We start from the raw sequence: 71,413 nt of genomic DNA on the forward strand, positions 1-71,413 counted from the left end.
TTGGGGGCGGCGATGGGGACATACAGGGCAGGGGAGGACGTCCTGGGGTGGCTCGGTGGTGGCGAGGCTGAACAGGACGGTGAAACAGAGAGAGAGAGAGACAGGCGGGCGGTGATGAGGCACGGCCGGGAAGAAGAAGAAGCGGCGGCAGTGAGCGGCGGAGGGCGGCGACCAGGCGGCGGTGAGCTAGTGGCCGACCTAGCTGGGCTCACGCACAAGGGAGAGGAGAGAGAGAGTGCCGATCGGTGGGGGTGAGGAGAGAGAAAGATAGGGTGGATTGTGAGAGAGAGAAAGAAATAATTATTTATAGGGGACCCCCAATAATTGAACTCTAAACCCCACCGGAAATTACTAAAATACCCCTCTAACTACCCCTCTGATCCAATGACCAAGATTCGATCTCATCCAAATCCAACGGCCCACGTTTAACCTTATCCAATAATTCAAGGGGCAAAAGAGTAATTACTCATGGGAGGAGAGGGCATTCTTGTCCCTCTAATTTCGGCCATACAGGGTAATTCTCAGTTCCCCAACTTAATCCAGTCCTCAAAATTCGTTCGCGGTCCCTGGGGCAAAATGGTCATTTTTCCGGTCCCGAACCGAAATCCATTTTTTTACAAAAACGGGTGGCCCCAAGGTTGGCCACACCAAAAACGCCATCGGCCCCAAAAAATTGTCACTTTCAAAATTCTCGATTCTCGGGCACGAATTCCAAGAAATGACTAGAATCGAACAATCGCAACTTTAGCTTATCTCTTACTAACGGGTGGCTCATTGGGATTTCGCGCTCTCGACCCGTGACCGACACTAAGTCAAATCACGTTTAAGTTTGCTCGAACCAAGGCGACCTCGATTGTCATATAACGGCGAGGGTCTATCGCTAGTTCCCTGCGGACACAATCAATCAAATAGATCGGTCTCTGTTGGCCCAAAACATTCCCTCGTCAATCCTTATGGTCGAAGGTCGAACCAAGGTCGAGTTCTTTGGTCGTGCGAACTCAATCTCGCAATGGCCTTACCCCTAAGATTAGCATCCCGTGAATGCGCGGTTCCGGGTGAGATCTCACTAAAAGTGCATTGGCCAAAATATTCATTTCATAAATCCCGGGAAAAGGATCGAAAATTCAGAATGTTACATGTTGTCCCTAACAGGTGCATAATTAGAGCTCCCAAGTGCAGGTGTACTCACTGGTCGCACGGCTTTCTTGCCAGTATGAATTGTTTCTAAGGTAGATGAATGTTGAATGCCTTATGTTCTTAATAAAGCATCATCAAGCCTATCATGTGCAAATGGGAGATGTTATATTTCGTCGGTCCGCCCATGATGTATGTGTCCAAGGGACACCATTTGCTCTAAAAAGAAGTGTGTCTGAGAGACACCTTTTGAAGAGGTGCAAGGAGAGTTTCTTAAGGGAAGTTAAGATAACTTCCTCATATATATGAACCAGAAATTCAGAACTCTCTCTCTCGACGTATTAGGATTCCGTATCTACTTTGAGAAGACAATCGGCATTAACGCTGTGGAACGAGAATACTTTCCTTGTGATTGTATTCGGACCAACGTGTAGTAGATTCGTTCATCATTTGCTGGTGATTCAACGAACGATCCTGAAAATTTTATTTGGAGTGCATCGAACAGGTTAGTCGATTCTTCCGACACTCGCTTCCCAACATAGACAATGATAATCGATTGATTACACCACATTATCGCAATCATGGTGACTATGCGATTTTGGCGTTCTACTGAGTCTTCTCACCAGAGAGATGAGAGATGTTGACTATGCTCTATTAGTAGTCGCGACCACATATTCGACTCATCCAATTTTTGGAAAACTTGCTCTTCCTTTAACGCTCTCCGCTAGCAACTCACGATGAGTGCCATCATTTGATGTTTACATATGGTTGGTCGAGAATGTATGATTTGGAGGAGAAATAATTCACCATAGTACCCTCTTCCTCTTTTTTACAATCACAACCCATATAAGTATTAGTGTAAATTTACAAAAAAATTTACAAAATATAACTCTTAGGATTAATACCACGAAAAATCCCAAGTTAGTACATATGTGACAAATTTATCCTATACTAATTTTTTGACCACCAAAAACCCCAAACTATTTCACCTATGATAATTTTACCATCCATTAGTTTTCGTTAAATTTTATCGTCAAATTTCTGAGTTGGATGACACGTGACAAGTTGAGTGGTGTACCAGTTTGGGGGTTTTACCCTATGTTTGTCACAGGTATACCAGTTTATGATTTTTGTGGTATTAATCCAATTTAATGGAAGGTAAATTTGTCCTAAATGTACCCGTTTGGGGTTTTTCATGGTCAAAAAATTAGTTTGAAGTAAATTTATCACAGATGTACCGGTTTGGGGTTTTTCATGGTATTAACCCTAATTTTTAAGATTTTCTCTGCTTTTAGTTTTCATTATTACAAGCAATATGGGGAAATCTACTTTTTTCGAAATTTCTTCACCTACATTTTTCTCGCTGACTATTCTACCTCTTAAAAATTCTTCCAAACAAAGCGTCCTGAAAAGAAAATTACTAATCAGATCCGAAATCCTTTTTTTATCCTCTAACAGACATGCATGTCTAAATTATATAAAATTCCTAACAGAAATTATCGTGAAAATATATCATGTTCGATTTATTGGCTTTTTTCAATTTTTTACTTTTGGAATGCATTGGGAATCCAAGCTTCTCAACTCGACTAACCTTTCGACCAAAAAAATAAAAAACTCGACTAACCTTCAGGAATGCGCACAAACCACCCGTCAACTTACATTCTTGAACAATGAACACTTGCAAACTCGGAAAAAGTTGAGATAACTTTGAACAAAAATCTTGTGACATAGCGCTTATTTTAACGAAGATATTTCATTAAGTTATTCAAAATTTTAAGTACTTACTTAGAAAAAAAAAAGGTTACTACAATGAAAAACTCTAAATTGGTACACCTGTGATAAATTTATTTAAAACTAATTTTTTTATCACGAAAAATCTCAAACCGGTACACCTATGACAAATTTACCATCTGTTAATTTTCGTTAAATTTTACCATCAAATTGCTGAGTTTGATGACCTAAGATAGTTGACAGGCGTACTAGTTTGGGATTTTACCCTCTGTTTGTCACAAGTGTATCAGTCTGTAATTTTTCGTAGTATTTATCCAATTTAACAGAAACTAAAGGAGGGTAAATTTGTTACAAATATACCATTTTTAGGTTTTTTATGGTCAAAAAATTAGTTTGGGATATATTTGTCATATGTGTACTAATTTGGGGTTTTTGGTGGTCAAAAAATTAATTTGGTATAAATTTGTCACATGTGTAACAGTTTGAGATTTTTTTTTATATTAACCCTTAAAATGAATAGGTACTTGATTAAAAAAAACAAACAAAAATTCTGGTACTTGGGTCTTGATGTGTCATTAATCCTTTTCCATCAATTCCAAATTCAATTCTTTGGGTTTTCTTTACCTTTACTTTTCACCGTTCCAATCAAATTCAAAAGTCTTTCTTCGAAATCTCTCCACATTCAATTTTCATACTCGAATTTGTCACCTCTTATAATTGCTTGAAGTTCAAATTATTACTTTCTTTCGACTTCTTAGTTTTGGATGATAGTAGGCATCCCAATATTTGGCCTCAACTATCCATAAAAGCGCACATACCATTCCGTCCACATATATCGTATCCTTCAACCAATGAACGAACGCGGACTGACTCAGAACAAAACTTACTAATCCATGAAATATATTGAGTTGTAAATATACCCTGATAATATATGACAATAGGACAGCAAGGATGAGCAGTATAGAAGCTGCAGTTGCACACAACAGAAAGTTACTATTTCAGTCTGCCACAGGGACACTAACCCAAAGAATTGTCAACTTCATAACGAGCGAGCATTGGGATCCCACTCCTCCCCTCCAATCTCTGATGCGTCTTCCTCCTTTTGGTAGGGTCAGTTCAGTGGACTTGGGAGATGAAATGACCTTCTGATGACTCCCCAATGATCTTAGGTCACATCTTCCAGGCCCATTTAGCAAGCGATGAAAGCATCCAAAAGTAGGAGAAGCAGTGTTTTAGAGATAATGTTTTCCTTCGATTGGTGCGTTCATTGACATTCGGTTGTGAAAAGCATCACCTGAGTTTCCCAGAACGAGAAGTTGTAGGTCCTGTGGCCAAATATGCATCTCCATGGATGCATCCATGCATGGTCCCCATGGATTGCTGCTGTCGTTGTTGTGTTCAAGCTGGTTTTTTGTTTATTCTTCTCGAGTCAAGGATTCACTCGAGGTTTTTTTCTGGCCACTCGAAACTGGGAAACAAAAGATTCATTGTTTGATCAATGCGCTTGATTGAATTCTTATACATGAAACGCAGGTTTGATAAGATAGGAATGGCCACCACCTTGGTCCATGAGGCTTCGTGTCATGTTTCCTCCAAACAGTTAGATTACATCAAGCAAAAAAGATTTTTATCGTCAATGTATGGTCTACAACCATTTAAACATTTGAGCTATAACGCTCGAGCTTAGTTGTAAACCCCACGCCGCTGTCGGTCCCTACCTTTAATTGTCATGGAGTGTTAAATCGTGTCGAGTTAACAACTTGAGCTTGACCCCGCCATCTATTAAACATCACAAAGAAATCACATCAAAAGCTTCAATTTTTTGTGGGTGACAAGCCAACTCAGTTCATGTGAATCAACCTCTCAAAAAGAGTACTCAAGTGTTATCATACAAATTGGTGACTATTTAGGAAAGAGTTTCGACTTATTTATTACATTATGAGCTCACACTTAGTGCATGTGAACCGGGGGTCTCAAAAATGCCTTCACTTAAAACACTAAAGTCCTTGTCAGCATCATCCAATATAGCCCAGCCTCAATTTGGTGTGTGATTCGGTCACTTTCCTTCGTCAACCTAAAAGCTTATATGAAGCCATACCTTATCCAAGCTCTCTCATTCGACAATTGCTCCTCAACATTGCCAATTACATATCCATTAATAGAACTCTTACTTTGATACCATCTTGTAATGACTTGACCTAATCCACGCGAGTCAAACTTCCAAAATGAGCACTCAGGTCTGACGATACGAGTTATTGACCATCTAGAGATGTGTATCAACTTCGTATCACTCTATAAGCTCTCTCCAAGGGTTTCATAGAAGTTAGTTCGAAATCTTTCAATTGTGCAATAAAGTTTTAATCTTTGTTAAAAAGTGTTATCAAATTTGAAACCTTTTTATTAAAGAAAAAAAAGGAAAAGTCCTCTTTATATATTGCCTCGATACCATTTTGTCTCTTCTATTTCTCAAAGCACCACTTTGACAAAATCTCATCGCCACAAAGACCAAATTGCCGTTTCCACGAAATACCAAAAGTACCTAATTCCTAAATCTCCAATAACAAATGCCTTAACTCCCAAGTCTCCAAACCATAATTCCTAAAACTCCTAAGCCCACAAAACCTAGCCTCCTCCGCCGAGCGACCGTTCCAATGCAGCCACCCTCGGCCCCATCTCTCTCTCTCTCTCTCTCTCTCTCTCTCTCTCTCTCTCTCTCTCTCTCTCTCTCTCTCTCTCTCTCTCTCTCTCTCTATCTATGAGGATCCTCTCATGAGTCGTCTACCACCTAAGATCGAGGTCTTTGATATCTTGACGACCTTGGTTTTCGAGGATGTCATGAAGCGTGTGTGTGTGCTCCCGGCAAAGGCAACTAGTAGTGAGCAAGACGGAGGATGCGACTGCGACGACGTAGGGCAATGACGGCCAAAGCCAGGTTACAGTTAGCATATTCTAATTGGAGAATTATTGTATTTAATACGACGGCAAGGACATTTTGGGTAGAAAAGATGAAATTTTATACATAAATCTAGTATGGTACTTCAGTAAAAAGTGAAGAGGATTTTTGGTCTTTTCACGTGATTAATGTATAAGAAGTCCTAAAATTTGTAATATAGACGCAATCAAATCTCAAAACTTTCAAATATTGAATTTGAGTCCAGAAATTGTCCCGAAAGTGCAATCAAGTATCTTTGATTGTTTTGTCCATATTGAGTAACGAAAAATGCGTATTGAAGAGGATGGCCACAAGAGTGGGGGGTTGGAAAGGGAGGCGAACCATAAGGCAATGGGGATTGGGGAAGGGGTGCTTCCTTATGTTGTCGAGCTCACACATGCTCTCATTGCCCCAGTGCTACTCAGGGTGGGGCGGAAGTGGAGGATCATTCAAAAACTTAAACCAATGAGTTATAGATTAATCAATCTAGTATGTTCACCTTGGGAAGATCGCCAAAAGGAAGCCCAAGTCCGAACCTGTCAACATATCCATTAAACACGCATTCACTAAAAAACTTAAACTAATGAATAATGGGTCAATTATGATACCAATTCTCCGATGTATGACATTTCTAACATAATTTACGTGCGCATTTTCACGGAGGCAAACGCGCATTTCGCTCCCACAGCAATGTCAAATGTTATAAAAGAAAATATTTAGATAGTCTAGGTCAAATGTTTTCGACGCTCAAGACGGGCGAACCCAATAAAACCTTGAGATCTCATTACATTAGTTTTAGACCTCAAGATGCACACACATCCTATCCTCCTATTGGGTGCTGTAATTTATGCAATAAAAGATTAACGGGGGCACCCCCTAACAAAAACCCTACTGCATAAGGCCACCTTCGCGGCTTCCGCCCATCCAAGCTTCCGTTTGCAGCAAAGTAAAAAGCTTTACTTTAAGGACTGGTCCGGAAAATCTCCATATGACTTGTCTTATTCTCTCTCTCTCTCTCTTACTGACATGGGAGTAAGTCAGTCTTCCACGTGCTCCTGGGAACTCTCTCTCTACCTCTCTATCTCTACCTATCTCTCATGTCGCACACATCACGTTATCAAGAAACCCCATCAGACGAAACCAGAGAAGCATAGCAGCGGACCAACACAAGAAGATCTTCAGCCCTCGAAACCAGAAACAACCCACAATCACAAAAGTAAAAGAAAGAAGTGAGAGATCCGAGCGAGAGCGCAGAAGGAGGAGCCATAATAATGGAGGTTATCAAAGAAGGAGGCAACGAGATCAACGGCGTCGCGGCGGACCAGGACCAGGACGCCGGCGACGGAATGCAGTGCGCGGACCACCCCTTCCGCAGCAACCTCGGCGGGATCTGCGCCTTCTGCCTCCAAGAGAAGCTCGGCAAGCTCGTCTCCTCCGCCTCCCCACTCCCCCTCCCTCGCCCCTCCTCCTCCTCTTCCGCGTCCTCCTCCCCTCACTTCAGATCCGGTGCCGGCCCCCGCGGCTACGCCGCCGCGCTCGCTCCCGCCGCAGCCTCCTCGGTCGCCGTCGGCCCGGCCGTTTCACTTCCCTCCGGCCGCCGCGACGGTGGTGGCGGCGGCGACGTCTACCACGCCCGGAGGGCTGCGAGGATCGTGCCCTTCCTCTTGGCCAAGAACAAGAGCCGGAAGAAGAAGAAAGCCGCCGCCGGGGCCACGCCGACGGCGGAGATGATCTCATTCAAGCGGAGCAAGTCCACAGCGACCCCGAGGCGGGGCGGCGGGCGGTTCCCGGACGAGGAGGCGGGCAATGACGACTTTAGCCCTCGGCGGCGAGGTGGGTTCTGGTCTTTCCTCCATCTCTCCTCTTACTCTGCTGGTTCTGGTTCTGGCTCTGGCTCTGGCTCTGGCGGTGCGGTCGCGAGGAGAGACTCGAAGTCGCAATCGCAATCGCAATACACGCCCAGTGCAATGAACGGGCCCGTCGTCGAAGATGGCGGCAGCGACAATGCAGGCTCAAGTTCGGCTTCGGCAGCGACGTCGTTTGAGAGGAAAGTCTCGAGATCCAGATCCGTCGGGTGCGGGAGCAGGAGCTTCTCGGGCGACTTCTTCGAGCGGATCTCGACCGGGTTCGGGGACTGCACTCTCAGGCGGGTCGAGTCCCAGCGAGAGGCCGGCGGCCGCGGCCACCAGAAGCCCAGGATCTCCGCCGCGCACGGCGGTGAGAGGGTGAGGTGCGGTGGGATCTTCGGCGGGTTCGCGGCGATGGCCTCGTCATCGTCGTCCTCATCTTCTTCGTCGCACTGGGTGTCGGCAGGTTGTTCGGCCGATCAAGAAATGGCCCCCAACAGCAGCAGCAGGTCGTCAGCGTCGGCCGCCGTTCACGGAGGGCCCAGACATTACAAGAGCTGGGGCTGGGCGTTCGCGAGCCCCATGAGAGCTTTTGGGAGGCCTGCGAATACCAAGGACGTGAAGAGAGAGAAGAGCGTCTTCGCCAGAAGAAACAGCAATAACGCCACGCCAAGCCCCAACTTGGCTGCGATTCCTTCACTTTTGGCCGTGAGAGGCTGAAGACTGAGGGGAAACTCTTTGAATCCCTCTCTCCCTCTTCCGTCTTCTGTTCAGTTTTCGAATATCGGTCTCCATTACAGCAGAAGTGTGTATTTACTCTTAAATTTTGCTCTTTTCAGCTTTAAGCTTAAGAAAAACTTTCTTGGGGTTTGATTATTGCTGGTCCTTGATGCTGTTTGAGTAATCACTTGTATGTTTTTAGCTTCAAGATCAGTGGAATGAGAGCTGGTATTATCGCAGGTGCAAGAGCACAGAGAGAGAACTGAGCGTTGTTTCTTCAGCTTATCATAGCACATGCACAGTTCGATTGACTTTTGATGATGCTTTTGTCGAATCTGCTTGTTTTCTTCTGGTGCGGCCGATGAGCGAGAGGGACTATTGCATCAGGTGTTCGTGTTGGGGTCACTTGCGCACACGTGCTGGTCCACGTTTTGGCGCTGTTTCGGTTGGCCCAACCCGTGAGATTTGGCTTGTTCTGGTGGGGATTCTATGCGGGATGGGGACTAGTCAAAATCTGTGAAATTTGGAAAAATCTAAATGTTACGGATGAATCTAGTGAATCATTTCACGTGAAAATCGTTTTGACATTTCATCTATTTTGGGTAATTGGTTGTGTTTTTTTATCTCTTTTTGATAGGTGCGTGTGAAAATTTTAATGGGTATTTGTAAATTTAGCTTTTCTTTGCTCAGTTACGTTCGATTGGGAAATTTAGGAGATGCTAACATAACGACGTGGTTAACATAAGACAAACTAGTTCATTAATAAGAAAATGATTGGATATTTGTGATAATGGAGATATCTTTGGACAAGAGTAGTTGGTAGATGTAGCTGCATGATATCTAATGGGAGTGATCAATGATAATTGCACATGACCATATCGCATACGAGCGAGGACCAGACTAATACACTTCAAATTACAGTTTAAATAGGATGGAAATTTTCTGAGTAAAAAAAACAAGACGAAAAGAGGGATTACAACCTCGTCAAGAAAACGCACATACCTTTCTCTATCCCTATCTCAGAATTAGGGGTGTCATTGAGCTGAGTCAACTCGAATGACATTTGGTGCTCGTCGGCTCCAGCTCCAGCTCAACCCGATTAGAAAATTGAGATGCTTGAACTTGACTCAATTAAAATCAAGTATAAATAGGCTCGAGTTTTGTAAGCTCAAATATTATGTAACTTTTGGTATTTCATGTATATTTTTGTTATTATCAAAGGTTTCTTTAAAAAATGGAAGCAAGATTAGGTTAGATTAGTCTTACAAGCACATTGAGCCGAGTTCTAGCAAGCTCGAATTCCTCGACAAGACAAACAACTAGACACGATTTCACGCATATCTAAAATAGGCCTAGATTATTGACGTAGCATCTTTTCTTGCCCTTAATAATCTTTTTCGAGAATTTTTTCGAGAAAATGTAAGGTTAATATCATTAAAAATCTTAAATTAATATTTCTTGACATATTTGTCCCTAAACGAATTTTCATCTCGCGAAAGATTCCAAACTGGTTTTCCTGATCCAAATCTATCCAAAATTAATTTTCACCTCAAGTCTCTAACTTTGTTCATGAGAGGAAAATTAATTTAGAGAATGTGTAATGGGTTTTAGTTTTGGGTAAATGGATCATGAGCATTAATTTGAGACTTTTAATAGTAGCAACTCTAAAATGCAAGACATGAAAGTCCTTTGTGAGTCAGGGTAGTAAAATCTTTATTGACCAAAAAAAAAAAGTAGTAAAATCTTTGGTATTTACTTAATGTCACAATAAGAACCAGTGCAAATCGTACCCGTAGAGACCAGGCCTAGGCGAAATAATGAACCGTGGCTCCGTAATCTCTTCCCCGAAAACGACCGATCGTGACCATATTTTATGGAAGAGGGGGGGCCATGAAAATTCGTGGAAAAAGCTCACAGAAAAACACGACAAGGTCTTCGCGGTTCTTGTCAAGTACAGTGGTCGCAGGAACAAGACACCAGAAAAGCTGCCGAACGTGGGGCACCGTAATTTTGCTTCGCAGGTAAATTATTAATTCGGGGTCACTCTCAGAATCTCACCCTTTTCAGTTTTCACCCCCACCCCCCAAAATGCCTGCATTTTCTACTTTAGATGTGGCAAAAAAGGTGAGAATTTCAGGTTAGATTTTTTTGCTTTTGGGAGACCTAGGAAAAGTGCGGAAACTCAAAATCTTGTGGGAAGCATGAGCATGAAAGAGGCCTTTTTCTTATCCAAGGGCCCCCGAGACTCATTTGGTTTTGCTAGTGGTCCTCCTATTTATGTGACGTTAATGTGAATCTTGATAATTGGTGAACCGTTGGATCACGGGAGAATAGAGTTTGGTCTTTCATTAAGGATCCATGCTCGTACGGTACTGCAGTTTAGATAAAAAAATAGAGACGCTCTTTGAATAGTAAATTGGTGTTTCCGAGGATCATAATAGTACCATTTTCATGATGAGGTTTCTTCGGTCATTACTATCCATGATGTACTACTATGAAGACAACAAAGCTCCTACGGTTAAATCCACTTTCAAATATCAATGAATAGTATAGGAAATCTTATGCAAATATTTTCTTTGTCTATCCTCTACCCAAATCCTTAAGTAGATATTAAAAAGCGAGCAAATTATGTCCTTCATGAAGTTCAAAGTGGGGTGGTGTTGAAACACTTGCGTGGAATTTCACGGAATACCCATAAGATCCTCTCAATTATGTTGGCCAGAGAAGAGAAAGAACATAAGACAATAATAATAATAATAGGGGAACTTACGTTAAATTTTTGTGAATTATGGGAATGACACATGTTTACTCTTAAATCTCCAACCGTTACGCATTATCTCCTGAATTTTCATTTTGTCATATTGGTTAACCCTCAGTTATATTTTCCATTAGTATGTTCAATGCACATTACTTTTTAGGGATAAAAGTGGATTTTCGTCTCATAATTTTAAAGAAATCTCTTTTACCCTCGATCTTTATAGAAATTTTGAAAAAAAAATAAAGAAATTGGAAAAAATGAATGAATTAAAATATTCACATCATAAAAGAGATAAGAATTGATAATAATATTAAAAGATAAGAATCATTAAAATTTGATGAATATACTAATAGAACTGATAATATATTACAAGAAAATGCAAGCAATAGGTAATATGGAAAATGCCTCAATAACAAAAAGGTCAAATTACAAAAATAGGATACTCATTATGTACTTTAAATGGTTAATTAATGTAAAAAGGACTGATGAATAAAAACTTGGGAAAAAAATCACATTGAATTTCAGTTAATTATTTGCCTCTGTAATATTTTAAAATATTTTTATTGGTCGATCATTTATCATATTAACTAACCCTATATAAAATATATAATGAGTAATCAAATTTTATCATTTGACCTTTATGTTATCGATGCCCTTTCCCTTTTCTTTGCGTTTATTATTTTTCTTCATATATCTTAATAGTACTATTAAAGTGGCTCTATGTATCAAATTTTAATTAAATTTATTGTTTAATAATATAATTTATATTTATTCTTCCTATTATTAGAATTTTATTTAAGTTAAATTCCTCCCATTTTCTATATTTTTTCATTTTTTACGGTATCTGGAGTAAAAGAGAGATTTCCTAATGAAATAAAAATATACGTTTACCATTAAAAAATAATTTACCTTGCACATGATAACCGAAAAAAAAATAAAGCTTACAACTGTAGCATAATGAAATTTCAGGGGAATATTGTGAAACACTTGAAAGTTCGTGGGCAAACGTGTGCCACGTTCAAAGTTCAAGAATGTTTTCTATAATTTTCCTATAATAATAATAATAATGGATGGTCAAAGGGTGAGACCGTAATAATAAGAAAGTTCCTTAAATGAACTAGTGATGCAAAATTTGATCAGTAGTAGGTATGGCATGTGCTAGCGCAGAGAGGCGGGTCCTGGGCAAAAGAATCTGAGGAAAATTTGGGGGTCAGGTGGGTTTGTGACTAGTGAGCCGATGCACCATAATAAATATGGAGGCCCCTCTGCTATATGACAAATTAAATGTGTTCAAAATTCTGACCTAAGCTCACATGCCTCCCCCCATCTAACATCTACTACCTAAGTCTGACCAAAGCTCATGTTCATCACATCAGGTGCATTGTACAGTTTCCTAGCTAGTGGTGGTCCAGGACCAAATTTGATGATGGACGGTCGACATAGTCCAAGCTCCAAATCATGTTTTGTTGACCAATTTAATGGGCCTCTAGATTTATGACCAAACAAAGAAATGGGCCGCTAGATTTTCGAAATTTGACCATTACTTGCCCAAATGAGGTTTTAGGGAGGGTCCTCGTGATCAAGTACAATGATTTGGAGTACTTCGACTAGTTTCATAACACAAGCTCCAATCTCTTCGGAGACGTCCGATAAAATTAAGATGATCCCTAGATCGCAACTCGAATTCAAAGATGATCGAATACGAACATTACTTCGCCATTAGCTAAAAAATTATGAAAGCGGTCTTGAATTTATTTTACAAATGTCAATTTAGTATTAAACTTTCCAACCAATATAATTTTAAATATTTGCATGAACACCCAATATAATCATTTTCGGCCAATTGCCATTGGAAATTGATGATATGGCAATCCACGTAAGATGTCGTTTCGAGTAAGTTTTCCATGTCAACGTATCGCATAGGACGATTGGGATGGTTGGACGCCACGTTAGCAATTTCCGGCAGCAATTGACCAAAATGATTATATTGAAATTTCGCGCAAAGTTTTAGTGCTCCATTAGCAAAATTGAAAAATTTATGACTGAAATTAACATTTGTACAATAAGTTTAAGACCGATTTGGTAGTTATCCTCACTATTATCTAGAGATGATTGGTTCCAAGGTGGCTAGTTTGACAAATTGGCAATCGGGAACCGCCCACTGGTTCCATGAACCGGTCTACAAAGACTAGACCTATTAAATGGGTGATGGGCGGGTTGGATTTGGGTCAGGTCATAAATGATTCAATCCAAATTGACCCATTAACTCGTTTATGACCCATTTATGTGTTATGCAAATTTCTTGACTTATACCTGACCTGACCTATATTCCTAAAACATTTTCATTTTAACCCATTAACCCGTTTATCCCATTTTTAAAAAATTGAAATTTTTATATTTTATTTTTTTTCTTTTTTTTCACAAATCATGAAATGGATTTGAGTTTTGGTTTTTGAGTTAAAATCTTAATATATCAGTTAGTGCCTGTTTAATAATACATTATTTGATGCGATGTTTTTCGATTTTAATTACCAATTATGCAAATCTAATACCCATACAGAAGTGCACAATATAAAGTAAGCTTGATGCACGGATACAGTAAAACAGCGGAATTAGACAAATGATTTCAGTATCTTCTCCACCATAACGGATAACAAACTCAAAGTACCACTCAGTCTCCACATCTTTGTTCGAGGGCGTCAATAGAAGGAAGCACACTTGGACAATCACATGAATCAATTGCAAATTACCATCAGAGCATGCTATCATCATAATCCTAAAAGTTGATATCGCTAGAATTTTCACAAAACTATTCAAATGCTGACTACCCACAGCAACTGCAAGTCAATTCTTGTAGTTTCCATTTGAATATTTCAACAAACCCATAATACCTTATTTTGGTTCCAGCCCCACTCAGTCTGCCAATGAACAGGGAGAGGCGAAGCAGAAAGCTCGCAAAATGAAACAAGCGATATGCTCTATTCAATGCAAGTCACCACTCTTTGGCCAAATAACCTACAATGAAAATCACCCAAATACTTCAGCCGGAAGAATGACCGAATTGAGAAGTGTGCTGAATCAAACATGTCAAGCACACGGCAGGTTATAACCCTTTATGATTTTACACTATCAAAATCCAAATTCAACAATCTAGCCAGCTAAAAGCACCAGCTCACACCTCGAACACAAAAATTCAAGGAAAACTCAACAAAAAAGTAAGCAAACAGAGAAAGCCCAATACCCAGAGACAAAAACGTCAGTCCCTTCGAACCCCGTTGAGTATGAGAAGTTCGGCTAGTACGCACCGATCGGCCTCCCTTCGAGCTACAAGACTTGATTCGTCGAGTAGGGACTCGATCGTAATTGGAGGAGCAAACTTCGTGAGCACACGCCAGTGGCGGGAGTCAAGGCGGTGGTGGCGGAGTTGTAGGTTTAGGGTTTGCGAGCAGTGTCGGACGAGCGACAGATGGGCGGCGCGGAGTTGGCGATAGCAATGGTGGTGGCTGCGCTAATTCGTGGAAGCGAATAGGGGGAGAGCAGATCATAAAGAAGTAACCCATTTACGAAAAGAAAATGAATTGATAAATGAGTTGTAAATGGGTTCAAATTATAATATTTATGACACATATATTTAGGCCTGCTTATTTTTAAAACCTATTATGATGATCTGAGAAATAGGGTGTGACCCATTAACGACCCATATAAACAAACATGGGTTCATAAATGGGTTTTGGACCCAGTTGATAGGTCTAGCAAAAATGAAGAAATTGAACGATTTGAAACTTTCAGTAAACAACACTACTTATATCCCAACGAATCATCTTAAAACTATAGAGAACACAGAAACAGAAGCACCAAAACGACCTCAACAAAAGAAAGGACCCTAACAGCCTTAGATCCGATATAGAGGTTAAGTAAATTAACCAATAATAGACGAACCCATCGAGCAAGCCGAGAAATCCAACATTTGCAGCATTTTAGCCATCAAATCAAAAGCCCGGACACTCTATTAAGCTCTAGAGAGAGAGAGAGAGAGAGAGAGAGAGGGGCAATAACCTGATGATAAAAACGAGGGTGCAAGTCGAGAGATCAAGAGAGAGAGAGGAGATAAAAAAGAGGCTAATTTGGGAATTGAAGAGGTGAAGCAGCGTTTTGAACTTATAGGAGAGGGAGCGACGAGGCTGGAGGCGACAGAGAGCGAGGGTGAGAGAGGGAGGCGAGGCGAGGCGCGGCCATGATTGTGAGGGACAGGTGGAGGCACAACTGAGTTGAGGCTGAGAGCGAGATGAGGCGAGAGAGTGAGAGTGAGAGTGAGAGAGGGAGGCGAGGCAAGGCCATGATTGTGAGGAACGGGCGAAGGCACGACTGAGTTGAGATTGAGAGCGAGATGAGAGGCGATAGAGTTTAGAGTTTTGGGACCGAGAGTGAGATGAGGGAATTAGGGTTTTGATTTTGAAAACTTAAAAATTAAAAATATATGCGTGTGTATCGATTCTGTTCAGGTGGTCCAGGTGAGCGATTTCACCCAAAAACCATTCAGTTCCCATAAAAATAACCTAGAACTGATCGGTTCGATCCGATTAGGGTGGTTTTCGATTTTTTTGCACATCTTTATTATTATTGGATGAGATTCAGATTGACATTACATTTAGTACCAAGAGATGTCATTTTATCTAGAAAATTTTGCGCCGACTATTCTTAAACTCACTCAAGTTGATTATGCAATGTAGGTATTCAATGATTTCGATTACCTATTACATTGAACTGTCAATTTCTTTGTATAATTGACATACTTTGAGTAGAATCCCACTAATTTTCCGAGGTGCATGTGGTCGATTGAGATTGACGATACATTTAGCACCAAGAGATGTCATTTCGTCTGAAAAATTTTGCACCGATTATTCTTAAACTCACTCAAGCGGATTATGCAATGTGGGTATCCATTGATTTCGATTACCTATTACATTGAACTGTCAATTTCATTGTACGATTGACATACTTACAAATTTTGTGAGGTGCACGTGGCCAACTGTTCATGTGCCACGTCTGCACTTCATTGGAATAATACATGTAAACATAAATATATATTCATGTTGAAATATTGCCTCATATCGTTTGACACAATAAATTTTATATGCTATTATATATATCCCTCCACCTATTTAAAATGATATTTAGAGTCAAAAGATATTTTGATTTTAGATTTCTATGCTGCATCTAAATCATTTGATGTATTAATTGAATTTGGCTAATAAAGTTACCAAGTTGTTTAAATTGACTTCTAATTTTTACATATCAGCAACTTGCGCGTTTCGACTTTTTTAGATTCGAAACTCTCTAAACTTTTCATATTCAAATGTGCATACTTAGATTCACATATAAATTTCTTCTCAATTTTCTAAAGTTTGAACAATCTTTTCAATAAAAGGAAAAGAAAGGCACCTTTTGCTTTTAGATGAGAAGAGAGGATTCAACTCCAACATGATTTAAGCGTTTAAATCAATACAGAGGGAGAGAGAGAGAGTCAAACTTTTGGATAATGCCACCTTTCAACCATGGAGAAAACGACACATGAAACGACAACCGAAAGAAACGTTTCGACACAAAACGACCGCAAACCCAAACTCCTCTCAAGCCCTCCGTTCCTCCCTCTACTGAGTCCTGACTTTGTGATTGAGAAGCATCGCCCGGAGCTCCGCCGCATCGATCTCCGCCGCGTGATTCACCGGCCTGTAGTACCCTGTCACTGGGTCCGGCGCCCACGCCGATGAGGCCCCACCGGACTGCTCCTTCATTGCGGCCATCTCCTCCACTTTCCCCACGAGGCCTACCCTGGACCCTCCCCTACCGAACCCGGCAGCCGCCGCGCCCGGTGCCGACGCCGCGAAGCCCCGCCTGCGAACGAATTCATCAAACAACGTCAAAGAGATTTGAGGAACTATATACGTTGCACACTCGCCGGGCCTCACCGATTCAAATTAATCAAACTCGCTTTTTCTTTACATACGCAATCGCAATATCAGTTAACACCTTTGTCCGAACCGATCATCTTCTTTGGCATCATTCAGTTCCCATCACACGACAACATGCACGCGGACACATATCGGATCACGTCCTCTGTACTGATGTCAACAAGGACGGCGGAATAAAACACTCACCGAGCAACGGCGGTGGAGAGCTCAGCCGCGATCGAAGCGGGGACGAACTTGGAGAAGGAGGCGAGAGAGCGAGCCATATCCGTTCTTTATTTGTATGTATAGAAAGCGAGATAGGACTGTGTCGTGGGGTGGTGGTGGTGATGCTGCTGCTGCAGAGGAAGCTCGTCTTCTTGGAACCCAAGAGGGAAGAAGACGAAGAAGAGAGCTTCTCTGCAGCAGGCGCAGGCAGAACTGGGGGGTGAAAGGTGGCGTTGTGGGAGTCTGAAACTAGGGTTTCTGGGTGGGTGGCTTTTATACGAGGATGGGAGGGAAGGAAGTCGGGGGCCCTTCTAGAAAGAAGAGAAAGTGGTTTTTGTTGGTGACGTTTGCCTCTTCTTTTGACGTTCTTGCCAAGCGACCCTAAGATTCACGTGGATGTCGAAGATAATATAAAGAACTGCTTTTCAAAGATATTACCGAGAACAACTGAAATTAAGGTCGAAGTTTTCTTTATCTTGCGTACTCAACATGACTTTTGGTAGTCCAATTCAAAATTGGGTGTCGTGTATTTTTTTATTTATTTATTTGGCGCGTGTGAATTCTTCCGTCGGGCGCGAAGTAACTTCGTATAGACTTGTTCTTGCGAAGATCAAATTCTTTCTTAACAAACGAAGTGAGGATGAGAGAAGATAGAGGTGTGAGCAAAACTTATCGGTAGAAGCTAGACCTGTCAAACGGGTGGGTCAGATTCGTGTTTGGATCGGGTCGAAAATGGCCCGATCCAAATTGATCAATTTCCATGCAATACAAATCTAGTAATCCATGTCTGAATTGCTAAAAATTTTGCACGAAATTGCAGTGAGAGGGTGGAGTAAGCGGGCGCGAAATTGAGTGAGGGTGAGAGAAAGTGAAGAGAGAGTCATAAATAGAGATATGTTGTATCTAAGTAAGTTGTGAACTAATTTAATATCCATATTATTTTCGATTTTACCATTGTAAACACATTTATGCTATATTTACTGTATATAATTAACTCATATAGCAACTCAATCCATCAAATATGAGTTAAAAAATGGGCTTATAACACATTTTAATAAGTATAGTGGAAGTCCACTCAAGCACACAAGGTGGGTAGAAAGCTTATAGAACTTAGTGCGCGACTTCCAAAAGAGCCAAAGTTTAGAGGCTACTGAGCTAGATTATAAGCTACTCAACCTATTCATGCGTATGTGACACGAGACATCATGAAAATCAAAACATGTCTAGATTAAAAATCCTAAATAGTTCCAAAAGTGTTTTGTATAGGAAATGATAATATGTTCGGGGCGACCGTAGATAATTGAAAACTAATTAGTTACACTACTTCAATAACTTCTTTTTCAACAAAATAAAATAAAATACGTCGCCTCCATATAAACTTAATTAGAATAAATATAGTTAAGAATAATGTGAAAAGTGAATTGTAGAATTTTCCGCGTATTTTAATACGTATAATGAAGAGAGCATCAGCCTGTTTATAGGCTTTATAAGATGACTATTGAAGGTAATAATTATTGATCAAGATAATTAAGATAGAGATACACTTGCAATCTTAAGAGATACATAGATTTAATAGAATTATCAAATAAAATCCATAATTATTGGTAAGAATCGTCGATCAAAGGCATATCTCCAATCATGGACGCAATGGAAAATTGATGAAGGGTCAAACAAAAGAATGATTAAGGTGCGGCAAACCTTAATCAGTGGACGGCACGCGTTCTTAGGCGACTCGTGGGAGATTGCGGCGTCGTAGCCGTCGAGATGCGCGGCCAGATTGAGATCGCAACGTCCCGTCCACACCAGCGAAGGCCCACCGTTGGATAGCGGAGGCGGCGACCGCACATCGGACGGTCCCGATCGCATCACGAGGCGCTCCGGCCAATGGGAAAACGTAAAGCCCAATTTTCCAAAATTTGGTTTCGGCACCGCCCATTCGCTGAGACTCGGACACGTGGCTGGCTGCATCCGTCTCCACGCTAACGGCACGTGGGAAGGAAATACGGACACGTGGCTGCGCTAGCCTCGTGCCGGAAGGTCGATGCACTCGAAGCTCGATTGGAGCGCCATTCGAATAAATAGTTCCCCACGCATGTTATATGTACCTGGGTATATAATGTAATTGTGAGGAATTTTATAATTATGAAATATGTTTTTGGAAAAATTAATAGAAATTCGATCAAGGTCGCGAACCTATCGAGTTGAGTATATGGGAGCCGGAGCTCGACTTGATGGAATACTCGAATGACTTGACCTTAGCTCGACTTGAAATCGGGTGAATCGATCTGAATTAGTTCACCGAGCCAAGATCGAGCTACTACTAGTGGCTCGGTAAACTACTAGTTATTATTAGTATTTTCTTATAGAGCCTATTTATTTCATGAAAAATGTATCATTTCTAGAAAATACTTTTCGAAAGTAATTTGATTTCATTTTTTGGTGTTTGGCTAAAATCTAAAAAAGACGTGGAAAGTATTTTTAGTCGTTTGATAAAGAAAATCTGATAGGGAAAATTATAAAAAAAAATCGCATTTTTTTTAAATTTTAATTAATTTTATTTTTATGTATATTTTTCTTCCTTGGCCAGTTGCCGCCCCCGTTGGGGTCGGCAATCGGCCACAGACGACATCAAGCCTTGCCTAAAGCCAGCGACCTAGGAGTGATTGGTTTTTGATCGGATCCGATTTCAGTCCAGTCCAATGGAACCGGTCACACGTATAACATGAAGATGAAATTAAAAAAGCAAAAGGGCAAGAGATTTCAGCTTTTCTCTGGCAAAAAGAAAAAAATGTCCAACCAATCAATCAGAGAAATCTTTCGTGCTTTTCTCCGGCAAATTTCGGCTAGCATGATCAAAGGAATTGATTCCTCTTGACTATGTAAAAAGGGGCAACAAATGCGGCAGTGATCGAAGAGGGAAGCAAATGAGATTGTCTCCATTTTATTTTGGCAACAAATTGGCAAGGGAATCTGGTTGTGAGTAAAAAAGCATACAAAAAGGGATATTCTCTTGGGAAGATAATGGGTAAGGTCGGTCAATAGGGAGTAATAAAAGGAAACTATGAATAAAAATAAAGAGGGTGAGAGATTTAAGCACTAATGGGAGCGAAGCAAATCAGTAAGACCATTTATACCGCTCTCTTTCCTTAAATTTTTGAAGAAATAGTCTGTCCGGTCCACTTCGGTTGGTCGTCTGGACACTGGTTCCACTTTTATGAACCAGCAACTGGACCGGCACTCCTAGAAACAACCGGGCGGACGGTCTGTCTTGCTCACCCCTACAGCAATTAGCCAAGGAAGAAGCAAAAAGAAAAAGAAAGAAAAAAGAAAAAAGAAATAACAAATAATTTGATATTTTTAAACCATAATAAAAAAAATAAGAAAAACAAAATATTTTTCGCAAAATAAACGGACCTTGACTTCACTCGTGGCTAGAACAAAGTAGGGTTGATTCTGGCTTTCTTATGTAACATCCGTGTCTGTCATGGTCGCCTTTTTGGAAAGAGAGAACGATACGAGTATTTCAATTTTGGCAAAAAAAAAGAGAGAGATTGTTTCAATTCATTGCTTAGTAATCATAGAAAAAGTACACTGCAAACAAGAATTGACAATTGTCATGTTATGTTCCTAAATGAAATGAGAACATATTTTTGGAATATTTCTACTTTAAATTCCCACACTTCTTAGGCATTTTCCAGATGAAACCCTTGTATAATTAATTTATTTAATCAAGCCCCTTTGCTTTCATAAGATTTCTAATTAGATTCCTTTGACATCAAATCCGACTAATTCCAGCTGACGTGCCCGTCGGACAACGTCATAGCGTGATGTGGATAACATTTTTCCAATGTGAACGTCCGCCCGGACATCCACATCAGCTATATTTTATCCACTTGTATTCCGATGTTTTGTGGGCTTAAATTTTCATACATGACATGTGGGCATCCAAATATTCTTATCCGCATTATACTTTGGCGTAGTCGGATGGCCAGATCAGTTGAATTTAGTGTCGGAAGGATTTGATTAGAAAATTTATAAAAGTAGGATCTTATCAAACAAATTAAAAATGCAGGGACTTAGATTAGAAAAGTAACATAGATGAAAAGTATAATTTTTCCATATTTTTTTACTGATACTTTCGTGTCAAAGGAAATTGAGAAGGAACAGGATTGTTATACACTCACTATTTGCATTGCTCCTTCTCCCCCAATTTTTATGAAATCCAATCAAAGAAAAAACAGACTAGGGGGTTCGATTCACGATGTGGGCTATTTTCCTTCCATTTCTAATTTTTTTTCCTCCATCTCTAATTAAACGAGAAAAATTTGGAGACAACTTTCTCTGATCAATTTTCTGAATTGCGAGTTGAGGGGCCCTGGCCCCCCAACTTTCTATAAATTATACTCAGGCCCCAATTTTCAAAACAGTTTACATTTACATGCATAGGCTGTGGCCCAACCAGAAATTTCAAATTTCTCGACATAAGAACTTCTAGGATGTACTTTTAGGAACTTTTAATAATAAAAAACTTTAAACATAAGAGATACGCGTTGCAATTAGACTTGTCAAACAGGTGGGTCGAGTTAGGTTGATCTAACCCATACATGACCCTATCCATATTGATAAAAAACTTCTATATTTAACCAAAATTAGAAAACTCATACACAAATTAAGGTGAAAGCTCGAAATAAGCGAACGTGAGATTAAGAAAGAGCGAAGAGTCAACATTGAGTTGGGTCAAATAAATTGTGAATTCATTTAACATCCATATTAAACTCATTTATGGCCCATGAAGAACTAACCCATATAACAACCCAATCCATTAAAAATAAGAAATGGGTTCATGACTCATTTTGATAGGTCTAGATGCAATCTTCTAATTGTGAAATATAAGGAATAATAACGAGTAATTATTTATGACTTGAGAAAAAATTTACTTGGGTATATATGGTATGATTGCAATTCACCATTGACTCTCTTTTTATTTTGGTGACATCATATATTCATTGAAAATTTGCATACACTAATGACTTATTATGAGATACTATAAAGGATAAAAATCTAATTTCCAACTGTCCAAAAAAGGTAAAAGGACACTAGAAGTGCCATAAGTTGTGTACGGAGATCACTATAAAGGATAAAAATCTAATTTCCAACTGTCCAAAAAAGGCAAAAGGACACTAGAAGTGCCATAAGTTGTGTACAAAGATCACTTTGGTGTCATAACTTTTTTTCGGATCACTTTAGTGCCAAATCGGAGGAAAATATATCACTTTAGTGACTCCGGCCAAAAAGCCGATGTGACATTTATATTTAAAAAAAATGGTCTGACTTGTACACGTGAAAATTATGTGATTTTTTTTCGAATTTTTTAATATTTTTTTTTCCTAACTTTTCCTCGGTCGCCGCTCCGGCGACCGGCCAAAGGGGAGGGCCGGCAAGGTCCTCTGGCGAAGCTCACCCCGCCGGCCACCGGCGAGGCTTGCCCTCGCCGGCCCCTGATTGGGTGAGGTCGCCTCGCCCAGCAAAGGCGAGGCCGACCTCGCCGTCGCCTCAACCGGGGCGAAGGCGAGGCGAGACCTCGCCGTCGTGACCCAGGCGACGGCGAGGTCGGCCTCGCCAGATCTGGCGAAGCTTGCCGGTGGCCAACGGGGCGAGCTTCGCCAGATCTAGCAAGGCGAGACCTCGCCGTCGTGACCCAGGCGACGGCGAGGTCGGCCTCGCCAGATCTGGCGAAGCTTGCCGGTGGCCAGCGGGGCGAGCTTCGCCAGATCTAGTAAGGCGAGACCTCGCCGTTGTGACCTAGGCGACGGCGAGGTCGGCCTTGCCAGATCTGGCGAAGCTTGCCGGTGGCCAGCGGGGCGAGCTTTGCCAGATCTGGCAAGGCGAGACCTCGCCGTCGTGACCTAGGCGACGGCGAGGTCAGCCTCGCCAAATCTAGCGAAGCTCGCCGGTGGCCGGCGGGGCGAGCTTCGCCAGATCTAGCGAGGCGAGACCTCACCGTCGTGACCTAGGCGACGGCGAGGTCGACCTCGCCAGATCTGGCGAAGCTCGCCGGTGGCTGGCGGGGCGAGCTTCGCCAGATCTGGCGAGGTCGACGTCACCATCGCTTGGGTCGCAACGGTGAGGCCTCGCCTTGCCAGCAAAGGCAATTGCTTCCTCTCGGCGAGGGTTGCCGGGCCCCGGCCAGGGGCCGGCGACCCTCGCCAACCACTCCGCCCACCACTGCCGGCCCTTCCCGGCGGTGGTGGGGTGGCAGCAACAGCGGCGAGGGCGCCGCTGCTGCAATATTTGATTTTTTTTTTTAATATAAATAAATATAATATAAATTTTATTTTTCCAAAAAAGTATACGTCAGCAAACTAAACGGCGTCGTTTTTTATTTTTAATGCTGACTGGACCTCTCCGGCGAGCCATGTCAGCACCACGTAGGATTTCCGGCAAGCTATGTCAGTATTGACACTAAAGTGATCGTTTTTCAAAAAAATTGGCATCAAAGTGATCCAAAAAAAAGTTATAGCACCAAAGTGATCTCCGTACACAAGTTATGGCACTAATAATGTCCTTTTGCCGTCCAAAAAATTCAAGTTATTACCCACTTTAAAAGAATATTAGTTTCATCACAAATTTATCAAAACAAAGCTAAATATCCTTTCCTATTTGTGAACGACATCTTGATGTAACGTGAGTTGGGCCTTTCTCTTTTTTGTCACTCCACTCGGCTTGTGCGCCAAGGTCTTCTGGCCTTTTGAGTTTTCTATTCTATAGAGTTTCAGGACTCTCGGCTTACAGTCTTTAGAGATTTTGTTGTTTGCTACTTATTTGACTATGCATCCAATCCTCATATGCTCCGATTGTTCCGTTAGCGCCACGTCAGCAAATTCCGTCACCACACCATTCACGGGATGACCGATGACATTTTCAATAAGGTAGAGGGGCGGTTTTGATTTGCTAACAAAACTTAGGGAACAACAATGACATTAACCACCATAAAATGATGAATGAAAAGCAGATCCCCCCCACAGGGTCATTGAACTCACATTGTAAAGAGAGAAACATACCCATACAAACAAAAAAGATGAATGATTCGTCTACAAGTAAATCATCAAAACCAATGCTAGTTGAATATAAACTAAGATGTCAAAAATGTTCTCACGACATAGAGAGGACATAGAACCGCAAAACAACTACCCGATGTGGAATCTTAATCTTCTTCCTCACCCTCGTTCTCAGCGATGTTAAAGTACCTAAGCTCATAAACATTACGGTCCTTGTTGGAAGCAATCACCCGAAGCCAATCCCGGACATTGTGCTTCTTCAAATACTTCTTTGTCAAGTACTTGAGGTACCTGAAAAATTGGACAGTTGAACAAGCAACAAGCAAGTAAGATACTTTCATAAAAAGGTACAAGAAGTTCTGCAGATACATGAAAACAACTAAGGGATGTGAAGTAGATTTAGTAGATGGGATATGCAACAAAAGCAGTACAAGAGCCAGTCATTAAAGGCAACACCAACATAAACCAAGTTAAGGGTACAACAATCACGCTAAAAGGAAAGTGATCGGTGATATGAGCTGCATTACTAAATCCCAACGAATCCCAACACCTCGATGAGCATAACAGGGAGCCCAAAAGCTCGGCAAAACAAGAACTGATTGAACAGTCAACAACAAAACAAAAAATCAGGGTCAAATTTTTATGGGCAAGGCCATTTTTTTATTTACATTGTTGGTACATTGCAAACAAGGAAACAACACTATCAAATTTCTGTCCCAAAATACCATTTTTAGCAACTTACGTTCAACAACATGCGACACCCTTCATTTGCCGACCATTTCACAAGACAAATCAATTAAAAAGCCATTCCATGACTAGATACAAGATCTAGTAATTCGGAAAATTCAATAGCAGGTAGTGGCAAGCATTGAGGAACCATCCAACCAAAGAAGCCAACTACCACTGCAATACTCAAATTGCACATCAAGGTATCCAAGACCACCGCCCCACGTCCCCCATTCAAACGATCAGCTTCCATTGATTTCATCTAACCTCCATGGGCACGAAATCTAATAATTTAAAACACAAGCAATTCAAACACATCCAAACAGCCCCATAACAAGCAAGATCACTTCGCTTCCAATGTTCTAAGGTACTCGCTCTAACCAGATTATGGACGCAAGACATGCTCTAACGAGGAAAAACAGATCCCCATCACTCGTTGAAGTGAAACAGCCTCACATAAATTAAGCTAAAAAAATTTATCTCCAATGTCATATCACATCGCCTGAAGTCATCCAAATGATAAGAGGGGAGAAAGAAAAGATCACCTCTTGGAGAAGTTGGAGTCGGAGGTGACGGTGATCTTGGACTTGTCGCGGGCGACGGAGACGGCGTCGCCGAGGGCGCCGGCCTTGCCGTCGACCTTGATGCGCTCCTGGAGGAACTTCTCGAGGGAGGCGATGTCCATGATCTTGTCCTCCACCGGCTTCGCGCAGTCGATCACGAAGCCCACGCCCTTCTTCTTCCCGGCCTTCGCGCCCCCTCCCGCCGCCGCCGCCGCCGCCGCCGCCGCGCTCCCTGCCTTCCTCATCGCTCGCCGGCCGATGGATTCAATCGCTGCCGATGCAAAATCAAGAAACCGGCGTTAGCCATAGGAGACCAAGAAAGAGAGAGAGAAGAGAGAAGAGAGAAGAGAGAGGAACCTGGTGATTCTAGGGTTTCTTGGGTGCGCGGCGGAGATGGGCGAAGATGAAGAAGAAGGAGGAGGAGGAAGAATTAGGGTTTGCAAGATTTAAAGTCGCCCGATGGAGATGTGCTTGGGCCTGTGGGCTTCTTGAACACTATCATGGCACTTGCCACCTCATGGCCCAGCTCTTTTTTTTTTTTGGTATTTCTTTATTTTCCGTTTTGACCAAAAAAAAAAAAGGTGTATATTATCCGTTCCATCAATTTTGGGTTAAAAAAGTAAAAATAGAAAAAATGGGCGACAAAGTTTATTTTCACGAAGTTGGGTCTAAATTATTGCCCAAACCTGTTCATAATTTTCATTTTTACGAATATTCGAGTAGGGTCCAGCTTCGCTAGGGCTGGTCTTTCTCGATAAATGCCCTTACTCAAAGCCCGTCTAAAAAAGCCTTTCAGCCCTTGTAGCTCAAGTCGGGCTCAGATGGGCTCACGAGCCGCCATACTTATGATCATGTTTAAATAAACCAATTATTAAATATTTGATTTGGATTACAACTATCGCAAAAATCACCAGTGATAAGGATTTTGTGGTGATTGAAATTCTCACCAAGATACAAGTTGAGCGAGGCCTTTTATCTTCGTTATCTTCATTGGCACAACAAAAAGATCTACTCCGATCACATATTATCACGTGTATATTATCAACTCGGTTAAATTAAATCGATTCTAAAATGTGGTAGATATATTTACCGAAATAAGATTTAAGAGTACCGCAAAATTATTATTTTTTAGTTCTTTTGAAAAACGAACTGTGCCCAATCATTTGATCATTTGGGTGCAACAATATTCATGGCTATAATAGTCTTCAAAAGTTTTTATTAGAAATAAACTTTGGATCTTAGTTTTGAAATTGACAAAAAAATAAAAGGACAATAGCGAGAGGTTGAAAGTGTTGTTCAAGGATTGGACACAAGAAATAAATTTGAAAAATCACTCACCACCTCTCCCATCGAAAATAAAAGACCAAGCGAGAAAAAAAAAGTCACCTAACCACTCTCAAACAAAATGGACAAATTTTTTTTTCTGACCAAAAGAAAAAAGAAGGCGACATACGTGGTATATGTGCATGCAAACACGTTCTCTCCTTTAAAAGTTCTCTTTTCCTGCCCATTGTAAGGCATCAAATAGCTGGCTAAACACATGAATTTGCAGAAACCCCAACATCTGCCGTTTGATATCCGGCATGCTGAGAAGAAATAGAAGCACAATGAATGATGTGCCTCGTGAACGAATTGCCGCAAACTCATTCATAACGATCGGATCTCGGAGGCTCGACCAGATACAATGTACCCGGGCCGCATAGTAACGGAAAAAAAGAGCAAAGGAAAGAAATTCGACAGAGACATTCTCTACTCTACCTAACGAAAATTGTTCCTACCAAATGCCTGCCTTGCCACATTTTCCCCGGTTCCTACGACGATAAACTGTTTCGCTTCTTTTTCTTTGCTTTTTTTTTCACCACGACTCGTAAATCAGAATGGGGTGGGCGGGATGTCGAGGGTCATTCCAGCTTGAATCTGGCCCCAGCCAATCAGACGCCAATGCTTCTCGACTCGGCGACTTGAGTGCAATTTTCTCGCCTTTGCTAGTGCAGACTGGAGACGTGAGTTGCAGTTTAGCTACATCGTTCTTCACAGCAACAACTCGAGCCCCTGTCGACATTGACCCAATATTCAACATGAGAATCTCTCCTTTAGCCAGCTTTGAGACCTTTCCCTGCCACTCCGAGCCCTTTGTCCTCACACCAAGAAGCCGTCGCAGTAGGAAGAAGTTAACCTGCAAAATAGAGGGTCAAGATTCAAGCAACAGTTAACAGCATATATTCAGAATGCAAGCAAGTGCCCTGCACTCCACATAGAGTGAAGTGAGAACATGACAAATGTGTCAAAATACACCACTTCAGAGCTAAATTAGCTTGAGATTTTCATTTAAGGTTTTCATCAATTTTACCAACTCTTACCTCAAGCTCAAGGAAGACTTCAGGGAGTTCTCACGTCAAGCTCAACGAAGATTTCAGGGAGTGACCCAACCTCCCCAAGCACTTGACCCACCAATCTATCAGCTCGTGTCAAAGTGGGGTCCATGGTGGTCGCAACACCGATAGGGCCTCCAGGCACTGCAAATTGTAGCTCATTTTGCTCAGCATACGATGAAACAATTCTCGAGTATATTGGTGTGCATTTGATATGCCCATTCTCATCTTTCACAACAATCCCAGGGCGAACTTCGTCATTTGATTTACCTTCAAAACTCCCTGAAATACCCCAAGCCAAAAAGAACCACGAGATATAAATGCAGAAGTGGTCGGCAACCAAAGAAAATCAACCATCTCCCACAAGGTAAGCCAAATCCCAAAATAAAACATACCCTTAGGATACTCCCACCGGCCACACCACCTCTTATCTCATCAACTTCATAGCCAGGCTTGTTCACGTCGAAAGACCGGATTACAATCATATTTGGCGGCGACACAAAATTCCTCTCTGGAATGGGGATCTTTTTGACAATATACTCGCAGACAACATCAATGTTATACTCCAACTGCGCAGAGATTGGGACAACTGGAGCACCATCAGCGACAGTTCCCTGATAAAGAGGAACTTTAGTGGATCTGATGGATGCTGGGTAATATACGACCATCTAAACTATACGTAAAGCACTTACCTGAATGAATTTTTAATTGCTTCATGCTGGTTAATCGCTACATTTTCTTGAATAAGGTCAACTTTATTCTGAAGGATTATAATATGCTGCAGGCGCATAATTTCAACTGCTGCCAAATGCTCAGAAGTCGGGGGCTGGGGACAGCTTTCATTGGCAGCTATTAGAAGTAATGCTCCATCCATGATTGCGGCTCCATTAAGCATAGTAGCCATGAGAATATCGTGGCCCTGAAGATAAATCAAATGTTAAATCATTTGCTGAATAATCTAAATTTTAAATAGAAGATAGATGAGTGTACTAATAAAAGGATGGATTCTGAGGTCTTTAACACAGACTGAAACTACTGTTTGGACATGTGTCAGCATAGGCCTTTCCTTTTCTCCTTTCTTTTCCATTTGTTTTACTTTTGGGTTTGGGATGGTCATCCCATCTTGTCAATATTTTTTTTTGAGGGGTTGAGCAGGGGTCCAGCAAACCATGATATCATCTGCAAGAATGGTTTATTGATATCACCTTGTCTCACCATTTCCTATGCTTGCCTAATCCCACATTTCATGGCATTTTCTTTTTTCAGTATGTGATCCTTGAAATAGTTCAAGGCCACAATAATGGTGCCGTATAGGAAGGAAATGATTTTGAAGAATTCTGCTATTGCAACTGCCTCTTTAGTTGATACAAAAATAACTGTTCCCATGAACAACTTAAAGGGCATTAATATTCTGGAAGCATAAAACAAACAGAACTAGAAGAAAATAAAGATATTAAGGGTGTGTTTGTTTCGTGAAAAATGAATGATTTGGAAAACATTTTCCTAAAATGATGGCTTGTATTGCTTACAAAATGAATGAAAACTATTTTTATTGTCCACGAAAGTATTTAGACATAAATTATTATCAATAATGAAACATTTCATTGACTAATTATTTCAAGAGATTCTTTTTAAGAAATATTTTCCAAATCATTCATTTATTGCGAAACAAACGGAGCCTAAGAAAATATAAATGCAGCTGGCAATAACTCGTCTCATATGTAATTGATGGACGGACTAACAGCAGGATAAGCTGCACTTGAAAATTGATGATAAATTTTCTTTAAATTGGAAATCGCCAACAGGTTACCACATTGTCCCTTGTTAAGAACATAGAAATGCAAAACAAGCAACTTTTCTGTGTTCAACCTTTTTTTATGATGCATTTAGATACTATTCAGTACCTAGATTTTAGATTCTTCAATACATCAACTTGCTCCTAACAAGTTCAGCAAGTGCCAATAAAATGGAAGGATCAATGAATTCCAGAAACAGTAACATTAACACATCAGTGAACACAAATATGAAAAGTCAATAGACCAAAAGAGTCTATAAATGACGAATTTTACTTTTAAATCATGTTAGACAAGTCTGATGTTATAGCTCACTCCACAGAACACAACTTACGGACAACAAACTCAAATACACAAGCTTGTACTGATCCAATTATGTCAACATCCAGATTAGATTAAAATTCTTACAATTGCCAGAAAGATGTTAATCCCAAATACCTTCAATAATAGCATCATATGTCTTAGCACATAGACACAACTTTAACACACTTGATGAAAATGATAAGAAAATCAAACAACATATGTCAAGAACCTTACCGGACAATCCACAAAGGAAACATGCCTTAGCAGCTTCATACGGCAATTCTCAAAACCAGGGACATCACACAGAGGACAGTCTTCCTTTCCACTTCCATAAGCCCTGAAAATAATCAATGAACACATCTAAGTGGTCAAGTTCCAACTCAATGGCAAGTGCAGAATCTGAATATCAACCCACTTGTAGCACATAGGGCGTGGACATCGTTCATCCTAACACTTGTAAATCTTTGCATTTGCATATCCAAGCTTAATTGTACTGTTACGCTCCAACTCACTCTTAAAACGAACAGTCTGTAAAAAGCCAAGGTGCACCTCTAAAATCCTTCGATATTTAAGAGAAATGAGAAGTTGTATCAAAAATTGAAAAAGAATGGCCCATGCATCTGATGATATAATATCATGTTCTATATAAAAGTAATTACAACTACATGAACAACCTTTCTCTCCAAAAGGGACGCAATAGCTACCTCAACAGAATCTAAAGCAGAGGCGTTGCTCCAAAAACAGATAAACACGTATAAGACTGAGTAGCCCTAGCAGCAAATTTTCCTTCGGTCTCCACAGACTATGGCCACAATCAATTTTAACCATAGAATGCAGATTGACACTAGGTTTTCTCCAAACAGGACATGAAGCCTGAATGTATTTGGTCACTAATCCTTATATCGGCAATCAAAGCTGACATAGGGAAGATTGAAACTCTAGTTTCAAAGAAAACATAAACATTAAACTAATTAACAAAGGGCATAGTTACCTGCACACCAGAAATTGCCTTTACAACTGTTGACTTTCCGTGCGCCACATGACCTATAGTGCCTGATAGAGAACAATGTGAATATAAGTAACTCGCTAACTAAGAAAAATTTTTAGACCATAATTACAAAAGAAGGATAAAGAACATTACTGCATGTACAGACCGATATTTATCGTCGCCTGCCGCGAGATTACTTCTGGAGAGAGTGGGAGTGAGTTCTGTCACATCCAGTTTACTTAAGTCCTGCTCCATCAAACCCTTCCGAGACATTTTGGCTTGTTCCTAAACAACCCTCGTTCAAAGAATGGGAGGACTACTGAAAACAGTCAACTTTATGAGAGGTAAGACAAATAAACTGCCAATGCATCAAAGAAAGTGGATTGATGATTCATGGTCTACAATGGTAAATGGACATGCATTCAAACAGATAACATTCAACCAAACAAGCAAAGTACATTGAGTTATGGTACAGAATGACACCTCCAGAAGGTATTGGAAGGAGGTTTTGGAAACCATTTACTTGGTTTGGGTGGCAGGACTAAGTAACAGCGAAAGCCCACCAATTATATTCTAATGAAGCTCGATAGACAACTCAACATGTAAAAATGAATGAGAACGAAAGATATTGGGGAGTATAATTTTTCCTGCTTCACCTTCTTGATCACGAGGGAAACTTGGAATCTGCAGTTAAACAAATTCAAGATCAAGCAGATAACATTTATCAAGCATATTAAAAGTACATCATCTTTGTCAAGCATATTACAGACCGTACTGTCATATACATGACGAAATCTCATATGGATATTAACTCCAAAAGTGGATTTGAAGCAAGAAAAAAAATAAGGAACCAAATTTGTGATGAAGGTTTGATAAAAATTGTACACCCTCAGACAAATTTAACTCTAAAATTAGAATGCCACTTCGAAGACCCAAATAACAAAAAATAACAGTCGAAACAAGTCGACCACCACTATTCAAGATTAGAGAACAGAACCATCAAAGAATTAGAACGCATGATCCACATTACAAGCCAAGATTCCACAATCCCCGACTCTATATAATAGACGTCACTTGAGGTTCTAACCCCAAAAGGCACAAGTACCCAATCAAGAAACGCTAATATCTCAATCCACACCATCGAACATCAACCCCACGATGCCCAACAAGGTCCCCCCAAGAAAAGAGCAAGATAAGATCAAGAAAAATACGCAGAGATCACTCAAAACAGAGAGAAAAAGCATGACATTAGAAGGGAATGACAAACGGAATTCACCAAGGAATCACCTGAGCTTCGGAGTTTAGTAGGCAAAGCCTCTAACGGCGAGCGAGCGAGCGAGCGAGGGTATTTGAGTTTTGGTTGTCCAGACAAGTAGAGAAAGAGCGCAGACGCACGCATATTTCAGAATTCGACGGACAACAGTCTTACGTGATTTTCGTCGAGTCTAAGGGTTATAATTGTCAAAATCATTCGTGTTCTTTTCGGGTCCGGATCGGCCCAAAAGTACATGCCCGGGTAACGTACAGTACGGCCCATTTGGCCCCTTTTTTTAAATTGAAGGGAGGAAAATGGCACAAATAATTAATGAATTGTGAACAAATGCGCAAATGGTCCATAGACTTTTAATTTATTTAATGTGATTTTTGAACTGTAGCCAATATGCAATGTTATCCCTGAACTTCAATGTGATCAAAGAACTTTTGATACATATTAAATTCTTAGACTATATGAAAATATTCAATATTGTCCATGAACTTGAATTAATGGAACGATAACATTAAATATTTTCATATAAACTAGGGACTAACTTGAACATATCCCAAAATTTTAGGGACCGCGTTTAACAAATTAAAAGTTCAGGGACGACATTGCATTTTGGGCTAAAGTTTAAGGACCACATTAAACAAATGCAAACTTCAGGATTACATTGCACATTGAGTTAAAGTTCATAGATAATTTATGTCATTATCCCTATTATATTTTAATATTTTTTTTATATGTGAGATGCATAGAAAGTAATTTTTTTCGCTCAATAGAAATATTTTTAGTTTTTTGGTCAATGAAGTGCTTTTTGTTAAAGCCGCAAGAGAAAGGGTTTTTGTAAAGGTTTTTGCTGTGGCTTTTATTTTTAGCTTTTATCTTTGTAGACTTGGAATTAAACTTATATACAACATTGAAAATCCCGATCTTTAATCATACTATGGATTGTTTTTTATCGTATACTTTTTACTTAACCGAAGTCTTATAACTCATGCATTTTGACCCTTTTTTAAGTTCAAAACTCCTGAAACTTTCTCACCATTAAAATGTTGATACGCAAATTCACGTATAATTTTCCACGATTTTATGGACTTCAAATAAATTTTAAACTTTGACGGAAGATAAAAAAAAAAAAGAGAGTACCTTTTGCTTTTCTTTAAGCGTAAACAAACAGACACGTAGATTATAACATGTGAAGACAATTTGGTTTTCTCATGAAACTTAAAAGTTTGTAATAAAATTTGATCTGGGTGGGAAATTCGAAATAACTTTCAATGAATCAATGCCAAAATGATGACGTGGGTATGGCCAGGCAACTCCAAACTCGGTCAAGCTAAGCATGGATCTGTTATGCAATGTGGGCCCAAGTCACGGCCCATAAAATACAATGTAGGCCCAAATCCCAGCTGGTCATCTTACATGATCAATGGACTAGTCACAATCAATTAACTCGTACTAAACATAAATTAAGACCATAGCACAAACTCTATAAGCTTTTTTATTAGCCGATTTGCGCCAGAAAGACTGCTTCTGAAATTGCAGTGCATGGTCAACGACGTGCTTCTGTCTTTACAATGAATGAGAAAATTGGTTTTTGAGTTTTAAGAGTCGGGACTTTTAATTCATGACGAGTGAGATACCCGATACATGAGATACTTCCTCAAAGCGCATGGCCGTGTTCACAAGCTTGATCCGTGATTGTCTAGTTGATTGGGTGCCGAAGACTAGAAGAAAAGAAAGATCTCTTAGGGTGTGTGTTTTACGAAAAATCAATGATTCGAAAAATGAATTTTTTAAAAACGATTGTTTATATAGGTTAAAGAAAAGAATTAACAGAAAATCTTTTTCATCTTGTTGAGATGAAAATAGGCCAAATTCCCTTGAAAAGCACCGAGTTTAGTTCGAGTTGACCCCCAAACTTTTGTCTTGTCTCATATAAATACACTAACTTTAGGTCCGATCTCAATTATGGCCTAAACTTATTTTGTCTACTAAAAGAGCAGCAAGTTCAACTCTCATACCAATTCTGACTCAAATTTGAGCTCGTCAAGCTTCCGTGACGTTCCGGGCAAGTACACGTAGGAGTTACACGTTGAATCTTTTTCTGGATAAATGTGATTTGTTTTATACTTTAGAACTCAACATGTTATTGATCCGCCTTACCAAAAAAAAAAAAACATGTTATTGATCCTAATATCAATTTTTTATAACATGTAAAAAAAAAAGAGAAAAGAAATATTCTAGGAAGACTTAATATTATTTTGGGTTAATATTATGAAAAATTATAAACCAGTACACCTGTGAGAAATTAACCCTAAATGAATTTTTTGATCACAAAAAGCCCAAAACTTGTATACCTGTGATAAATTCACCATCCATTAGTTTCCCTTAAATTTTGCCGTTAAATTGCTGAGTTGGATGGCAGTTGGCGGGTGTATCACGTGTGTACCGATTTATGATTTTTTGTGATATTAATTTAAATTTAACAAAAACTAATGGAGGGTAAATTTATCACAAATGTACTGGTTAGGGTTTGTGGTGGTCAAAAAATTAGTTTTTGGTAAATTTGTCACAAGTGTACCAATTTAGGGTTTTTGGTAATTAAAAATTAGTTTAGGATAAATTTGTAATATGTATATCAGTTTGAGGTTTTTCGTGATATTAATTCTATTATTTTTTGATTGAATAAGGAACAGTTGCACTTCGAAAGGACCAAAGTCTATAGAGCTTGTTTCCACCAAAAAAAAAAAAAATGCATAGAGATTGTGCCCGTGACGGACAGGGGTCCAAGTCGCATGATACAGGGGTCCACGTGAGATGTCAAATTTAGATCTATCGCGTGTTAGTCATTAGATTCGTGCGTTGCTGCATGTTGGTACATAATTTCATAAAGTCACAATACTTGATTTGACCCCGTGATTCGATTGAAGCGCCCAGCACATTGAATCAGAAAATTTCAGGTTTCGTTTGGTATAAGCCATTTTAAGTAATATTTTATTTTTGTTTCATTTCTTTCCGAAAGGAAAAAAAATCTTTCATTTACAAATGACAGCACGAATTCATTCGCAAATGGACCCACTTAACTTAACCATATTTTATAATCTCTTTTTGTTGACCATGGTTATTTCCTTCATATTAATTTAAAAAGTTTTTTTGAGGAACTGATTGTTTCTGAGAAAAGGTAGATTTTCGATAACTGTTCAAATTTCACCGCACGAAAATCAATCGGATTGCTTCTTTTCTTTCGATAACATATGTCAATCTATTTATCGTAATTGAATCCATCTTTCTAAGGATTTTTTTTTGGTCGAAAGGAATTTGAAAAGAGATTATTTCAAAAAAATTTCCCAAAAAGGTAACTTATTTTTAAAAATAGCGAAGTGTATTTCTCAATTTCTTCTGCCTGCACTTTGTACATCGTGAATTATGATGATTTTTAGAACAAAGGTTGTTTTACAAACTTAGACGTCCTGTTACTAACACAATTTGCACATAAAATTGTGTGAGTAGGGACAGTATTTTTTGCACACTCAATTACACATGTTAGTATACTTAGAATGTTTTGTCATCTTCAAAACACCATGTGAATTTTTCCGACACCAAATAATGTGAGCTTTACGACTAAGTGGGGCATTTAAATGGTGAAATGGTGGTAGCGCCACTAGACTAGTGGATGGGCTAAGACTCCGAGTTGTCCGTACTGACGCTGCGTGCAGCTTTCCCCGAGTTAGGGCCCGTTTGGTTCAGGATTTGGATCAGTATTTGCCAAATGCTAGCATTTGGAATGCTGAACCCAAATTTTTTATCCCCAAACTACCTTTAGTTATTTTGGCTTATTCCGGTTTTGCCCCTCGTGTGTACTGTTCATCTTCTTCTTCGTGAGGTGGCTGGCGAGGGAGGCCGGCGAGGCGGCCGGCGTCGGATTGGGCCGGCAAGAGGCCAGCGGCCGTCGCCCGAGGCCGGGCGACCCTTGGCGAGGGTCAAGGGACCCAGGCGGCGGTCGCCTGAGGTCGCTTGAGGTCGCGCGACCCAAGCGCCGTTTGCCTGAGGTTGCGCGACCCAGGCGACCCCACTTGGGTCGCGCGACCCGGGGCGGTCGCCGAGGTCGCGCGACCCGGGCGACCGCCGCCCGAGGTCGCGCGACCCGGGCGGCCGCTTTGGTCCCGCGACCCTCGCCGAGGGTCACCCGGCCTCAGGCGACGGCAGCCGGCCCCAGATCTGGCCCGCCGGCGGTCGTCCGACCTCAGGCGACGGCCGGCCGGCGCCGGCTCCGGCGAAGGGTAAGTTAGGTTTTTTATTCCCAAAGTCCATTTGCAAAAATAATTCACCAAACACTATATTTTGGCCAAAGTAGCTTTACAAAATATTTTACCAAACACCATTTGCATTTCTTCAATGGGCTTTCACCCAAAGGTATTTGCATTCCCCCAAATAGCATTTTCAAAGTTGAACCAAACGGGCCCTTAATATGGAACGGGCCAATGGTTGGTTCAACATTCAATTTACTTATATTTTCATGATCGGGCGCTAGTTTGAGGTGATTCTTATTTTATTATACCTACAGTAGAAGAGAAAAAGAACTATGCATAGATATACAGTGATTTTGAAAAAAAAAAACAAAACATATGAATATCTTGGATTGCTATTTATTTTTAAAGACTAAGGGCGCGAATGACAATATTTCTCTTCTCTGGCCCTATTTCTGGCTAGAAATAGAAAAATCTATTTTTCTTTCCCTGAAGAGTTTATGTGCAAAAAGTAATGTTTGATAATGACACAAAATTTCTGTTCCTGGTGGTTGGCGAGCGGCGGTGGGCGGCGAGCGGTGGTGGACGGCCGGCGGCGGCAGACGGGTGGCGAGCGGCGGCGGTGGCGGCAAACGGGTGGCAAGCGACAGTTAGGAGTGTGCAAAACGAACCGCCCAAACCAGGAACCGCCCGGATTGAATCGGACCGGTCGATTTGGTCCGGTTCCCGAAAGTGTCGGTACAGTTCCCAGTTCCTAAAAGTGAAACCGGTGTCCGGGTGGTCCGGTTCCTGGTTCCAAAGGGAATCGGACCAAACCGGACCGGACCGAGTACATATTTTTTTTATTTTTTATTTCTTCAAAAAAATTAGTAAAATGTGAACTAAACTTACGTTTTTTGGTTCGTCTTTTCAATTTGAGGATCATTATTGATCTTTGATCATTCGTGGTTGCAAAAGTTAGGGTCATTTTACTAAGATTTTTTTCTAAAAAAGTAGTCGGGATCACGAAAAAATAGCATCAAGTAGTGGGAAAAAAATCTGACCGGTTCCATTGGACCGGATCATCGGTTCGATCTGGTTTCTGGTTCTAGGACCAATCGGTCCGGCCCCCGGACCAATCCTCTTGGTCCGGTTCCAGGTTCCACCTTGGAACTGGACCAGAATGAGAATCGATCACCCCTAGTAGCAGCGGACAGCTGGCCGGGGGTGGACGGCCCTCGAGCAACGGCGGGCAGGCGGTGAGCGATGGCGGGTGGCTGAAGGCGGGTGGGAGGGTGGCGGGGGACAGCGCCGACGGGCGACCAGGTGAGCGGCGGCATTGGTAGCAGTATCGGTAGCGGGTGGCTGGCGACGAGTGAGCAATGATAGGCGGCAAGGGTGAGTAATAAAAGAGAATTGTTAGTTTTGAATATATTCTAGAAATAGAAAAGTAAAAAATTTTAACTTCTCATTACTATTCCAAATCTATTTCTTGGCCAAAATTTATCCCGGAAATAAAAAAATGAAATTATTTTACCAAACGGATTTTCGTTCCAAACCTGTCGCCAGGAACAAAAAAAAATAAAGAATAAAAAAATAGGAAAACATAATTGTTATCATTTGAGCCATAAGAGTTTTCCTTTGGACGTGGATTCGAAAGGCATGAAAGCATATTATAATACTGTTTAGCTCAAATTTGTATTAATAAAATCTAACTTTTCCTCTGTTTCTTTATATTGAGAACATGGGGATTTTATTAATTCGGGGTTGATACCAAATTGAAATGTTGATTTTATCTTGATTTAATACAAAAATGATTTTACTTTTAGTAGTACTATATATCCCAATAATCTAATACAAGTCGACAGATGGTATTTGGCTTCGGAAAAGATGGAACAAATAGGCCATAAATTAGTCAAAAATATGGGTTTAATATATATCAAGTGTTCTTTTAGTACTCTCCACAAAAATAATAAACATCTCGACTAGAAGGTATGTTTATGTTATTTGGGCCCCAAATGGACCGCAACTGGACACGCATACGAACTTTCGCCTGAATAGAGAGAGAAAAAGGAACATGCCGGACGCTCGTGAAACGAAAGATAAGATGAGCATCGAAATATATATGTAGGCCCGTCAAGCGGGTGGATCAAGTCGAAGATCGTCCGTCCCGAATTAATCCATTTATATGTAATGCAAATTCAACAACCCATGCCCAACTCGACTCGGACCCAACCCGAGCTCCAATACTTAGCAATTTTTCTCCTTAAATTGTTGCTCATGAAAAATGAACGACTCCGTGGATCGGCTTGTCTAGTCGATAAGGGAGCTCGGGTGTGGGCCATAATAGATTCGACCCAAACCCGACCCACACCCATCCTTACACAACCCAACCCATATTCTTCTTCTTCATCATTGTTGTCGTCGTCATTGTCATCTCGCATTGCTCTTCATCTTTGTCTCTTCTTCGTCCCCAAAAGCCCCCTGCAAAACTCTTTCCTCCCAGCCACCAATGTCTACAATCACCGCTTATCACAATTGAGTACTCTAAAATCTTGAGCGAAAAAGTTTTGAACCTGTATAGTGAAAACGAAACTAATAAACGAGTAAAAATGACACGAGGAATTAAATTCCAGATCTTTGACTCCAATATTAGTTTGATATTAAGTACGCAACCATTTGTCCTAAAAGGTTAAGTTCTTAGAGTGCAGCGCGAAATACATTTACATCCAACTAATCTATTTACTCATCACGTTCCTTTTCTTGTTGTAGATGTGGCAGATGAGCGGTACTGAACTCACTCGATGAGTTTTGACATCCTTTTGTTTTTCTTTTGGTCAAAACATTTCAAATTTATCAAAATTCAATCATAGGTATTAAAGATATCTTGTTCTAAATTCTTTACCCCGATAGAAAGCAAAAAATGAATAAAGTAAAACAATTATTTTCATGCAAGTGTATTTTTATTGAGAATTGCAAAAGATAAATTTAGTACTTTTAGATTTGACTTTCCATAGTAACGAAAGACGACATCAAATGCTCAACTCCAAGTTGCATGAGGCTTGCTCGTGACTGGGCCAACTTGGTGCTTTGGCAAACAAGTCAAACATGAAAACTCGGCTGTGCAACCTCCGGGCCATACAATAATATATGTCATATTCCCAATACCCAATAACAGTTTATCACATCAGTTTTTGTTAATGGTGTTAGTACATTCGGCATTTCTCTTCTACAAAGGATATTCCGAGAAGAAATGAATAATTATGCAAATGGTCCGTAAATTTTGGCTCAATATATAATGTCGTCCCTGAACTTTTAATTTGTTTAATATGATCTATGAATTTTAGTTCAACGTGCAATGCCGTCTTTAAAATTTTAATTTATTTAATATGATCTCTAAATTTTTAGTAAATATTCAAAATTCATAAGACATGCCGAGAAGAAAGAAGGGCGGGCCGGCCAAAAGGCCAATATGGTCAAGCACCAGCACAACATCCAAGCATGATTTGGATCAGTAACTGCAATCATGAATGGTGCTGAAATTACTGGATTACTAGAACTAACACCAGATCATGACTGATCGATCTCAATCTCTTGTTTGGGATCATGACTTTCTAACCCTGGGGCTCAAGCACCTCTCTTTCTGGAGACACTGACCATTAGCAAGGAGGGACTCGATCAAAATGGCCTTGGATGAAGCAAAAGCAGCAATAGGGTTCTGCTAAAGTCTTCCAAGTCATGTCCTTTTCTTGACAACCCTGCATAGGCTACAGCACAAAAAAAATGGGTTTCTCTCTCTCACATCTTCTAAAATCCGAAAAAGGACAGACAAAGAATGATCATGACTCTGGCCTTCGTGCAATGTGACAAATCAAACCTGAATTATAGTCTCGGGTGCAGCATGTGGGGGACCCTGGTTTATTTCCAAGAATATTAGGAAAAAGATTGTGGTTGAGAATTATCATATAGTTAATATCTTTCTTCATTTTAAAGAAATTTAGGTTGGAAGCGAAAGTTCTAACTAGATGATTTGCTGGATAGAGTCGATAAAAGGAAATAGTCTGTCTTGGCTTGCCTCGACGAGCTTCTTATCTTATTCTCAACGCCGTCCCTTTTTCGGCACGGGCGCTCGACCTCAGCTCGAAGCACTCGAGACGATTGAATCTTATTTGACGAAAGAAATTACTGTCGAATTTTAGGGGTCGAATCGAGATTTGAACAAGTATGTTTGATATACGACAACAACAAAAAGTTTTGAGATAATTACACAAATAGTCCATGAAGTTTGGCCCAATGTGCAATGTGGTCCCTGAAATTTAATTTGTTCAATGTAGTCCTTGAATTTTAGCCTAATGTTCAATATGGTCCTTGAACTTTTAATTTGTTCAACGTGGCCCATTGACTTTTGGTACATATTCAAAATAGTCCCTGAATTATATGGAAATGTTCAATGTAGTCCCTATTAAAAGTTTATAAATTACATTGCATATTAGGTTAAAGTTCATGGACTGTATTGAACAAATTATAAGTTTAGGGACCACGTTGCATATTGAACCAAAATTTAGGGACTGTTTGTGTCATTTTTCCTAAAGTTTTCTATTGTCCTATCCATGAAGGACCCAGCAACAAGAATTTTGCTAAAAAAAACAATACCCAAAGAAAAGAAAAAAGGAAATTCTGACCAACTTGCATTTTGCAGACTGCATTTCTAATGCTATGTACAATAAATAATTACGCCTAGATTAGTTTTGCCTAAGCATAGATCTTCAATTGGAGAACATATAAAACATGTCTTGGAAAGTTTCTTAATTAGTCCAGCTAATTACGACAACGTTTGTCTCTGACGAGTCAACATGCAAAGCCTGCAATTCCACGTAACTGCGCACGGGTACCGAGGCATGCTAGTATGTAAAAAAAAAGAGAGAATTAAAAAAAGAAAAAGAATATGTAATAATGTTTTTTGCATGCTCTAAAGCTTCTAAAATAATGTGCGGACGATCCGGAGCAACTGTAACTGTATCCCATCGTATGGTTTGCAGAAAGAAAGATCATTTTCAATTGTCATTACTGTACTATTAACCCAATTCTTTATCCCCAGAGTAATTATTAAAAAAACAAAGGTTATTATCATGAAAAACTATAAATTAGTGCACCTCTGACAATTTTATCCAAAATTAATTTTTTTACCATAAAAAATCCAAAACTGATACATTTGTGACAAATTTAACCTATGTTAAATTGGATTAATACACAAAAAAGCCACATACTAGTATATCTATGTAAAATCTCAAACTGGTACATCTGTCAACTGCTATGTGTCATTTAACTTAGCAATTTGATAGTAAAATTTAACGGAAACTAACGGAGGGTAAAATTATCACAGGTATATCAGTTTGGGGTTTTAGGTTGTCAAAAAATTAGTTTAAGGTAAATTTAGCACATGCGTATCAAATTTAGAGTTTTTTTGTGATAATAACCTTATAAAGAAAACAACAAAAGAAAATAAGGCAAAAATCAGAAGAAGATAGTACTAGGAAATGCTCCAATTATGAGGACTCCATTGAGACAACCAAGACATGCATGATGACATCATTTTATCTTAATTTCAGCGTAAAAGGTTGAATCTTGTCTCGTGACTGAATTTGGCAATGCAGGTCGAATCTTGTCTCGTGAGGCAAAAAAAATCCAAAAAAATTTAAATTTTAAAAAAAAGGGAATGAAAAAGGTTGGTTTATACTGAATTATTTGAAGAATTGATTGATAATCCAGGCAATCTTTTCAAGAGGCCTACACAACACAACATAAGCACGCAGCTCACCACCTCAGAGAAATTGTTCTCTTATCGTACGCTTGAATTCTTGATTATGATGGCAATTATTGTCGAGAACTATTTGCTACTCCTTTTGGAATGGTGTTTGGCTATCAAAATTTGGCACGAGATACAGCAAAAATATGCAGATTAGACCTTGAAAAGTAGGGCAATGAAGATAAAAACAAATTGAACTGTGTTGCTGACATGACCAAAAATTTGGCACGAGATACAGCAAAGGTGCAAAGACCAGCTTATAATGATGCCATACATTGTCTTGATGGTAGGGCTGCGGAAAAGAAAAGAGAGCGAGAGACCTTGAAAGTTTGGATTGGCCCGATTGAACCCGTTCAATCAAACTCGCTCAAACTTCTCGAGTCCTGGTTAGATTGAGCGATCCCTTAAGCCTGATTCAAAATTTTAGTTCATGCCAGCCCCAGCGGCTCATGTGCAAATTAGCTCTTGGACAGTCAAACTTGATATTCCTTAGAGGTGAGCATGGTTCCAGGGTAGAATTGGGAACCTAAGAATTGGATCGGTGGGAACCGGTCGGGTTCCAGATTCTACGATATGCAGGGTATGTTTCATGTTCTAAAAAGTGGGGAACCTGTTCTACCGAACAAGTTCCAAGAACCTAGAACTTGGAACCTGGAACCTAGAACATAGAACTTGTAACAAGTCTCTGTGTTTTTCTTGTTCTATGTCTTCGCGCGATCGTGCGGCATTTTATGGTGTCTAATGATGAGTGTGTAATCTGAAACTACTATTATGAGCTTCAATTTCCAGCGATATCCATGACCGAGACTTTTAATTTGTTAATATTTCATATTCTTCACGTGTCTAAATATGGGTTGTAATATATGTGATGATTCACTGCAATCGTTCAATTAAGAGTATAGGTGGAACCAAAGTAAACCCTGAATTTGACATCGGAACCTGTGACATGGTAAGTTCCATATTCCTAGATATGCAAGATAGCTTTCGGGTTCCAAAAAGTAGGAAACCTGTTCCGACCAATATGTCACCTCTAATATTCCTTAACATCATTTCGTAACCAATTTTATAGATGGGTCTATATGCGTTCCAGCGTTACTCTTATATGTAATGTACGTTAAGCTTCAACAACTCAGAGCGCACGCCACGAGGGTTATGTGTCGTCGAGAATATGTTTATTAACTAGGCGCATTCTAATAAATCGAAACTAATTTTCACTACGGTGATCGACTCTGTTTACCACTCAAAGATCGATCGATAGGGCAAAGTCCGCACAACTTCTTTTTCTTCTTTTGGGGTGTTAGTGAAGAGAATGACGTCCCTTGTATTTTTTCCTACCAAAGCTTTCCCTTCCTCAATGGAAGCAACGGTCAGTACATTGTCGTTTAGCAGCAAAACAGAGCGGGACCGACTTGGCTTGGAATTTCCCAGGAGCAGTCACGAGGGAAAGTGCGATGCAACAAACAAAACGATGTTATAACACGCTCTGCAAGGACTCTGCACATCACTCCCCCTTCCTCTCCCTCTCTCTTATCCTCGTGTTACAACCATGTCTCTCCCTTCGCCTCCCCCGTCTCACGATCACGACCGGCCCGACCTCGAATTGATCCGCGCGGTCGTCGCCTCGGTGAATAAATTCATTCGGCAATTCCTGGCCGACGGCGCCTGTTCTTGGAGCAGCGTCAAGTCGACTTGCATTTCGATGCTCCAGGCCCAGAAGCACGAGTTCTTCGAGTTCTCGGACCACTCGGTGCTGTCTAATCTCTACTGGGGCATCGGCAACATCGAGGAGGCGATCTGGGCCGAGTGGCCCGGGGAGCGCGAGTCCCGGCTGAGGAGCTCGGAGGGGATGCTGCAAGTCCCGGCGTTGCTTGACGAGGAAGGCATGACTTCTGGGATAGCGAACCGCGATTTGATCGCCATCTCGTACTTTTACCTCTGTGTGGTCAAGAGGCTTCAGGGAGAAGATTGGCAGGTTGCTATGCATTTTCTTCAGGCGCTCTCGGTGTGTCCCGGGCTAGTCAGGAACGTGTTTGCACCGGAACTCTGCAAACTGCTCTTCCTGTCTGGGGTCGCACGGTCAAAAAGCAAGAAAACGGGTGGACATAGAAATTCCGGGCTGGTTCGCCTTGTCGACTCAAATGAAGAAGAAGCTCTTGAGCCGATGAAACAGATGGCCAGGAAGTTCAAAGGTTGGTTGATGTACTATCAGGTCATGCTTTATGGTGAGACCCCTCAGTGGGATTGTGGATCCAGAGAAGTTCTGTCTCTACAGGATGACACAAACCGTTTCACGTAAGTTCTCTTTTTTGCTTCCTCTTTTCAAATTCAATAACAGATTGGGGTCTTTCAATTAGTCGAAGATGTTGTGTGTCTGCAATTTGAGGATTACTTGACCCGAGAGAGAACTTTTCCTAAGTCGCGCATTAATTGAAACAGATATATGGTGCATTCACCCAAAACATTAGTGTTACATGTTACCGAACGTGAAATTGTTCGTATCATTGTCTATTTGTCGATTTCCAGTCAGAATCAGGACAAGTTTGATTGGAAAACGTGTGATTGTTGCTGATCCTTGTATTGGGATGTCAATATAAATAGGGACGAGCAGTCTGCACACATTGAATCTTCGTATTCGATTGGAAATGGACACGATTGGCTACACGACAGTGAGGTAAGCCCCGGAAAAATCTCTATCCATGTCCAATTAGTTTCTATCTGATTCTGCTGAGTCATTGGAGAAAAGAAGACCATGTCATCCATCCTTATGAAATAAACACAATGTTGGACACTAAGCATGATCTAATGAAAATACATACTCAGTTCTTTCTTTTAACTTCATGGTTCCGGATCATACCTTTCTGATGTTACAAAAAATCGATACAGTTTCAGAAAGTGCATCCGCTTTATCCTGAGAAAGACTCTAGGGATGACACAATGTGCAGCAATGGTGCAGCATTTGCAAATTGTGCGGAAGACTGTAGGCATTTAGGAAAAGCGCCAAAATCTCACGTCTACAAGGGAGAAATTAAAGAAAACGAAAGCAGCAGATGTCTTCAGGACATGCTGGAGGAACCCCAGTCAGATTCATCAACTTCCGCGAACTCGATACAAGGTGATTCCGCCAATGAAGGTGACACGGAGGTAATTCAAAGGTTATCACTGCCATCTTCAGTACCGTTATATTCTGCTAAATGATTTTATTCATGTGACTGAAAATGAGAGAAACTCACAGCGAAACCATCATCATTGATCAGGAAGCTAAATTGGATATCGAGAGCTCAATTAGAAGGATGAGAATTGATGTGGAACTGCAAGAAATAGACACTTATTGTAGGTCAGTTTGTCACAGTCAAATTTTAACCTAAATTCTCAGTGTCAGTTACACAAGCTGAATTTTTTTCAAGAAATATGAATGGCATGTGTGTTGTATAGGAAGCAGCAAAGTCCATGCTCTACTTCAGAGCCGGAGTGCAAAGCAATATGCACGGCAGGTCTTCCCCATCCTCCTCGACATCGAAGATGCAGGGGGCCCGCGGAAGCAAACATCGCTAGGATCTTCGCCGAAACATTACCCGATTCCTTTGGTGAATTTAATGAATCCCTCTTGGAGCTCAGAGACAGAAAGCAGAACAATAATGCCTGTTGGAATCTTCATATGGATGAGTTGAAGACATCCGAGCAACATGATCACCAGCTCTTCAATCAAATAACGGCCACGTCGCAGAGGAATCATAGGGTTGCACGCAAAAGTCCCCAAAAGTCTCTTGCTCGGAAAGAAAACAAATCGCGTGTGCAGAATAAATTGATAAAAGAAGGTTCGTATTCAGAGAAACCTTCCCATCGTGACCTGATGGGGGTATTTGAGAAGGCAGTCTCGCAACTATGTTTCTCGGAAGGATTGAGGAAACTCAATGAAGAAAACATCGTCGAGATCATGGCGATATACGAGACTCTGAATGACAAGAACGGAGTTAAGCACGCAGCACTGAAAGACGTGCTTCTGGATCAGCTGCTAAAAGCTATCTCAACTTCCAAAGAGGAGAGGGTGATTCGAATGTCGGTTTCTGTCTTGACCACTATCGCTTTAAGCAACCAGTCGGTTTTAGGCGACATAAGAAAGAAGGGTCTTCAATTGTGTGACTTGGCGAGTGCTCTGAAAAGAAATGTGCATGAGGCGGCAATTTTGATTTATCTGATCAATCCATCTCCTACAGAAATCAAGACTCTGGAATTGCTGCCTAATCTTGTGGAGATAGTATGCACTTGGAGCAGTTATAAGCTCAAGCGGACATCTGTCTTGTTGACGCCTCCGATGGCATCGCTCATGATCATTGAAATGTTGGTCACCGCATTTGACAATACCACCAACAGCGCACACCTGGCAGCCCTCAACTCTCCCAAAGTCCTTCACGGGCTACTAGATGTGGCAAGAGACTCAGGTGCTGAAGAATCCATCTCTCTGGCTAGAATCATTGTGAAATGCATGCAGTTCGATGGGCAATGCAGAGCCTATGTCTCCCTATCTACACCTATTTCTCCATTTATTAGCCTTCTTCAGAACAACAAGAGGTGTGCCAAGTTCATCGCACTGGAATTCTTTCATGAAATCCTTTGCATGCCAAGGTATGAATGAAACATATTGATTGTACCAAACAAAGAACTGCATTAATTGCAGAGTCAATAAAGAAAATTTCAGGTCAATTTCCAGTAAGAAAAAAGATTAAATGATGAAAACTCTTGCTATCCAGTGTTTTGAAAACCATACTGGAGATCAAACCGGTAAGTACCACACAAGAAACTGCACCCAAACCCGGTTCAACTGTCCCAGAAAAGTTCCATAATCACATTCTTCCTTCTGGCAGGTCAGCAGCTAACAGTCTACTGCAACGGATAAGGAATGAAGGAGGTGCCGACATCATGAACATGCTGATGCTCTGTGTCCAAAACTTGCAGTCTCATCATCAGCTCTTCGCTGCAAATTTGTTGCTTCAATTGGACACATTGGTAGAGTTTCGATCTTGAAATAGATAAATCTGCACACCATTTCTCTAGGAACTACATCAGGCCAACATTTTCTTCCTTTAGATAATTGATCAAACATAATTATCAATCATGAGAAATTGTGCAGTTAACATAAATATCAGGGCACTGGCTCTCTAAAGAAGCTTTTTGTGTGATGAACTTGTGCAGGAGAACCAAGCTGGCAGTAGCATGTTTGTTGAAGAGGCCATGAAGGTCCTCCTTGAGTCGCTGACACCCAAAGAAGACCCTAAGATGCATCAACTATCGGCATTCATCCTAGCGAACCTCGGAGGAACTTATTCTTGGACTGGGGAACCATACACAGTGGCTTGGTTGGTAAGAAAGGCTGGGTTGGCCTCTGTGCACCACCGAAATATGATCAAGGACTTTGATTGGGAAGATCAAGGACTGCTGGTATAGCATAATAAAATCTTCTTAATATTCTGTCATTTCCAAGTGATTCCAATTGTTATATTGTATTTTCATTCTAACTATTGCAATACAGGATTCAGAAACTGATTCATGGTGTGGCAAAATTGCAAGAAGCATAATCAAGATTGGGAATCCTGTCTTCCGAGCTCTTGAGACGGGCTTGAAGAGCAAGATGAAGAGGGTGTCTCGAGACTCTCTCACCGCGATCACGTGGCTCGGGTGCGAAATCGCCAAAAGTGCGCATACTCAGAGATACGTTGCGTGCGAGATCTTGCTGGGTGGGCTAGAGCAATTCCTGCATCCTGGGGTGGACCTTGAAGAGAGGCTTCTAGCTTGCTTTTCCATATACAACTATGCCTCTGGTAAAGGTAATAAGAGATCTCACGTTGAGGTTTATAATCATTTTCTGATGTGATTCAACCGATTCATATGATTTGAGATAAATGGCTTCATAATTTATCTTATTTCATAATTTCGATTGTAGTCCTCGAACTCTCTATTCCCTAGGGCACGAAAAACACATGCCGAGCTTGTATGAGACATGAACTCAAGAGTGCAATTTAGTACTCGTGCACTTATGAATTTCATCAGCAGGAATGCAGAAACTCATCCATTTCTCAGAAGGGGTGCGGGAATCGCTGAGGCGCTTTTCAAACATCACTTGGATGGCAGAGGAACTGCATAGAGTAGCCGATTTCTATCTACCGAACAAATCGGTCAGTAGCTAATCATATCATACTCCAAAACAATTTGAATACATTGCATCTCCTTGGCTCTCTAAAATAGCCGTTACACCGATGAAAGCAGCGCATATCCTGCGTCCACACACAAATTCTCGAGGCTGGTCATAGCAGTAGCGGAGCGGTAAATGCTCTTATTTACTACAAGGGACTTCTCTGCAGCGGACATTCAGACGGGTCGATAAAGGTTATCTTTTTTTCCTTGAAACACAGTACCATCAGCGTCAGTCCTTTGCAAACATGTTAGAAATTATCCAAAAGTTGGATTTGAAACCTCATACCATCAATAAAGAAAGCATCACGGGAATTTCATGAATCAAGGTCCTCGAAATTTAGAATAAAACATTTCAGCTATGAGAAACTAATTAAGGCAGGTCATTTCATACAACAGATGTGGAACATCAAGGGGCACTCTGCGACACTTGTGTGGGACAAGAGGCAGCACAAGAAGGAAGTGACTTGTTTTTCGCTCCTCAAGCAAGGGGAAAGCCTTTTGAGTGGATCTGCTGACAAGACAATCAGGGTATAATGTGATGAGTCTTTTCAATTTAAAGCCAACCTTTTTCATCACATGTACAAGATTTACGTTGGTAAACCTGTCTTATATTGGTAGGTCTGGAAACTGGTCCAAGGGAAACTGGAATGCTCAGAAGTGATAGCTTTAAAGGATCCCATCCGGAGAATGGACACTCTCGGAGATGCGATTTTCGCAATCATACCGGGCCATGGGATTAAGGTAACGTCCAATCTATCGTCATATAAGGATAACCACAAACAGAAGCCATTTAGCAAAAGGAAGACATTGAAGAATTTGCAGCTTTTGGAGGAACATATTTAATTCGAGAACTCATTTTCCAGGTTATTGATGCATCAAGAACAGTCAAAGAAGTTTGCAAGAGTAAAAATGTGAAGTCCATATGCGTAATCCAGGGAAAGATTTATGCCGGCTGCAAGGACTCGAGTGTACAGGTCGGTTTCCCTGGATCTAGAAATAAGTTCAAAACAACTCCTAGTGATAAAACTGCGCTGCTAATTGATGTTGTTCATGTTGTACTCTCAGGAAATAATTCTAGCGAACAACAGAGAACGAGAGATCAAAGCACCGTTGAAGAGCTGGATGATGCAAAAGCAGCCCATCAATTCAATTGTCAGCTACAAAGACTGGATGTACACTGCAAGTATGGTGGTCCATGGGTCGAACGTTAAGGTGAGGACATAAGTGCGATTTGCGTGTTTGCGCTAGAAAAACCTTGGAATGACTAGAGAAAACCATGCCAGGAATGGAGAAGAAACTGTGAAGCCGAGATGAGAATAGCGGTGCAGAGAGGAGCGAATGTGCTCGCCATGGGAGTGGTTGAAGACTTCATATACCTTAATTGCAGCTCATCAGCCAGTGCCCTACAGGTTGATCCAATCTTCCTCCATTTAAAGTAAAAAAGGGAAGGAGTAATACCGATGCATCCAAGAATAAATGCAATGATCACACGCACTATCTAGCAAGTTGCCTATAATTTATAATTAAAATTAAGCACATCACAAGTACAAATTTTCACTGATCAGATAAACTATGAGACTGACTGGTACGACTGAATGTGTCTTCATGTATTCTCTGCTCTCTGCTTTCTGCGTAAGATTGACTGATTATGCAAACTAATGAAAGCAGATATGGTTGAGAGGGACAGCGCAGAAAGTGGGGAGGATTTCGGCTGGAGGGAAGATAACGAGCCTTTTGACCGCGAATGACGTTGTCATCTGCGGTACGGAGGCAGGGCTTATTAAGGTTAGTGTGCAGTGAATTCTTCTTCATTAATTCGTCTTCATGACTGTGATCGGAGTCAAACATTCTAGTTCATGGTATGGTATGTTGACTGATGCGATGACACATGAACAGGGATGGATACCTCTGTGATTGCTGCTGCAACTTGGCTGGCATTGTCCTTTTTCTGGTGTAGTGCCCGGCAGAGGGTCATCAGCAACGGTAAACGATTATTGGCGCGGTGCGGCGCTACGGATTCTCTTTGTGGTGTAAAAAGCAAAGTGTACAAAGTCAAATGGAGGAAAGTACATACCATATAGATAGATTACCATTAGTAGTTTTCTGTACCTTTAAAAGAAATTCATTGTGATGATGAGGAGCTCTATGATGCCAAAATGGTTCTTTTTTCCTTCTTTGATTCAGTTGAGCAACTGAGGAGATCATGTTTTGCAAGAAATGAAATGTAAAACTTACCTCATATTGTGAACAAAGGTAAACATATTGTATGTGACTAGCGATACAAATTAGAGGATACAAGGAGAAGAAGGATGTTGATCATGGATGGCTTTGAAATATGTGATTGATCGGTGCAACAAGTAGCAGAAAAAATGTTCTTGAAATTTAGGTGGTGTGCAAGAATAGTAACTCAACTTCCACAAGAAATGAGGACATGAACGATGAGTATCTCTCTCTTTGAAAGAGCTTTCTCTCTGCGGACTATGGAGGTTGCTCATCTTAACTCCTTAAACCCTGCTCACCCCCCATAAACCCTAATCCTCTATTCTCTCCGCTGCCCCCTCTGGTTTCTTTCCTCGTTGCCTCCTCCACAAATCCTACCCAATCTTTTCTCTCCATTTTCCCTCTGCAACCTTTCCTTCTGCCTTCCATTGGTCGTTTCTCAGAATGGCGAATGATTAATCCATGCAAGACCGTTTGGCACTGCAGTGCCGAATACTGGGTCGACTTTCATCTGAAGATGACCTTGCGGTAATGGATGGTGTGGTTTCTACGTACAAAATCAGAGAGTGCAAGTCCATGGACTACCTTTTAAATTTTTTTTCTGATGAAGCAGTACGAAGAGCAGCCACCAAAGCAGGAGAAATTCTAATAAGAAAATTGAATAAGCAACACAATCCTCATACAGACATGGCAGGGCAATGATAATTTGGATCTTTTGAGACTTCTTAAAGCAGGTTACCCTGACTAGCAAAGAAGGAAAAGTATTGTGGGTGGATTTTAAGTACTGAAAGTTTGCCCCATTTTTGTTATTGCTTCGGAAAAAATTGGTCACTATGCTATACATTGTGAAGACATTGCCTTCAATGAAGCCCAAATTGCCGCTGAGAATGTGGGTTGATTTGGGCAATAGCTAAAGGCAGGAGCCCCGATTCGAAGCCCTTCCTGGATGCTATTCTATGAGAAACAAGCCCGCTCAGTTGCGGAAGAAGAACCCGGTTCGAGGAACTCCTCCTAACGCAATGCACATTGTCCCTTATGGTCTTGAGTAAACCAGATGATGGGAGGGAATGAAGGACTGATTTGAAAGAAAAATCTGATGAGCAGAGAGGAAAAGCATACGATGAATGTTAACTCTATTCCTTCTGATGTTTCATAGAACAGGGTCGTGGCCAACTCTAAACTTAGACAGAGTTAGTGACAACTTTTCTCCGGGGGATGGGGCAAATATCCCTCCAGTGTCTCCCTTGACGAAGAAAGCTGTTGACAACAAAAGGCGAGTTCCTATGAAGATCAGACGCTATGAGCGATGTGGGGTTAAGTCATCAGGATATGTGAGATGCATCTCCTGGAGACTCATGTTGTTGCTTCTACCGACTTGATTGAATGAGCTCGAATGGCTAGGAGCCTAGGACTGATAATCTTTCAAGTGACGCATGAAGATTTATGTTTGAATTGTCGTCAGCCGGTCCTTCAGTGTCAGCAAATCGCGGATATTTTGAACTAGTATTGCTATGCCCCTGTTAGGGAACTGACACCAACAAAGCAGATGACTTTTCTTATTAAGGGCTAGGCAAATTTAGCAATTGAGTTGCCGGTGCCAGTAATCACATTTCCAATGTTTTTTTTTTTTTTTTGGTAATCCAGGGAACCTCCACACGGCCGACAGCCGGGAGGTAAATCCTGGGGGCGACACGTGCTAGCCACCACACACGTGCACCGGTTAAGTCACCCTGCGACGCCCGGGATTCGAACACCCAACCTTTTGCGAGAGGAAGAGTGCCCTTTCCAGCAGCGCCACCCAGGCGGGTGGTCTCATTTCCAATGTTCTTCTCTTCAGCTTCTGAAAAACAAAATGGAGGCACCAAAACGACCCGCAAAATCCATTACATAAACAGGCCAAACTTGCCGAATAAGAAGGTTGAGTAAATCCGCCGGCATCAAGTCCGAGGGCCAAAGACAATTCTAGTTTCTGAACTTTGATCCGGTATGTACTGTCTATCATTATCGAACTTTCAATTGGTCCATGAACTTCTGTCTAATGTCCAAAGTGAATGTCGTCCTTGAAAGTTTAACCGATTTGAATTGAGTCTTCCAACTTTTGTTTGACGTTAAACGTCATCTTATAGAAAACCAGTGTCCATAAAATTAGCAAGCACTAATATGTTGAAACTGAAGTAATATGGAAAAAACTGTATGCGTGAATTTCGTAAGCGTAATATTCACTTGAAATCGCAATACACTGTACTCATCCCTTTCCCACGGGAGCTTCACTCACTTTTAACATGTAACTTCCGAGGGATGAAAGATCCATATTCTTGTGCAGATAAAGTATAACATAAAAAACCTTGGTTAAAAAAGCTTGAGAAAAAAAAATGGCATTGTTTATATTGAATTAAAAATCTTGCCTTGATTTAGAAAATTTTTATGAAGGATAGATGTTGAACATTTCAGTATAATTCAGACGTGTAATCAAATCGAGATAAAGTTCGAAAATGATATTTCATAGAAAAGAAAAGTCTTGAAATCTAATCAAAGCAACTTAAAGTTCGGGATTGCAGGGTTGTTGTCCTAAAGTCTAGCGAGGGCATGCACGTCGGGATCCTGCTCCCTCCGGAAGGTCCCGACGGGCCGACCGAGCCGGTAGTGCGTTGTGCTGCGGACTGTAACGGGCGGTGCCGATCGGCCCCTTTGTCAAGTTGGCCAGCATGGCCCAACATGGGACGGGTGGTGTGGTGCCCGAGAGCTCCCGAAACTCTTTTTTTTTTTTTTTTTTTACCTTCGACTCATCATTAGCCCGATGGTTATTAAACATTGAGTTATCATCGTCATTCATGGTCCCAAAAGATTTTTTTACAAAAAAGATTTTTACAAAAAAATGGCCCGACCCGGTCCATAGCATCCCGGGCCGGGTCAATTCCTCGGCCCGGCACGGCCCGTCTGGCATGCGGACCGTCCCCGTCAAATTCACGCTCAGACCGGACAACACGTCTCGTCGCGCGCGCACAACCCCGAATCGGAGTTTTGTCGTGGAACGCAAGTGTCGTGTCGTGGCCGCGGTACCAAACCGAAGCTCCTCTCTCTCTTCTCTCTCTCTCTCTCTCTCTCTCCTCTCTCGACACGACACTCATCGGCACGGCGAGAGCGAGCGAGCGAAGACGCAGCAATGGCGGAATCCAGAGGCACCTGGGACTCCGTGAGGGAATGGATCGTCGAGCACAAGCTCCGTGCCGTCGGTAAATTCTCGGGTTCCTCCGTTCTTGGCTTTTTTTTTGGCTCGTTCGTTTCCTCTGGTCGAATCTGGAGCTGTTTCTTGCGCCGGCGCCGGATTCGTTTCGCTCTCGTTCGTTTTTTTCGATTTCTTTTCTTTCTTTTGATGATGAATTCTTGGGGGGGAATTCCAAGGTTGCCTGTGGCTGAGTGGAATCACGGGTTCGATCGCCTACAATTGGTCGCAGCCCAACATGAAGACCAGCGTCAAGATCATTCACGCCAGGTACCCTATTCTTTTTGACAATTTGTTGGTCGGAATATGGGTTTCGGAATCCATTTTTCGCTGTAATTTAGCTTCTTGCTGATTGATTGCTCAGCTCTGATTGAAGAATTTCGTCCCTTTTGTTAATTTTTGGTGGGTATTTCTGTTCACTTTGAGATTTAGAATCTTGGTTGGGCTTGAGATTATTGCTTTCGCTTGTTGAACTAGGGGAGAAACTTGGCTTGGGTTGCTGAGTTTCCAAATGTGCTGAAGTGATCTGATTCTGATTGTTGGCCCATTTACCTGGGGGAGTTCTCTCTAAGCTCACTCTTCATGTGTGGAGTGGAGGTGTATTGATTACTTATCTTATGCTACGTTCTGGAAGCACCACGACCACAATCGCGATGTGTCTGGAATGATTCATAAAATGCGATGTGTCGGCGATTTGCACTACAGTTTGTTTCTTTTTTCGTCCATTGGTTGGTGATCTTATTTCTCGGCTTTATTTTATGGTCTTACAGAGAAGAATAGAAGTGCACAATGAGTGTCAACCTTCGAGTCAATATTTCATAGTTTCCTTTGTGACGGGGGCAGAGAGTTAGGTAGATTGCATCAGAGGATATATAATGGGTTCATTGATTTGTCTGTAGAATCCTCAGGGTATCAAATCGTGTTCCGTAATTTCTGATATCGGGAAGTGCTGTGATTGTTTTCTCCAGATGAAATTCATGGGTTGACATTATCAACCTTTAAGCCATCCAGATATTGGATTTCACTTTTTAGTTTAGATTTCTTCAGTTATTCACGACAGAAGCTATGTATAGTTTTTGTTGGAACCCATTGCCCATTGACCTGAAACCTGCATTTTGTTAATTGTTCACTGCTAATGTCAACGTAACATAATGGGCAAAGACAATTACAATAACATTGTGCTGAACTGTTTGCTTGTTAAGTTTATGTTGTGACCCAACAACGACAAAAGGTGGTAACCGAAGAATTAGAAGGGAGAGAGAAAGAGGAGACGAGAGAATCAGAGAGATTGGATGTGAAGCTAAAGGAGAGAATCAGTGGAGGGAAAGAGGAGAATAAGGTGGGGAAAGAGTTTATTTGGTTAATTCATAGTTGGATCACAATGGAAACGAAGAGGTGCTTATGTGCTCTTCAATACGGTATGCCTCACATGCCCCTCATGTGGCAATTACATAGAAATTATCTAATTGATATGAAATATCCTAACCATCTAAACTTCAATAATTTCTCCTCTTAATGGCGTTCACTACAATGCCATCACCCATAACACCTTGGGTCGTGACAATTCTTTAGTGTTTGAATTGAAATTGTAAATGAAGCAGATCTGTTCATCCTCCGGATTTACCTTTATTGGAAGGTTTTGCAGAGAGTATGTGATACACACACGCACAGATCATTGCTTGCCATTTTTCATGGAGTACACAGATAACTAGCTAGTACCTGAGGTTTTGAATTTGGTTATCCACCGTTTTGTTTGATCTTATCTAGCACTAAACTTAGTTTATCTCAATTTGATCGGCCAACTTCATGAGGTGTGTCATTGTGGTACCTGACGGTATATTCCTTCTCAATATAACAAGGATGACACACACACATGCAGATCATTGCTTGGCATTTCTCATGGAGTACACAAATAACTAGCTAGTACCTGAGGTTTTGAATTTGGTCATCCACCGTTTTGTTTGACCTTATCTAGCCACAGAACTTAGTTTATCTCAATTTGATCGGCCAACTTCATGAGGTGTATCAATGTGGTACCTGACGGTTTATTCCTTCTCAAAATAGTAAGGACAACATCGATCAATGACTAGAGGGCAATAGAAGGGCTCAAGTTGCAAAACTTTAATCTAATTACCACATAGGAGGCGATCATTTGTTAAATAAACTCCAGCCCGTGAGATGGCCTTTCCACAACACCTGGCAATGGAGTGGTTCTAATAGAAATGTCTTCATTATTGTGCCACTTTGCATCAAATGTGGATGAAGAGATGATGAGTTGTTTACTCTTTGTAAGAAACTGGTAACCGACCCCTTATCCAAAGAAAGAAAATAAATTGATAATAACCCGTTCTAGCTCTGAATATTCTTTTATAGTTTGAATATATCTACCTGTAGCTCACTTTGTTGTCTAGTGAGGACTGCAAGATGTTTTGAGTACTGATATATCTTGAACATGCAGGCTGCATGCTCAGGCACTCACCCTTGCTGCTTTGGCGGGCGCTGCGGTAGTGGAGTACTACGACCACCAGACAGGAAAGAAGGCCGACCGCTACGCCAAGTTCCTCAACTTCGATGAGCACCAGCAGAAAGATTGAAGTTAAGGTTCTACTAGCCACGAGATCTATACAGTACTAGGTCATTTTGTCATAATCCCCTGGAGAGTGGCGACCATGTTTCTCCGAGGCATCATTGCTAAACATTGATCTAATTGGAAGCATTTGTGCATCTTTTCTATCCATTAACGATGTATGGTTGTATCAAATTGTTCTATTATGTCTTGTTATTTTTTTGGTTCTTCCTGTATAATCCTATCGAATCAGACTTTAGGAGGACCAGGTAATTTTTTGAAACCTTTGATAGAATATGGCGACCTTTACTGGGAAGAGAATGATTACAAATTGTTAAAAACTTATAGATGAACTAAACTAATAGGCAGTTTTATCGGAATGTGGCCATTTACTGATTTCCCAATTCCTGCGTTTTTTTCCTTTTTTGTCTCAAGGTGTGGACATGCTTATTTGAAATATAAGGTTTTAGATGAGCCATGGGCTTTGTCCATTCTTTTTTTTCCTTCTCTTGGGGACTCTAGAAATTCATTGGGGGTAGTTTTGAAATTTACACGCTTGTATTCTAGAAGCTTTTCACTGCTTTTCAACCTTAGATGAGATTGTAAATCATCGATCGTAAAGAGGGGATCATGTATATATAGGAATGCATTCTTCCTTATTTGTATCCATTCAAGTATTGAGCAATACAAGCATCTTTGAGAAATTATCTCTTTAAATACTCTCTCTAAAGTTCCATTCCTTAAGAACATTGGTGTGAATGAAATTAACAAAAAATAAAAAAAGTATTGTCAGAAGATGAAACTAAGGCCAGGTCAACGCTAGATGGCTCTAGACCTCTTTCACCTTGTCTATGTATATACAACTTCCCCTCTTTTAGTACAACCATCCTTTAGCAGCGTGGAATTTGTCTTTTCATGCCAAAAATCTTTAAATTTGAATTTAAAGACCTTTGTAATATCATTCAATTAGCTTTGACTCTCAAAATCTCATTTGCTATTCTCCGTTCAAAATAGGGTTGGGCAACATAATTCAATCAGACTCTTAGTCTCAAAATTTCACTGTTTTTTCTCCGTTGAAATAGACCATCATTCGACCTATTCAAACCTCTCACCTTCCCTTCTTCCTCCTCTATTATCTTCCTCCCTCATTCTTTCGGTCCATTTTGTTAACACCTAAATTTCTGCCGATTAGCTAAACATGCATTTTTGTATACAAATAAAATAAAATACTAAAAGAAGAAGAACACAAAATAATATAATTAATAATGAATGAAGGATAGAATAACCAACAGAAATACAAGTAAAGAAAAAGAGAAAATAAAAAAAATAAAGCCTTGGCCTATCCAGTTTGGTCCATTAGACCTCAGCCTATCCATTAACTTAAGCCCATAAAATGCTAAGTCTAGCCCATTTAATTTGGTTCAAGAGGCCCTTAGACTTCAGCCCACAGCCGAGGTTCATCTCCCCCCTCTCTCTCTTTCACTAGGGGTGTTCAACCGGATCGGGTTTATCCGGAAACCGGACCGGACCACCAGAAAAACAGGTTCGGGAACCGGTTCTTGTTTGAACTGGTCCGAGAACCGGTTCCATTTTTTGGGAACCGGTTGGAACTAGTTTGGTTCCCGGTTCCAAGTGAAGACTCACTCGGACCGATTTTGGAACCGGTTTTTATCTTGTGTTAAAAAAAAAATCTGTAGATCATACTAATACTATATTTTGGATTATGCTTTTGGTGGATAGTAATTTTTATTACTCATCTTAGGAATTGTTGCTTTTGGCGGATAGTGATTTTATTATTCATCTTTTACTTTGAATCGTTTTATTGCTACTTATATTATTTTGCTGGAAAAAAATGAAACTAGAAAAAGGAACAAAAGAAAAACAGGTTATCGGGTAGACCCTAAAATCGGACCGAAAAAACAGGATAAGTTCTAAAATAGGTTCCGAGACAAATAGGGTAGGTTATAGGTTCCAAAAACTAGGAACCGGTTATAACAGGGTAGGTTCCATATACCCTGGAACCGATCACCCCTATCTTTCACTCGCCGAACAATCAAAGAGCAATATCAGAAGAGAAGGTAATGTATGTATTTGCCGACGGGCACAAGTATCTAAAACAGAAGGCAAATGAATGATGAACCATCAAGAGGACAAAAAGGCAAAGCTTAAACATTATTAAAGTTATGTAATATATATATTAGTAAAGTGCAACAGCTTTACTTTTTCGACAACAAAACCCAAAGCACGGACAAGTTTTACTGGTCAATAAAACACATTTCTCCACATGAAGAGCAATCCACGAATGATTGGAAATGTGATCGATCATTTCTGTCTCAAGGCTCGACGTTCAAGCTTCATTGACATACAAACAACTTGTTACAAGCTTGGATCATATACTATACGCTTCATCCAGACGTAAGAAGATCAATAAAGCAGAAGGTCCGGCCCAATTGAACTTGTGCAATCTCAATAAGAAGATCAATAAAGGAGGAGAAAACTTCATCAACTTGATCTCTTAGCCACAGAATGGGAAAAAAAGGGTCAAATAAGTCAGAACATGCGAAAAGAAAGAAAAGATACATCGATCTCATCCAAAATTCGATGGCTAAGATCAATTATGCGAGTATAATTACACAAATACTTTTGTTTGTTGAGTAGTGTAAGTCTAGGATAGTCCCACGATTATATTTTTGAAAAATTATGTAGTTTTCAGATACAATCTCAACTTTTGATGTCATCATGGTAGGTTGATGTAGCATTGCAACGAGTAAAGCAATACTCATCCGACTAGATGTATCACTCTGATTTAATATTTTACCGTATTTGCAAATTATTCATCTGTGCCTGTTGTAATGACATGATGACTTAAGATTTTGAAATAAATTGCCACCCATTCATAAATTAGTCAGGATTTGCTCTCCTGATAATGGCTACGTTAGACCACAATTGTAAAGTTGAATTGAAGCATCTGCCCAAGTTGATGGGAGACATGAGACGGTCGACCATTATGAGATATTGCACAAAACAAGCCATGGAAATGATCCTTATAAGGCAAGACTGACCTAGTGTATCGGCTCGTGAGGCACTACATGATCTCATGACCGAGGCCAATTGACCCGGCCCATGACCAATAGCATTAGAGCAAGGTTCCCAAAATGATGTGCAGATGCAATTTGTTAATATGTTTTGATAGAGGTCAAAACCAAGGACAAAGCGTAGTTGACCCCATTAATATTTTCATTTTTCTTTATATACTTGTAATTTTCTAGAGGGATAAGTGCACTCTAAATCATAATAATTATCGTGAAAGTGCATTATAGTAAATTTTTTTTCAAAAGTGCAATTAAATTCTACAATTTGTCAAATTGGTGTAATCAAGCCCTTTCGTTAGCACTATCCATTTTGGCTAATCAAAAATCATAAGTTCCCATTTTTAAATCACTTTTGAAGAGGTATGGCATTAATGTGGTTGTGTTGACACCTGATTTTTGGTCAAATTTTCAATTTTAAATAAAAATCACAAAATTAGGTTTAGGAACCTTGGTCATGCTTGGGAACTTATTTCTAAACAAAAAAAAAATTCTAGATTTTTCTTTAATTTTTCCTTTATTTCTTTTGGTTAAAAATGGGAGGAAAATCAAGAAAAATACCAAATGAAGTCCAAAAATTTCCCAAAAATAGTCACTGGTCTTATTTTAATTCCAATTTCATCCCTGCAGCATCAATTTTACAAAATTTCAATTAGGGATATTTTTTTCCCCAAATTTGGGTAATTTCATATTTTAATTGAACCAAAAATCCAATTAAGTCATTTCTAGGCATTTTTAGGCTGTAGTGTCTTCACAACAATTGATTATGGGACTTTGAATTTCATATTGGTTAGTCCAATTTCACAATTTGACAAAATAATTGAAAAGCCCCAAAAATTAATTGAAAATGAGGGATTGTAGGACCCAAATTGGGGATTTCTTTCAATTTGAAATTTTCGATCAAATTCTATACCTTTCTTAAGGGTAATTGACCATGGGGAATCCAATTTTTTCCTTAGATCAGCAAAATTAGGTCATTTGGATCTTCAATTGAATAACAACCCACTGGAACCGAATTCAAACTTGGGGTTTTTGGACTTAATTGGGATGAAAATTCAAAGTGATCTCACATTTTAAAGTAAAATGTATCAAGGAATTGAAATTTGGGGTCAAAATTGTGAAATGGGACAAAATTGGGTTCAATTTGTAATTTTAAACTAACTCGAGCCTGTCGGGTCGGTCGGATCCAACTCGACTCGACCCGGTTTAGCTTCTTGCTTACCCGACTCAACCTGCACGGGAAAGGGAAGAAAAACTTGAGCTGCCCCGCCCCTTTATCGACCTAGATCTCCCATTCCAGGATGTGCAAAAGAAAATAGGACAGCTGGAGACCTCTAGCTGTTGAATGGGAACTGTTACAATGGATTCCCGAGTCGGTTAGAGGCCAGGAACTGCCCGGAGGAGAGGTCAAAAATAGGCTGGAGAAACAGTTCCGAGCAGAGAACCTGTTCGTGAAAATTCCCGAGAGAGAGAGAGAGAGAGAGAGAGAGAGAGAGAGAGAGAGAGAGAGAGAGAGAGAGAGAGAGAGAGAGAGAGAGAGAGAGAAGGAGTAGAAGTCCCTCAGGTTGAGTGATCGGCACCGTCCCTATAGGAAAGGCGCTGGCGAATCACCTGTTCAGGTGACCTCCTCCCCTGTGCATCCAATGAAAGAGCTGATCGGGAAGGCCTAGAAATCAGCTCCGATCCTCAAATCCAGGACTTTCCTGGCGAAGCCAGGCTTGGAGGTTGATAGAGCAGGTGCCAAAGGACCAAACCGTAGCTCCCCGGAGGTTCATAATTTCCGTTTTGGTCGCCGGCGATGAAGCTTGATTTGTGCATTTTGGATCGTGTTTTTGCATAATCCATGACCTTCGCCGGAGCATCCAAACCTCGCCGGAGTACATTCCCATGGCCAATGGCCGTCCAAGTTAATCCTCTGTGATTCATTTGATGTTTTAATGAATGTTTTGATTGTTAGAATGGATAGTTAGATCAGAATTTGTTATATTAGTAGGATTATTCTGGTTAGAACAGTTTCCGGTTTAGGCTTTTTTAGCTTAGAAATCGTCGGCCGGCAGTGGTTCGGTGGCGGTCCTGTCACGTCCCAACCCGAAATCACGATCGATGCTTAATGACCGAACATGACCCGAACGGAACCGTGACTCGCGGAAATAAATTATTGCGTCCCGTTCATTTTAATCAATGCGCAAGCGAAAGCAAATAGAAATAAACGAGACAACATGAGTCATATAAGAAAACGTCGCACGTTATATTTACATGATCCGTGCTTATTTTGACAAGCCCTTCTTTCGGGCCCTTGCAAGCCACGCTTATATTTTACATGCTCATTTTAAAGGCGGTTCCGCACACAAGCCAACTATAAACAAATAAAACTTTGGCTTGGTGATCCTATTCCCACTACTTCATTCCCTCGCGATCCCGTCCACTCGTGCTACTTCTCCTCATGACCTATCCGCCTGGCCATCTCATGCCCCACTCGCGGCTTGTCTCGGAGGCGGTCCGCCCATGCCATTGAATGGACCGTTAAACCCGCGTAGGGGTCCTACCCAATCTCCGTTAGCCAAACGGTACCATGCCACGTACGTATGAGGGACCAATTCCTCGCAACCCTCATCCACCATCACGTACGTGATGATCCTACGATAAGCGCGCCCTTCATGGGCATCAATCACGGTAAGCAACTCCGCTCTCATCTCGATAGGGTTGCCAAACCGGGTTGAGGGAGACGCCATATTACGGATTTGAAAAGAAGAAAAACAACGGAGAGTGAGTCGGGGAGACTCAATAAGTGAAAACACTAATATCAAGCGATGATGAATCAATCGCCGTTCACATAAGTTGGCTCTTACTGTATCGGCATCGATGGTAAATCAATAGCAAAGTTCGTGCTACAAAATAACAAAAGAACATCAAACATGATTGTCACGCGTGAGCATCACTTGTCAAAGAAAGAACAAGTTATAATCGACCAAATAACCGAGAAACGGCCTAAGCAAACCATGTTACAATGTATTGTAACTTCCTTTCCCAATATTAGGGAATTCACTTACACAAACAAATAAAACAAGAACTAAAAAGTGAGAGACGTGTGGTGAACATGGGAGTCTCGGGTGGTTCTCGGGCGGTTCTCGGGCGGGTTTCTAACGTGGCTTCCTAGTGGCCGAACAAAGCAAGAGAAGAAACAACAAGCAGGAAAGGATGGTTGTTATGGGCGTGTGTGTATGTGTGTAGGCGTGAGGGGCTCCTTCATGTGAGCTTCTCCATTTTATAGAAAAGCCAAACTTGAAGAAGAAGCAAGGCAATAATAGTAGGGCTTCCAAGTCAAAGAAGCCTTAATGGCATTAATGAACTATGGCCAAAAGTTATGATGAAGTGCCATTAAAAGACTTTAATGTGGCATTATCTCCTCTTGGTCTCTCTCTCTCTCTCTCTCTCTCTCTCTCTCTTCCTTGACCGACTCCCTCTCTCGGCTCCCTCTTTCTTGGCCAACTTCCCCCCTTGTTTTATGTATATTATTGGTGAACATGAGCCACCTTCCTGCCTTAAATGAGCTGGACAACTCAGCTGGTCTCAAATAATGGAGGAGGGCACCTAAGCTAAGTCAATAATGGAAGCCTTTAATGGCTTTTAATGGACATTTGACTTGGTCAACTCTTTTGTTCATCTCACTAGCTGAACCGTGAGCTTTGTCTGGATCGCCTGAACATGTTGGTTTCACTCACAAATTACTCGGGCCAATCGGTTTACACAAAATTGATTAATCAATACTCAATTCGCAACCTCACATCATACTTATTTTGCTAATTTTCCGAGAGTTTTCCACACTTGGTGTACCCGTTCGATCCGAGGTTTTGGTGTAAAAAAACCTCCACATATGGTTAAGTATGACCAATCAAAGGTTTAAGTCTATTGGTGTCTAATTCGGGCCAGCCGCGTTGCCCAGGCGTGTGGCCTATCTGACCGGGCCTGACTAGGCGCATGGCCTGGCAAGCTGCCAGGCTGCACGGGCACATGGCCAAGCACATGACCTAGCGTGTGGCCGAGCGCACGGGCGCGGTGCCGGGCTGCAGAGCGGCATGCCGAGCACGACGCCGAGCCGCATGAGCAAGAGGCCGATTCGTGGGTCCAACACATGCATTGACTCATGCATGGGCACAAGGCATGGCTCATGGCCAAGTTCATTGGACACGGAACTAGATTGGAGCCGGATCTGACGGGCACATTGCCTGGCACAAGGGTCAGGCACAATGACTAGCACACGGCCGGGTACATAATCGGCCCGTGGCCTAGCTGACGGGCACGATGGCTGGTCATGTTCGAGTACAAGGCCTGGCCGGCGCGGCTGGCACATAGCCTAGTCTGCGGCCAAGCCATCGAGCTCGTGGCCTGGCATATGGCTCGTCCATGGCCTACCCGACTTGGCGCAATGATTCGTGGCCGATTCATGATCAGTCCACGTTCGAGTATAACTGATCCATAGTCGACCATCGATTGTCATGTAGCCTTGTGAAATTCAGTACCTCAGAATTAACTCATGGTCATCCGTGGCCGATGTATGGCCGTGCGGTATCACCCGCGACTGACCCATGCCGACATAGTACTAAACCATAGTTATCTCGAACCGTCCTACTAACGGCCCTTATGGTTGAAGGGTCACTCCATGGTTATATTACTCTAATCATCTTGCGTAATCAGGGAGTCATTCCACTGTCGATCCCTAGGCCCATTCATGGACAATCTTTCGATCGAACCATGACCAATCCTCAGTAAACTCGTTCCAACCATATTGTCTGTTCCATTACCGACTCTTGGCTCGAATTACCCGCTCATTCATTGACCACTTGCCTTCGGCTCCTAGGCCCAAGTTCGGGGATGTCACAGGTCCGATGGTGATAGGTTGGTAGAGGATGCTGGGTAGATGCTTTAGGACCATTGGTAGTGGTCGAAACACCGGCGGAGGGTCGTTAGAGAAAGGGTTGAAGTCACGGTGATGAAAAATGTATATTAGGCTAGGTGCACACCAAGTGTTTGACAAAATGTCCTAAAGAGAAAGCACAAAAACGGCGCCGTTTTGGCACCGTCCTTGCCGGAGGGTTGGCCGAAGACTAGTCAGGCTAGTCCAACACAGTTGAATCGATCTGAACCGGTCCGGTTCGTTCTCGGAAAGAATAAAAAATAAAATAAAATCAGAAAAATAAAATAAAAAATAAAAATAAATTTAGGAAAATTAAAAAAAAGACATAAAGAATAAAAAATTTAGAAAATAAAAAAAAAATTTAGAAATTTCGGAAAATTTACAAAAATTTCAGAAAATTCATAAAAAAATGGAAAAATTTCATAAAATTCATAAAAAATGGAAAAATTTCATAAAACTCCTATACCATCTCTTTCAAAAGCTTTTCTAGTTTTTATAGTGTGGAAAATCTTATCGTTCTAGACTACCAAATAGTCTGAGTAACGGGAAAATTTCTACCAAAGAAATTTTCTTACTTCTGCACTTATACTTCAATATCTACATTCTGCAATCTTTCAATACTGTTATTGTAATCTTTCCATATTATTTATATCACAGTCATTTCTAATCTCTTCCATACATTTACAATTACTTACCCCACAAACGGCAGGTCGAACCGCCTGTGGAGGGTTTGTACTCTACTTTAAAGCAATTCTCTGCAATTGGTATATATTTTTACTTCTTCTTACCGTTTTGCCCTTTTTATCCTTGCTTAGCAATACCACCTACATGGTTGGTTTAGAATTTCTAGTTATTCTTCTTTTCGTTTTATATATTGCTTATGGTCTCTTTGTTATTTATAATGCTCGCGCTTTTATTTAATTTTATTTATTTAATAGTTTTCTGTGTAGAAATCTGCACTTTTATATTAGAATATATTTTCGCTGTTACTAGAACTAGAAGTATATCTCATATCCTATATCTATTTTCTCAATATATTAGATATTTTGAACATTTAGAAAGACGATTACAAATTATATTCATCCTTGTTACTATTATCTTTTTATTTCCTCAATTCCTTTCTAATAAACGAAAAAGATCAGAATAAGTTCCATCTTCTATATAATATCTTCTAAAGATTTATAATCCCCAGATCCTGCAAGACATTAATGGTATAAAGCCAAGGGGTAGATAAAGATAATCTTTATAATTTCATTTGCAGTAAAGGCAATTTCCTTCGTGGAGGTCTTTTCTTGAGATTTATGGATGTGTTCCAGGCAGTAAAGCCTAGTGGGGTAGTAAGACCGTTGGCAAGCATCGTCGAAATCTATAGAAAAGAAGAAAGTAGTCTTTTGCAATGAACTTATTAAGAAGATCTGAGTCTTCTTTTAGTTCTTTATCACAAATGTCCTCAAATCAAGGACCAATAAATAGAGAAGAAATTAATATAGAAGATTTCAATAAATCTATTGAAAATTGGTTTATTCCAAAAGTCAAACTTGACAGAATTTATGAGCATTCAAAATTTAAACTCTTTGGAAATAATGATTATGTAATTGTTACCGAAGAAAGAGACGTACCACTCTCTAATTCTTTTGCTTCAATACAGCTCTTGAATAAGGATTCTTTAAAGAAACATTCCCAAAAATGGAATTACATGCATATAGGCCTAGTCCAAGTTGGTGCTAAACCCCTCACTAAAGAAGGTTTAGATACTTCATTACTTCTTGTTCTAAGAGACGCCATACTTTTAAAATATGAAGAATCTATTCTTGGTGCTGTCGAGACCAGTCTTTGCAGTTGACCAATTCATTTTGATAGTCATCCTGGTCTTACTGTCTCTCTCAAAGACAAAAATATTTTAAAATCTCTCACTCTCCAAATAAAAACCCATAATTATTCTATAGCCGAAGATTCTATTCCCATAGCTCTCATCTACAGAGTTTATTACAAAGTAATGAATTCTGCTTTCGGTAGCAAAGTTTTTAAATTAAATTCCAATAGAGAAACCCTTCTTTTACAAACTGATATTTCTAAAGCAAATATTACCATTCCTAGGACCATTCCTTGGAATCAAATAACCCTTCCTGATAAATGGGAATTAGAAAACAGAATTCCCCAGCAAATCATTCAAAATTATGATCCTACCAATATTATTCAACACCCTGAAGGAAGAGTAACTATTCAATTTTCCAGAAGATCTGTTGACATTCCTAGGAGGTCTTGTGATATTAGATCAATTCCCTCTTGGCATTCCACTTCTTCTAGAAGGTCAGTAGATACTATTCCTAATATCCCTTTGAATAATCCTGAGGAAGCATCTGCAAGTGCTCCCCTCTTCCAAACATCAGCGGAATTGATAGCAGGTCAGGAATTTCCAGGCCAGTCTATCAACACATTCCTGATTTTCCTGATCCAACTCCTTCTGAAATGGAAGATCCTGAAATCAATGTTTTGGAATCAGTTTTTGAACCTAATAAAATATTTTTAAATCAAGAATTTAATTCTTCTAATAATAATCAAATCAGAGAATGGTTCTTTGATAACTTTCAAAAACAAGCACTAGAAGTCAAAAAGGAATATTACGATTACATGTACCAACATGAAATCCAAGTATTCTTCTTTGATTGGTTTGAAAATGAATTTTTACAAGAAAAGCAGATTCTTGTTTTAGATCAGTTTTATAAATGGAGATTAGACGATGGCCAAATTGTCGAATCTTATCATCCTCCTCTTAGAAAAATAAAATTTGAACACCGAGAAACTGAGATAATAGCTTCTCCTTTTAAAACAGCTTCTGAAATAGATGGTATAGGAATCAAAAAGATTGTTGAACAAAATAATTTTTCTAATCAGCATCTTCATACTGTAGGAAAACAATTAGACCGAATAGAAATTTCAGTCCAAAATAGTTTTCCATCTCCTTCAATATTAACCTCTAAAAAGGATTTAAAACCACCTCTCTTTAAAAATTTTGAGATCCCCAAAAATCCCAGTCTTGAATTTGCTAAAGCCTTGGAAGATAGGAGAAAACTCCTCAAAGGAAAAACAGTTTTAATACCTAAAAAACCTATAATTTTGGATACTCCTTTAATACAAAATCTGAGTGTCAAAGACACTCCTGATCGCATTGAACCTTCCAATCAGATCAACCTTTTGGATAAATCTGATACTGATTCCATTCCCAAAATAAATCGCATCACTTGGAAAGATCCCCAGAAGTTATATTATTCCCGTGCTACTCCCCCTGATATCCTCACAGAAGAAACCTTTTCTAAAGTCCAAAACAAATATTCTTCTGACGCTATCTATGAGTGGAATATAAATGGTGTTTCTGAGCAAAACCTTATAAATATTTTGACTCAGATGGTTATGCTTGCTAATACTTATGATACTTCTGATCATTCTGTTGCCTATCTTTTAATAGCCGGATTTACTGGCTAGCTGAAACGATGGTGGGATAACTACCTGAGTGAAGAGCAAAGGTCTCAAATTTTAAATGCATACAAACTCAATCCTTTTGGTCAAAATATTCTTGATGAAGATGATCAGCCCATCCAAGATGCTTAATCTTCTCTATATCCCAACATTTTCTAGGAGATTCTTCCCATATTCTCGATAAAAACCAAGATCTTTTATCAAACATGAAATGTAGATCTCTAGGAGAATTTAGGGAATACAAAGAAATATTTTTGCAAAGAGTTTTCCAAAGGACAGACTGCAATAAGTCTTTTTGGAAAGAAAAATTTCTTGCTGGTTTACCAAAACTCATAGGAGAACAAGTTCGTGGTAAGATAAGGGAAGAATATGGAAATCAAATTCCATATGACCACCTTTCTTACGGTGAATTAACCTCTTATGTTTATAAAATAGGAACACAATTGTGCACCAATATTTGTCTCCAAAAACAGATTAAGAAAGAACAAAAACTTTCTAACAAAGGTTTAGGAGATTTTTGTGCCCAATATGATCCGTCTTTTGAGTCCTTGGATAAACCTAAATGTTCAGGAAAATGCTCCTCAAAGAAAAAGGAGCAAAAGAAATTTTATAAGAAACCTTATAAAAAGAAATTTGATAAAAAGTTTTCTAAAAAGAAAGAAGGTGATAATTTTGATAAAACCAAGAAACCGAAAAGATCTTTTAAAAACATTACTTGTTATAATTGTGGCAAGAAAGGCCATACCTCTCGATTTTGCAAAATCAGTAAAAAAGTCAATGAGTTAGATTTAGATGAAGAAACTATTAACCAGCTCAATCAATTAATGGCTGAAGCTGAAAGCAGTTCTTCCGATGAATCTGATTTTGAGAAAGGATTACAAGTTTGTGATATAGAAACCTCATCCTCATCAACTCCAGAAAGTGAAGATGAAGAAGCCACCAGTTTTGAAATAAATGTTTTGACAAAAGAAGAAGAAATTCTTTTACAAACAATTGATCAAATCACTGATCCTGAAACAAAAATAAAATATTTGAATAATTTCCAAAACCCCAAGTCAGTTTCTAAATCTACTTTCCAAACTAACAATCCTTATAATATTTCTACTATTCTTAGCAAAGATAAGAAAGCAAGTTTCAAACCCATTTCTATAAATGATCTTACTCATGAGATCAATAAACAAAAAGAAGAGATACAAAATCTCAAAGCCTCCCAGATTATTATGCAAAAGGACATTTTAGAAATTAAAATGAAAAATTTAAAAGGAAAACAAAAGGAAGAAAATTTTGAAGAGAATAATGTCCCTCGACTCACTTCTTCTTCTGATATAAACTTCCTTTTAATGCTTTCTGAAATTACTACCAGAAAATGGATTATCAATATTTCCATAAGAATCCAAAATGAAATTGTTTTAGAAACAACGACTCTTTTTTATACTGGTGCATATCTTAATTGTATAAAAGAAGGTCTTATACCAACCAAATATTTTGAAAAAACTTCCCAGTCTCTCAAATCGGCATCCGGGGATAAGCTGATTATAAATTATAAAATTCCTGAGGCCGAAATTGTGAAAAACCAATTCTCTTTTAAAACCCCTTTTCTTCTTGTTAAAAATATCAAATAAAATGTTATTTTGGGATCGCCTTTTATCAACCTACTCCAGCCTTTTAAAGTTTCTGAGAAAAGAATTGAAACTGAAACCTTAGGCAAAAGAATTTGCTTTGATTTCATTTCAAAACCACAAATCAGAAATTTGAATACTCTTCAAGAACATTTCATTTCTGAGATTAATTGCATAATCCAAGACAAAGAAACTCATCTTCAGTTTCTTAAAGAAGATCTTGAATACAAAAAGATTGATAAAAATCTTTCTGAAATAAGTCTTCAGAAAAAAATTTCCAATCTCGAAAATCATATCAAAGATTCCATATGTTCTAATATTCCCAATGCTTTCTGGTCTCGAAAATGTCACATAGTTGATCTGCCTTATGAATCAGGATTTTCAGAAAAGGACATTCCTACTAAAGCTAGACCTTCTCAAATGAATCACGAAGTTCTAAATTTCTGTCAAAAGGAAATACAGGAACTTCTTGAGAAGAAGCTTATTAGGAAAAGTCAATCACCTTGGAGTTGCTCTGCTTTCTATGTCAACAAAAATGCTGAACTAGAAAGAGGAGTTCCAAGATTGGTAATTAATTACAAACCCTTGAATACAGCTTTAAAATGGATAAGATATCCAATTCCTAACAAGAAGGATTTATTGAATAGACTTCATGATGCAAAAATCTTTTCAAAGTTTGATATGAAGTCAGGTTTCTGGCAAATCCAGATTAGCGAGAAGGATAAGTATAAAACAGCTTTTACTGTTCGTTTTGGCCAATATGAATGGAATGTCACGCCTTTTGGATTAAAAAACGCCCCTTCTGAATTCCAAAGGATTATGAATGATATTTTTAACCATTGTTCTGATTACATTATAGTTTACATAGATGATGTTTTAATATTTTCTACATCCATGGAAAAACATTTTAAACACATCAATCATTTTATCAATATTGTGAAGAAAAATGGTTTAGTAGTTTCACCTACTAAAATATCTCTTTTCAAAACAAAGATTCATTTTCTAGGACATTACATCCATCAAGGAACCATTATTCCCATTGAAAGATCAATAATATTTTTTGAAAAATTTCCTGATGAAATCAGAGACAAAACCCAGTTGCAAAGATTTCTTGGAAGTTTGAATTATATTATTGAATTTTTTCCTCGTATCAACATAATTTGTAAACCACTCCATCAGAGGCTCAAAAAAGATCCTCCACCATGGACTCAGATTCATACTGATATTGTAAAACAGATCAAGCGAACAGTCAAGGAAATTCCTTGTTTACATCTTGCTGATCCTTTTGCTTTCAAAATTGTTGAAACTGATGCTTCTGATATTGGTTACGGAGGAATTCTTAAACAGTCCAAAGACAATAAGGAACAAATTGTTCAATTTGTCTCCAAGCATTGGAATGATTGTCAGAAGAATTACTCCACCATTAAAAAGGAGATTCTTGCTATTGTACTTTCTATTTCTAAGTTTCAAGGAGATCTTTTGAACCAAAATTTTTTACTAAGAATTGATTGCAAATCTGCAAAAGATGTTTTGCAGAAAGATGTTCAAAATATTGCTTCTAAACAAATTTTTGCTAGATGGCAAGCCATTTTATTTGTTTTTTATTTTGATATAGAATTTATAAATGGTTCTTCAAATTCTCTTCCAGATTTTCTCACAAGAGAATTTTTACAGGGAAAATGCCTCCCAAACCACCTAACAAGCCCACGAGGAGAGACAAA

The 71,413-nt window shown here is 40.2% G+C and overlaps 5 protein-coding genes and 1 pseudogene across 6 annotated transcripts; 3 read left to right on the top strand and 3 right to left on the bottom strand.

Annotated features, from left to right (window-relative positions):
- Positions 1 to 6,640: 6,640 nt before the first annotated feature.
- Positions 6,641 to 8,520, top strand: LOC115680358 (uncharacterized). Its single transcript, XM_030604159.2, has one exon. It carries the CDS (start codon positions 7,069 to 7,071, stop codon positions 8,362 to 8,364), a length of 1,296 nt encoding a protein of 431 aa, XP_030460019.1. The 5' UTR covers positions 6,641 to 7,068; the 3' UTR covers positions 8,365 to 8,520.
- An 8,128-nt stretch (positions 8,521 to 16,648) lies between these two features.
- On the bottom strand, positions 16,649 to 17,579 carry LOC115680410 (late embryogenesis abundant protein Lea5-A-like). Its single transcript, XM_030604214.2, has 2 exons — positions 17,281 to 17,579; positions 16,649 to 17,017 (listed from the first exon to the last, which is right to left on the bottom strand). Exons 1-2 carry the CDS (start codon positions 17,355 to 17,357, stop codon positions 16,774 to 16,776), a joined length of 321 nt encoding a protein of 106 aa, XP_030460074.1. The 5' UTR covers positions 17,358 to 17,579; the 3' UTR covers positions 16,649 to 16,773.
- A 6,760-nt stretch (positions 17,580 to 24,339) lies between these two features.
- On the bottom strand, positions 24,340 to 26,131 carry LOC115664460 (60S ribosomal protein L22-2-like). The gene is made up of 3 exons (XM_030586389.2): positions 26,003 to 26,131; positions 25,628 to 25,916; positions 24,340 to 24,647 (listed from the first exon to the last, which is right to left on the bottom strand). Exons 2-3 carry the CDS (start codon positions 25,888 to 25,890, stop codon positions 24,503 to 24,505), a joined length of 408 nt encoding a protein of 135 aa, XP_030442249.1. The 5' UTR covers positions 25,891 to 25,916; positions 26,003 to 26,131; the 3' UTR covers positions 24,340 to 24,502.
- A 1,131-nt stretch (positions 26,132 to 27,262) lies between these two features.
- Positions 27,263 to 32,382, bottom strand: LOC115664459 (eukaryotic translation initiation factor 2 subunit gamma-like; annotated as a pseudogene).
- Positions 32,383 to 43,854: 11,472 nt separating this feature from the next.
- LOC115680395 (putative E3 ubiquitin-protein ligase LIN-1) lies at positions 43,855 to 50,822 on the top strand. 2 transcript variants are annotated; one of them, XM_056305258.1, is made up of 17 exons: positions 43,855 to 44,686; positions 44,993 to 45,065; positions 45,278 to 45,535; positions 45,649 to 45,728; positions 45,827 to 47,017; positions 47,257 to 47,398; positions 47,585 to 47,830; positions 47,922 to 48,216; positions 48,440 to 48,564; positions 48,656 to 48,775; positions 48,980 to 49,111; positions 49,202 to 49,324; positions 49,447 to 49,557; positions 49,649 to 49,795; positions 49,867 to 49,992; positions 50,252 to 50,368; positions 50,480 to 50,822. In XM_056305258.1, the coding sequence occupies exons 1-17, from the start codon at positions 43,941 to 43,943 to the stop codon at positions 50,495 to 50,497; spliced, it is 4,050 nt and encodes a 1,349-aa protein (XP_056161233.1). In that variant the 5' UTR covers positions 43,855 to 43,940; the 3' UTR covers positions 50,498 to 50,822. The 2 variants fall into 2 exon arrangements, with proteins under 2 accessions (XP_056161233.1, XP_030460055.1); XM_030604195.2 differs by having other exon boundaries at positions 43,856 to 44,686; positions 48,443 to 48,564.
- Positions 50,823 to 53,874: 3,052 nt separating this feature from the next.
- Positions 53,875 to 56,831, top strand: LOC115680338 (uncharacterized). The gene is made up of 3 exons (XM_056305275.1): positions 53,875 to 54,036; positions 54,206 to 54,296; positions 56,485 to 56,831. The coding sequence occupies exons 1-3, from the start codon at positions 53,967 to 53,969 to the stop codon at positions 56,618 to 56,620; spliced, it is 297 nt and encodes a 98-aa protein (XP_056161250.1). The 5' UTR covers positions 53,875 to 53,966; the 3' UTR covers positions 56,621 to 56,831.
- Positions 56,832 to 71,413: the final 14,582 nt, after the last annotated feature.

Source organism: Syzygium oleosum, unplaced genomic scaffold, assembly GCF_021117445.2.
Source record: "Syzygium oleosum isolate NSW1041296 unplaced genomic scaffold, Sole_v2.1 Sole_v2.36, whole genome shotgun sequence".
Taxonomy (NCBI): Eukaryota; Viridiplantae; Streptophyta; class Magnoliopsida; order Myrtales; family Myrtaceae; genus Syzygium; species Syzygium oleosum.

Bases quoted from the DNA above. Each gene is read 5' to 3' on its own strand.
- LOC115680338 (XM_056305275.1), top strand. From the start codon at position 53,967: ATGGCGGAATCCAGAGGCACCTGGGACTCCGTGAGGGAATGGATCGTC. The intron at 54,037-54,205 runs GTAAATTCTCGG...GGGAATTCCAAG, and splicing joins GCACAAGCTCCGTGCCGTCG to GTTGCCTGTGGCTGAGTGGA. The intron at 54,297-56,484 runs GTACCCTATTCT...TTGAACATGCAG, and splicing joins GTCAAGATCATTCACGCCAG to GCTGCATGCTCAGGCACTCA.
- LOC115680410 (XM_030604214.2), bottom strand. From the start codon at position 17,357: ATGGCTCGCTCTCTCGCCTCCTTCTCCAAGTTCGTCCCCGCTTCGATC. The intron at 17,018-17,280 runs GTGAGTGTTTTA...ATTCGTTCGCAG, and splicing joins CTCTCCACCGCCGTTGCTCG to GCGGGGCTTCGCGGCGTCGG.
- LOC115680395 (XM_056305258.1), top strand. From the start codon at position 43,941: ATGTCTCTCCCTTCGCCTCCCCCGTCTCACGATCACGACCGGCCCGAC. The intron at 49,112-49,201 runs GTATAATGTGAT...TTATATTGGTAG, and splicing joins CTGCTGACAAGACAATCAGG to GTCTGGAAACTGGTCCAAGG. The intron at 49,558-49,648 runs GTCGGTTTCCCT...TTGTACTCTCAG, and splicing joins GCAAGGACTCGAGTGTACAG to GAAATAATTCTAGCGAACAA.
- LOC115664460 (XM_030586389.2), bottom strand. From the start codon at position 25,890: ATGAGGAAGGCAGGGAGCGCGGCGGCGGCGGCGGCGGCGGCGGCGGGA. The intron at 24,648-25,627 runs GTGATCTTTTCT...CCAATTTTTCAG, and splicing joins GACTCCAACTTCTCCAAGAG to GTACCTCAAGTACTTGACAA.
- LOC115680358 (XM_030604159.2), top strand. From the start codon at position 7,069: ATGGAGGTTATCAAAGAAGGAGGCAACGAGATCAACGGCGTCGCGGCG.